The sequence below is a fragment of the Rhineura floridana genome, chromosome 1 (assembly GCF_030035675.1).
Source record: "Rhineura floridana isolate rRhiFlo1 chromosome 1, rRhiFlo1.hap2, whole genome shotgun sequence".
Classification (NCBI taxonomy): Eukaryota; Metazoa; Chordata; class Lepidosauria; order Squamata; family Rhineuridae; genus Rhineura; species Rhineura floridana.
The window spans coordinates 217,426,922-217,499,010 of NC_084480.1; the positions used below are offsets into that span (position 1 = coordinate 217,426,922).

The following is a 72,089-nucleotide window of genomic DNA, read 5'->3' on the forward strand; positions in this document are numbered from 1 at the left end:
CAAAGGTGTTTTTTTCCCCAACCACCTACTTTTTAATTTTAACTGTATTGTTCATAAAGTGGCTGTTTATGTAGCAATTCTATATGGTTGTTTCCAGCTCCATTAACTACAAATTCTCAAATCAGGCTTTTCCCCAAAATGTATGCCAAAGCTTAGGACTGTTTTGTGCCACATACCCTGGGTATTGTGCAGCCACCCACAAGTGTGTATTGACATCAAATCCGGCTTCATAGTTAATGCTCAAAAAGCCAACAGTCTGATGTTGGTTCGAGATGATTTAAAAGGTAATCTCTTATTGAATGGGCCAATCTGAAAACAGCACATGTGAAATTTGTTGCCTTAAGTGAGCAGCAAAGCCTCTCTTCCCAATAATGATGGCTGGTCAATTCAGTTTGGTCCTGGAGGAAAAGAACCTCACAGATATCTTTCCTCTTTCCTGGCATTACAAATAAAAGAAAATCATCATCATCATACAAATTGTTGCCCTTATTATTCATTTAACTTGTTGCAATTCCACCACATACTCAATTGCTGTGGCACAAAATTAGCACAAAATTTTGGCATACCTTTGGAGGAAATATGAAAATGTGCTATTTTTTGGATGTTCACTAGAAGTCACCACACAGTATGTCTGTTACATGCCTGCGGGTAGCATGAAAAACCTGAAGTGTGACGCACAAAACTTGGGCACAGGTTTGGAGTAGAGATATAAAGACCAGGAAAAATTTGGGGGGAGAGATAGGTTTTTTTCCTCTTTCCTTTTTTTCCCCAGCAGGAAAAAAATGGAGAAAACCAGGGGAGGTTCCACTCTTACAATTCCCCCCCCCCGAGCCTTCACATCTTTAGTTTGGAGGAGATCTGACAATGTTGATTTTGGGGGCATTAACTATGAACCCTGATTTGATGTGTCAACACACACTTAGGAACAGAGGAAGCTGCCTTATATGGAGTCAGACCATCTACCTCAGTATTACACTGGCAGTGGCTCTTCAGGATTTTAGGCAGGAGTCTCTCCCAGCCCTATTTGGAGATGCCATGGAATTTGTCTGCAAAACAGATGCTCTACCACTGAAATATTGACCAGATTTGGAGATCTGTAGTTAATGGACTTGCTGTTACTGACTACAGGCCTTGAGTTTCTATTACATCAGGCTTCAAGTAGTTAACATTTTCTGCAGCACAGGTCTCTTGCATAACCTGTAAGTCTACTCACCTTTTAGATTATGGCTATTTGAATTTGGAGACAGGAAAACTATACATTATTTCCTGCTCCCTGGCAGGAAATGATGGTCGGTCAAGAAGCACTGGATATGTGGGTTTCTTTGACTCCAGAACCGAATTTGGAAGCAGGAAAAATCAAGACACCACCATGCCCCATAGGAAAGGATGCTCCTGTCCATGGGCAAGGGATCATTTAATGTTTAGAATAATTGTTTCTAGCCAAGGGCAAGTAGTTCCAACTACAAGACCTCCCCTGTATAGTGAACATCTCCTTGCTGCCACACACATCCCCCTTGATTGCTTGCTTGGGAAGGGAAGGAACTGGCCATGTAGGGCTGGCTAGCAGCAGTGTCTACAGACAAACCCCTTCATGAGCTGGACCTAAACTCAAAGGGATCTGGCCTAACTCAAGATTGCATGAAGCCATTTTGAACATTTGACAACCCACTCTAATTTGAACTTTGCTCTTCATCACTAACAAACAATGAATCAAGTTGCCTGTACCTTTATTGTAGCATAGTTCATCATTAACTATATCCAGGGTAACATTTCTAGGTATTCTTGTCAGCAAAAGACGTTGTTTGTAACTGCCTCAGTCCTGCTGCTGTTACCTCTCTCTAATTATATTTTATAATCCTCCTTCGCACACAATAAGTCAATTCAGTCCCTTCTCAATACATTAGAATCCTCTTCAAACCCATTAGCTGTATCAGAGTCTTCACAGTGTCACTCTCTCTTCAAAATATTTTATTATGAAGTTAACTGTATTACACAATTGTGAACTATGAATATTTTAGCACACTATATGTAGCAAGCTACAGAAATCAATCCTACTCTTTCACTATATCAGCAAGATCTTGAAGGCTCTTGTGTGCTATGTTAAATACATTTCATTTCCTAACCAAAGAACACGGATATGTTATAAAATGTGCCATATAGTTGGATTGGAAATGCTACTTTCCTCTATTACATGTTAGCTTCTCTCAGGTTTGAGACTAGGACTTAACAGGACAAAACTGACATAGTACAGGCCAGATCATCAACTGTTTCAGACTCAGGATCTTCCATGAACCCCCACCCACAAGAACTCCCCTATTGTTTCAATTACATCATCCGTACACACAGATTTGTATGCATCTGTATCCATAGGACTGAGGATTTAGTGGGAAAGATTATCAGCCATCCACATACTGATTAAAAACAAAAAAACAAAATCATTTGCTTTGAGGGAACCCAGCTAGGGTTGTAATCCTACAGACACCTTCACGGGGGCTTATTTCCTAGCCAACATGCATACAACTTAGCTGCAATCACCTGGGAGATGATTCCTCCAGTGGACAAAAAGGCAGCTGCCCACTTGAAGGAAAGGAGGAAGAGGAGGTGATGACAACAACAACAACATGGCTGGAATTTGTCTCTGTCTTTTTCTTCTTCCCTTCAGTAGTATAGTGGAAAATTCTGAAGTGCAGGCACTCTTCATGACAGCCCTACAAAGCCATGTCCCTTCTAAGTCCTAAGTTCAACTAAGTCTTGCTCAGAGCAGACCCATTAAAATTAATAAACCTGTTAGTCATGTCTATTAACTTTGACAGGACTACTCTGAGTAGGACTAGCATCAAAAACCACCCTATGTAACAAAAATTTATTTTTGACTGTTCCAGACATTATGAATTCTATACTAAACCAGATTTTTTTCCTTACTCCTGATCCTGATGAAGAGTTCTGATGGACTCAAAAGTTGCTTACTATTCTATAACATTTTGGTTGGTCATAATAAAGGTACTTTAGAAATTTTCAAAATAAAAGTGGCACACACACGCACACACATAACCTGGTGAACTCTTCATCAGGCTGGGTTTTTTATTTTATTTTAATTTTGCAAAGCAAAAACTAAAGGTGAAGAAGAGAAATATATTACTGAATATATTGATAAAAGCCCTGAGCTGGAGTTTGTAACAACCATTAGATGGAATAGAAAAGGTGTTTTGCAAACTCAGTTAAACTAGGCTGTACTTGGTCTAAACAGATGTAGGCTGCTGCTAAGCATGCTGGGACATATATTAGATTCTTCAGATTGGCTAATATAAAGGCTTTTCTTTACCCTCTGCCTTACAAAGGATCTGTAAGCTCTGATGAATGCTAGAGGTGGACTTAAATAACTGTTGGCCATTTTGCTTCTGTTGTTCCTGATCTGTACAAGCATGTGCACTGATTGTACAAGGACGGCAAAGCTTCTTCTATCTGCAGCTGCAAAAAAAGATGCATGCTACAATGGGGTTCTCTTGACAACGGAGTTCTTATTCCCTCTACATAAGAGCTGTATAAACACTAAGAAAATCCTGTCACATGTGAAAACGAGGACAACAGAGGTCTCACACTATGATTTTTCTTACCATGCAAATGATAGGAGACCATCTTAGAGTCTGCACCTGGATACACGAGTTGGGGAATCTTACTTCTCCCTGCAAGGCTCCCACAGTAAAAACAATCAGCAAGAATTGGGGGAAGGCCAAGGGACTAGGATAAGGGGGGGACTTCTCAGCTTTTAATAATAATAATAATAATAATAATAATAATAATAATAATAATAAATTTAATTTTTGTGTTGCCTATCTGGCCGAAGCCACTCTAGGTGACGTACACATTAAAATGCAGTAAAATACAATGTAATACAAAATAAAATACAATGCAGTCAACACTAATGTAGCAGTATAAAATCATGTAGGGCAATCAATAACAATTATAAAACAATCACAGAAAAATTAGCCCACCCCGGAGATCCCAAAGGCCTTTTAAGAGTTTCATAAAATTCTATACAGTATATGTCCATGGTGCGGCCACATTTGGAATACTGCAGCATAAAGTCCTTGTTGCCTCATCTCAAAAAGGATACTGTAGAGCTGGAAAAGGTGCAGAAAAGGGCAGCCAAAATGATCAAGGGCTGGAAACACCTTCCCTATAGAGCAGCCCTATGGCCAGCCTTCCTTGTTAGGTGGGGCAGCCACATTTCTAGGTGGGGCATTTGGGGGGGAGGTGCATAGTGCCAGCCAATCACTCACTCACTCACTGTCTCTCTCACACACACCCAGGTGGAGAGTGAGGGCCAGGCGAGAGGAAGGGAAAGGCAATGACCTTCCCCCTTATTCCTCCTCCATGCAGAGAGTGTGCTAACTTACTTATTGGGCTACATAATGGCCAAGTGAACAGAAAATTTAGCAGCAATTAAATGGCTGGTATATTTTTTGTTTAATAAAAAGAACATGTTACGGATACAGTGAACAAGGTGATGCCAAAATATGTTCTCCTCTTTCAGGATCCCTCTGTCTGGTCTTGCTCCTGACCTTTAGATTTTCCTTCCTGTTGGGCAATCAAAGGACAAATGTTTAACTGGTTGCTATATAAAGGACGGACTAAGCAATTGGAAACTAATTCTGGAAGGCAATTGGTGTTTTTTTACTTGTTGCTAGGTTCATTTTTCTGCCAAGAAACCCTGAAACGGTCTTATGCAGAGTTGCACACATTGAGAAAATAAGAAATTAGCCCTGAGTTACAGCATATGTGACCAGCCAGCTATGTAACTGTAGAGTGCACAGCAATATTTCTGTTCCTCCATGGCTGTTTTTGAGAGCCAGTGTGGTATAGTGGTTAAGGTGTTGAACTACAACCTGGGAGACCAGGGTTCAAATCCCCACACAGCCATGAAGCTCACTGGTTGACCTTGGGCCACTCACTGCCTCTCAGCCTCAGAGGAAGGCAATGGTAAACCACCTCTGAATACCACTTACTATGAAAAACCTATTCATAGGGTCGCCATAAGTCGGAATCAATTTGAAGGCAGTCCTTTTCATTTTCATGGCTGTTTTCATCAAGTACTCAAGAAAAAGAAGGAAAAATTAGCAACTATGATTTTGAGTATAGTGAGGGCTTTAAAAGAGTAAAGAGTAACTTAGGATAGATATTTTTTCAGATCACCTTAAGCTATCTCTTTATTTCACCTTTTCAGTATGCCTAAAAGCACCAAATCCTGCTGTACACATCATAATAAATCTTGCTTCTTACTGCAGGCAGGCAAACATGCTTCTTTATTGCAGGCTGGGTAGAGGACACAACTGAAACAGAAACTGAAAAGCAGAGCAACGGAAAGCCCAAAGAGTGGAGTCTGATTCTAGCCCATAATACAAAGTTCCAATATTTAACTCTTCAAGGGTCATGTTGTTATACAGGCTGTTTTTTCAGTCTCACTGAAGTAATTATAGGGTGATTGTGATCATGAACAATCCATCCTCAGTCATGGAAAGTCTTGAGCGAGCAGACTTTTCAGGGCTCTTCCATAAGAGGCTTTTATTGTGCACTCACCCTGCCTGATTCACTGAATTTTTCAGAAGGTCCTATTCTTAAATTGCTCCTGCTCCCCCCAGAAAAAGCTGCCATTCTTTAAATGGAGGCTCTTATTGTCTGTCATGTCACAAATTAAAAAGACAATTTTCCAAACAAATCCTGGAGGCAGCCCAGCTCTAGAGGGTCAGTGCACCCCTTTTGCCCCTCTAGAGTGCTGCCATCTGTGCACACCAGAGTTGTTATCTCAAGTTAACAAGTCTAATAAATAGCCTATGAATCTGGAATGCATAAGCAAGTTTGGCAGGAGTTGTGGAGCCAGCAATATGGTTCCACTTACACCAGTATCTTTGGCTTTGATAATTTCAGGTGTTGTGGCAATAGTTTTGCATCAGACCTATGTCCATGAACAAGTTTGGAAAGTCATATCCTCTGAGAATTCTTGAAAATTAAATGCTTGATCTTGGAGGAAATATTAATGCACCTTTTGCAAATTTATTAAAGCTGATTGTCATATCACATAGCAACCAGTTTCAGAAAGCTGAACAATCTTAACCTTTGTGATACAGAAGCATCAATCACTTCTGAGGTTGGTCTCTGATAAGCATACAAAACTTCTTACATTTAACTCGCATCCAGATTTCCTCTTTGGAACTTGTTGTGTTACTATCAAAGGCTTGAGTTGTCCTTATCTCATGCATTTCAGCTTGCCCCTCCCTACACACATTTTCTATTGACTGTGCTCAGATAAATTGGGGGGAAAGACAAAAAAAGCCAGCAGAATCCCCTTAAACCACCCTCCTTCTTATCAAGTGAATTGTAAAGAACACATTTGCCATACTCACATGTCTAAAAGCATAATCTATACTATTTCTTTTTGAAAACTGAAACAAGCAAACAAAACTCCAACAAAAAGCAATATATTGTGTTTTACATTAGCATTCATGATGCACATTTGCAACATTTCTTCTTCTCCCTCTTTTTAGAAAGCTCCGTTTTGTTTATTTGCATTTTGTCTTTAACCCCAACTGCTGTTATACTGTCTTGTTAATACATTAGCTAACAATCCTATGCAGGACTACTCAAAAGTAAGTCCCACTGAATGCAATGGGGATCACTGGTAAGTTAACACAGGGTTTCAGTCTATATCAAAGATAAATTACAAAACGAATTAGAGGCCCATTTCATCCACCATTTGAGTTTTAGTTGATTTACTAGGATACTGGGATTTAGTTTTTAAGTATGTTTCTAGGTCTCACAGCAAATTAGAGAAAATGTGGAAATGTTGGAAATTCAAGCACTGCGCTCTGAATGCTAACACACTGGAAGGCAAATCAAAATTACTCCATTTCATTCAAACCCTCACCCCACCCTGGTCAACTAGTGTTGTGATGGTAGAGGGAACAGTATGTAGTTTGATTCACTTGCCATTGCCTGAGTTATCATGCTATTTGTTTGCTATGTACAAAACACAGTTCACACTGTACTAGTGCATAATCAATCAGGATTAATCTGTAAGGGCCTGGCCTGGTATACGGATTGCTCTCCTCAGGGTGTCAGGGTAGTGTTTGTCAAAATAAAACTCCACCCCTTCTAGCCCTATAGTTGTATGCATTATAGAATGTCCTAATTTCAAAGCCCATTTTATTACAGTTTGGCTTGTAATTATGACAATTTTGTGTTAGTAAAAGCAAAACTCTCAACCAGCTTAGCTGGTATGAGAGATTGATGTGGCAAAATTAGGCATGTCAAAAATCACTATACAGTTTTTTTATGAAAATGAAACCCTAATTCAAGAACTTGCCTCATCCTACCCAGAAGTTAACTACATCCCTCAAGATTGAGTTGGCTATCTCACCTTCTGTTTTAGATAGCAGAGCGTTTGAATTCTTACTGTGCAGGAATGCGAATTAGCAACGTATCCAAGATAGTGGTCAAGGGCAGAGAGTGGACCCCTCAGTAAAGGGGATTCCCAATCTCAGGTTTTGAGAAGCATGCTCCATTCATTTTACTCTTTATGGTAGGGTTAGCCAATATGGTGCTTTTCTGATGTTGTTGGACCACAGTTCTTATCATCCCTGAGCAATGACCATGCTCACTGGGGCTGATCAGAACTGTATTCCAGCAGCATCTGGAGAGCATCATTTTGGCTATCCTTGCTGGTATAGGATATCTCTAAGTCAGGGATAGCCAATATGGTGCCCTCCAGACGTTTTGGACTATAATTCTCATAGATCCTAGCCATTGGCCATAACGGCTTGGGGCTGGTTCTAGTTTTATCTATGGCATTTGGATGGTGGCATGTTGACGACCCTTGCTCTAGGTCTTCATAAGTAATGTACAATCTGCTGGTTGCTTCTGAGCTATTTTAAGAGATGTTATTTTACTCAAATAATTATGTTCTAACATATATCTGTTGGGAGTAAAACACCAACACATGTTACAAATTACCTGGACCAGTGGAGGTGATAAACAGAAAGGCAATTTATTCGTCCCTCTGCTGATTTCTCCTCTAAAGTGTTTGTTGTTTTTGCAGTCTTTGCTCCTCCCTTTCCTCCCTTCTCTTCCTGTCTTTGTTCTCAAATAGTTAGTAATGGCTCCCTGAGTGCAGGCCGCATAGCTGCTTCAGCATGTATGACTCTGCCTCTTTGTACTAATAAACCTTACATTTATTTATTCTTTCAACTACCAGTCTTAACAAACAGTTATTTCTGCACTCCACTGCAATATGTATCTACAAAAAAAACTCTTAACAATACCATTTGCTGCACCAATGGCTATGGCCCGGCAACCACCATATCAATTTAAATATGTATTCATGGCTATGCAAATTAGCTACAACCCTCACGTTCATGCCATACTTCAGATTTGGCCATCTGTGTGGAACTGGTTTGTCTCTTCTGTTCTGTATCACTACATGTCCTAAATATAGATCCGTCAGGATAGGTGCAAATGTGAAACACTGGTGAGGAATTCTAGGCGTCTCTTCAGTAGATGCTGTGGAATTCCACACTCAGTTGAACAGACTTCATAAAATTCATTAGACTACACCTGCATATAGCAATGGGGTGGAAATGTGGGAGGGGGAATGCCATGCCTTTAAAGACTGAGGATGCAAATTTTACACCTAATTTGTGTTTAAAATATGCCCAATAGAAATAGCCTGCCTGTCCAAAAGAGAAATAAACACATTAAATATGTCTTTTGTTTTCTTTTGTACTTGTCAGGGTAGGAAAAAACCCTTAAAATTAAACTCCTTTTTTCAGACTCAATAAGAAAAAGGAAAAAACACATTTCTAATGATTATACTGATAGTGAAACATTTTCCAAGCATAACAGCAGCTAAAATAGATCAGATCATTAGTCTGCCATATTCTTTCTTCTTTTACTAACAGCAGCTGGCTTCAATGGAAGCCATAAAAATACTGAGGAGCAGATCTGTCCCCTGCTGTTCATACCCAAAATTTGGCAGCCAGAAATTTGGGGATATTCTGAATATAAAGATACATCAGAAGGGGGCCCAGCATGAGTGGCCTTCTTGAACCAATCTCTGTGTGAGTGTATGCATGTTTTTTTTTTAAAAAAACCCAACATATAGATGCTTCAGTGTCAATAGCACAAATTCATTTGTTCCATGTTTTAAGTAATCTGGCCTAATCTGCATTTATTTCTTAAATTTATATCCTGCCCTTCCTCCCAGAAATAGCCTAAGGCAGCACTTCCCAGACTCATACATGGATCAGAACATAATTATCTTTTTGGATTTTGTACTTCTCTAAATGTTGCAGTTCTCAGCTAAAATAAAGTGCCAAAATGCGTTAAAAAATCCTCTGATATGCACTGCATATCAAGGTAGTATTGAGATAAAATATTCATTTAAATAGTATTTTGTGTGTGTGAGAGAGAGGTAAATCCGTATTTTATATGGATTTTTTAAAAAAGGAAATTAATGCAGAAATAGAATCTAATGGACTTATCAATAAACACATCAAAAATTGACACAGACCAGAAACAGACCTATTTGTCCATTCCCGCCACTACATGCTTGTGTACAAGACCTTATGACATGAAAGAGCATAGAGAGGAACAAGGTGTACTAAAAAAAACACAACCCACTGATAGTAAGATGTATAGCCTATTAAGTCTCACTTTGAGATTCAGCACTGGACACCAAACCTAAGATGTTGGTGCTCAGATTCTGATACATCTCCAGGTGAAGAGTGTTACAAAAGTGTGAAGCAGCCACCTCGCACCCCCCCAAAAAATCTTTGTACCTGTTTTACAAATGTGATGTCTGAATTGCGTATTCAGGAGGGAACTTGGATTTATTTTAGACATTATGACAGACACGGGGGGTAGTCCCTTAATTTTGTTGGGTTTATTTGCCAGTGTAGATACCTGATCCTAGTTACCCTTACCCAGTAGGAGATGACCAAATCAAACTTCCAAACAGTTATCAAGGACAACCCCACACAGAGCACCATCTGTCAGCTATGGGAGGATATGCAATGTCTGTTGCTGAAATAATTTACTTTGTATTTGTAAAGAGATCATAACAAAAAGGAAACTGTATGTCATAAAGGTTACAGAGATGTCATAAAGGTTATAGAGTTCACATGTAGCAATTAAAAGTAAAAAAAAATAATATCAATAAAATATTCGGAACTATTCATCTGTCACCACACAGCTCAAGTTTAGAGTCAAAGTCTCAGTTTTTTTGACATGATTTAGCTGCAGCAAATGCAAAGCCAGTCACTGAACTATTGTTTTTTGAGTTTATCAGCAGGTAATCAATTTTCTGCAAATATGACCAATGTTATCCCTTCCGTAACTTACAACCAGCTTCCATTGCAGCATGTAATGACAAATGTCTTCCACAATTCTCTCCCTGTGTAAAAAAAAAAAATCTCAAAATAAAGATTTATGTATGTTGCATTCTTACCTGACACAAATGGGGGGGGAATACAATTTTTGCCTCTCATTGAGAAAATAGGAACCAATTTGTCAAATTGGGTTAGAACCAGGGCTGAAATCACCCATGAAACAAAATCCAACATATCCTCCCAAGTCTATTAATGAAACAGAAATGCAGGTAGCAAATCAACAAAGAGAATGTATGAACAGAGGAAAAAGTAAAAAGTATGACTTTGCTCTCATCTCAACACACATACACAGTCAACTCACTAAGAATCTTTGGAATCTGTCATTCGTTTTTTCTCCAGAACACAATAATGTGATCTACCTTTTCATTCTGCCTTCTGATTTAAAGGCCTTCAGCTTGTGCTATGGACCTTAGCCTTGAAGCCAAGTGCAAATTAGGTTTAAATCAGTGAAGCTGATTAAAGCTTCATTGTGACTGAGCCCTTAATAGGAAGAAAAAATGAGAGGAAAGACCCACTTGAACACAGCAAGAGTTGCCTCTTGTAACTTGGCACACATGTAGTGCTTTTTGGTCTGCTTTGCTCAGACAAAACCATGAAAGGTTTAAGGCTATTTACCTGCTGACAGAATGGAACCAACTTTCCAGCTTGGGGAAAATAAAGCAAAGCAAGAATCAAAGGCATTACCGTATTCACTGCAAACAGTAAACGGCTTCTTTAAGGGGAAAAGAAGAAGGGTTAAAGATGGACATCAGAACAATTCAAAAGGTCAGAGTGGCTCACCTGAATATAATGCCTTTACTGCATTAAAAACACAGCAAGACTAGCTCTAAGAGTGTGTATTTGGGAGAAAGGGAAATATATGAGTTATATTAAAGGTGACTGTTCAAAAAAAGTTTACAAGTTTCTTGCTTCTAGCATTGCCTTTAGCAACCCACAAGAATCAGTAAAATCATGGCAAAAGTTCCCAGATACAGCATTCATTTTCATGGAATTAATAATTTGTATTCTTTCTGCATTGCTGTTGTATGCTGCTTGTTTGATATACAGAATGTAAGTATTCCCTTTGTTGCCTATGGAAAATATTTTTAATGAAAACTTTAAAAATCAACTCTTCAACCAAACCAAAATTAATTTTGATTGGAGAATTAGTACATCTTAAATCCCTTCCATTAAGAGATTTAAAAGTTAGTATCTTTGGTTAAATTAGCCTAAAGTGTTTTATTCATCAAGGGCCTAATTTTATGAGCTTATGTGCCGATAAAGATATAATTCATTTTATACTTATAAACCACTTAGAAGCCATTTTGGCTTGTAAATGGTATATAAATATTATAACAACAACAATGTGTGTGGATAATTGCCCATTTCTGGTTTGGTTTTTAGCTGAAGTGCAACACTTTGCAAAAAGGATTTTCAATCTATTGCTGGCCTTCCTGTTCAGTTGCATTATGACAAACAGTGCTTGTTGTTTGTTTATTTCAAATGTTCTTTTTGTATTGGTTATGAAATGGGCATACTGTAACTCCATTGTGAGAACAGTCAAATCCAATTATTTGAAGAGATTTGTGCTATATAGAGAAGTAAATTAGGGCAATATTATGCATCAAAGATTAATCTTTCTAAAATAATACAGAGAAAGCCTGGAATCTAAATCAGAGATGGGTAACACAGAGAATTATGACACCATATTTGGTACCAGCTCTCTAAAAATTGTAGTGTGTTTTGCCTCAAAAATGTTGTTTGCAGCTTGTTGATGTTGGCCTATGGACTGTCCACTCTCTATAAAGAAAGCTGTGTCTCCACTTCTTACAGTGCAAACACCTATCATGGCAATGCTTTCAGATGGATGCTGACTGCTTGTATTCAGAAGCTTGTCCACATTCTAATGTGAAAGATTTCCATAACATGCTATAGCTCCCATGACAAAGTCAAAATAAATGAAGAGAGCCTCCTGTAACCAGGGATGTAAAACATAAGATCTAGGGCCCTTTAGAAGTTTCCAGTGGGGCCCACAGTTTTCCTATCCTGTTCAACAAAAATCATGACGCTACTATGTTCAGAGTTAGCATGTACCTGGGACAGGTACTAATATATACTTGTTTGGATAATTTGCTTTTGGAAAAACAGCAAAGCTGGCTCCATGGTAAAAAGCAAGCCAGATGTGTATGTAACTCATACCTTGTTATTATTGTATACATGCTATAAATATTTTAAGAACAGATACCTTGCCAGGGGTGCAGAAAACGTTCCTGATTTTTAAAATGTTAGGGTCTGATGGAGGCAGGTTCATGGCAAATTTGGATGGAGTTAATATTTTTTATTTTAAAAATACAAGTGTGGCTCTCCAATATCTGCTAGGTGTGGAGTCTGGCCCTTCAACCTATTTGAATTTGACAATCCGTGTGCAGACTACTCACACAACTTTCTTTGTGCAGGGGAAGAGAAAAAAATACTTTTTAGAAAGTGGGTTGACTTTATTCTGCCATTCTGTTTGAAGCAGTGCAGGATGAGAGATCATTCACATATGTTCATTGCACATTCAGATATGACAATGCCCTCAAGCAGCTGTGTGCTGCTTGAAACACAACTGTTCAAGGGCGTTCTGGAGCCAAGGCTGTGGTGGACATATACACATGATTGCAGGGGCGTCACTAGGGCGGTGCGGCGGGTGAGGGCCGCACCGGGTGACACCACGAGACGGGGGTGACACCCAGAGCCACCCCCCGCCCTAGGCATCGCCGCCGGGAAGCAGCAGGCGGAGAGCTGCCCTGCCCGCGCTAACAACACGTGGAAGGCGTTGGCGCGGCGCGCGGGGGAAGAACAGGAAGCCCACGCAGCCGTGGAAGGCACGGGGGAAGAGCAGGAAGGAAGCTAACAGGCGGAGAGCTGCCCTGCTCCCGCCCTGCGCTAAACAATCCATGGCTGCCTCTCTGCAAAAAGCTGCCGCCTTCCACCTGGGGCCACAGAGACTGTTCAGGGTTCCCACTTTAAGGCAAAGGATCGATTTAGTCTCCTAGTTGTTACTGTGATCCTAACAGGTTAGCTGTTTTAGTTTATATTGATGTGTGTGTGGGGGGGGGTCTTATCTAATTGTTTTGTGCAGCTTTAAAATGTGGAATTTTAATTTGTATTTTTTGTGTTGATTTTGTGATATAAACCACTTAGACTGCTTTGAAGTTTAAATTGTCTAAAGAAATGAATGGCTGCTGAGAAAAAGAGTGGTGGGTTTGAGAATGGGGGGTGGGGTACAAAATCTACCAGGAATTTATTATCTGCAAGCCTCGTTGAAATGAATGGGAGGCTGGGTAAAAGCACCAAGCCCAGTGGATTGTGGCCCTGGTGGATTCATTGGTGGGAGGGGAAGGTGCTATTTGGATTTTCCACGCATGGCACCAATGTTTGGGATCAGCCCTAAACTATGATTTTGCAGAGGTGGTTTCTGTTTTGCTCTCTGGCAACTGAGAGACATTAGCACACCTCGTTCCATCTCCGTCAACCCATGCAGACAGGCGCAGACTCTTTCCACCATTCTGTGCACCTGCTGAAGCAGACTGTTGCCTCCCCAAAAACCTTGTGCAAACAAATCAGGATGCATACTCAGTAAAACAGGTTGTCTGGAAGCGACTTCAGAAGCTGTGCAATGATGGACTGGAACAAAAGGAAGAGCAGACTGGGCAGATGCCTGTGTACTCCCAGACTGACTTGCACCCGTGTTTGGCGACTGGCCACAGCAGAAACTGTGTGACCATAAAAGTTGCTCTGCGCAACTTTGGGGGCCCATCCCAAGAATTCTCTGCAGGCGGCTTCAAGCGGTTTGTCAGGGATGTGGCTTTATTGTCTCAGTCAGGTCAAGCAACTCTCCCTCCTGCCCAGGGGAAGGAGCCCCCTGCCCTCCCCCACCCCTGCAGGCTGAAGGGGGAAGATCCCACAGAGGCAGGAGCCGCATGACAGGGGCAGGACCAGAGGTTATGTTTTTCAAATGCTTTTGTCTTTAAGATACCATCGGTACATTTTGTTCTGGCGATGGAGGGTTGTGGCATAGTTTGCATTGGCCTCGTAAGTCCAAAAAGGTACACCTTGTACTTCACTAGCAAAGCAAAGATGTGTGTTTTGGAATCTTTCTATCCTGAGGTGGAATTTCAAAATGAGAGAAAGAAAAAACAAACCCAGCAGGTCTGTTGAGTCCAGGTGTGGGGAGCCTTTGGCCCTCCAGATGTTGCTGCACTACAACTCCCATCGTTATCCCTGGCCATTGGGCACGCTTGCTGGGGCTGATGGGAGCTGTAGTTCAGCATGGTCTGGTACGGGAGGAGGTCCATGGGGGTGACACCATGAGTTACCGCACCGGGTGACACCAACCCTAGTGACGCCACTGCATGATTGGTTACTGTGAAGTCATTCAAGTAGAACTGACAATGAAAAATACAATCCAGTTTGGAAAAACCGCCTTTTCCCAGAGTAATCTCAATCAGCCTTCAATTAAACGACACAATGAAGTAAAATATTACAAAATAGTTACTTCCGAATGTATGTGCTGCTATTTTGCATGGATGCAAACATCCTTGAATTCTTCAAGGAAGGATACACAAGACTGTCTTTTTAGAAGTGCAGGAGAATTACAACAGCAATGCAGTAGTCATCAAGCATACTCTGAGAAGCAGCTGAGACTTTTTAATGTATACAAAAGATGAGAACAGAGTACTTTCTATATATGCTAGAGAAGCCTACAGGCATGGCTGTGATGAAGAATGAGATGACAAAAACAAAGATAATAATCACTCACCATGCAAACGAGGCCCTACTAGCAAGAGAGCAGCTATAGAACTGCTGCTAATGTTAAATGATAGCTCTAGCCCTTTCTTCGGCAATTTGCCGCTATTTGTAGGTGGTCCATATGTTTGGGTTTTTATCATTTCATTTTCCTTTTTACTACCATAAATCACTAAAAGAGAAAAGAGGCAGGTGGATTACTCCAATCCGAATGTTTAACCAAACCAAAGCTTTCACAGCAATTTTAGTGACAGGAAAGGACGTTTCAGATGCTGACAAGTTGCCTCTTCCTGCAAAATGGCGCTGCCAGCAACTAAGGCTGCAATCCTAAATACCCATACTAATGGGTACACCCCATTACACACAGCGGGACTTATTTCTGCATGCACATGTTTGGGCTGCCTTAAGATTGCACTGCTGGCCCCAACCCTGACATCCTCTTTGGTAGTGGCACTAGTCATGCACACACACAGTATTTGCATACATGTGAGCAGCTGCACTTTCATGCAGCTGGAAGCTCTGCATGATTGGGGCATCTGATCATATCCTGACTCTGAACAGCCACTTGTGTGTAGCCTTACTTTATGCAGAATTCCATATGATATGCGAGACATCCAGGGATTGTGTCCACCAGTGCCATGCGGGATGTCAGGGGTGATGCTGGCACCTGCCCCTTCTCCAGCCCTGAGATTTACATGTGGAGAATGCCCATATAGGGATTTTGCTTGATTATGACTAATATGAACAGTGCATAAAAATCTGGTGACAGAAGGAATTTTGAGTTGTCCTTGCCCTCCCAACTTGTTCATAAATGATCTAGAGTTAGGGGTCAACAGAGGGATGGCTAAGTTTGCTGATGTTACTCAGTTGTTCAGAGTTGTTAAAACAAAAAATGATTGCAAAGAGCTCTAAAAATACCTTTTCAAACTGAGTGAATGGGCGATAAAATGACAAATGCAATTCAATGTAGACAAGTGTAAAGTTATGCATATTTGGAGCAAAAACCTTAATTTCACATATATGCTCATGGGGTCTGAAGAACTGACAGTGACTGATCAAGAACGAGACCTTGGGTTGTGGTGACAGCTCGATAAAGATGTCGACCCAGTGTGTGGCAGCTGTGAAAAAGACAAATTCTACACTAGGGATCATTAGGAAAGGTATTGAAAATAAAACTACCAATATCATATGCTGTTATATAAATCTATTGTGCAGCTGCATTTGGAATACTGGGTACAGTTCTAGTCGCCTCACCTCAAAACGAAATTGTAGAGCTGGAAAAGTTTCAGAAAAGGGCAACCAAAATGATCAAGGCTATGGAGTGACTCTCCTGTGAGGAAAGATTACTGCATTTGGGGCTTTTAGGTTTAGAGAAAAGGCGAGTAAGAGGTGACATGAAAGAAGTGTAATAAAATTATGCATGGCATGGAGAAAGTGGATAGAGAAAAGTTTTTCTCCTTCTCTCATAACACTAGAACTCACAGACATCCAATAAAGCTGAATGTTAGAAGATTCAGGACAGATAGAAAAAAGCACTTCCTCACACAGTGCATAGTTAAACTATGGAATTTGCTCCCAGAAGAGGCAGTGATGGCCACCAGCTTGGATGGATTTACAAAAGGATTAGATAAATTCATGGAGGAAAGGGCTATCAGTGACTACTAGCCATGATGGCTATGCTCTGCCTCCATAGGGAGAGGCAGGAGGGGAGAGTGCTCTTTGGACACAGGCCTTGCTTGAGGGTTTCCCATGCACAACTGCTTGGCCACTGTGAGAAGAGCATGCTAGACCATATAGGCCATTGGCCTGATCCAGCAGGCTCTTTTTATGTTCTTATCCATCTAGTTCCCACATCTCCATCCATTTGAATGGACTCTACATATATTTAGTTAAGCCCTTAATGTGCAAATATATGTAATGAAAATCCAATGGCCTGTGTTTTGTTTTTTAGAAAAGCTGATTTAGGGATGGGGCACAGAAGAAGTGGGGGAGGGGTGGTGTAACTGTCATTTCTCTACTTCAAATTCCCTCCCCCTCTCCCCTCCACCACCTCCACTTTTCCTCCTGTTGGGTTCTCAATGCGTTTATCAGGACAAGCACATGTTTGGCATCTTATGAGAGAAAAGTGGCTGGAGGCAGGTAGAGCAGAGATAGGCAGGGAAAAGGTTGAGCACCTCCCTTTCTCTCCTCAGCTGCCCTCTTTTAAAATGTCTCTGCAGAGAAACATTACTTTGAATGTAATGCTTAATTTGGCTCTAGGGGACAAAATAGTCCAGGAAAGGTTGCTAAAGAAACTCAACACCTTTTCAGAGCTCCTTTTTTCCTATAATAATCTCTTGACTATTGTTAAAGTTAATCATTTTATTTTATTTACAGTGCAGTCCATGTCTACTCCCAAACAAGCCACATCAAAAGGAGTTAGGGGTGCTTTCACACTGCACTTTATTCCATTATTCTGACAATTTATTTCCTGTTAAATTGCGCATAAAATTTGAGCTTTCACACGACATAACGGGTAGCTCCGGAATTCTGGTGGAATGTAGTGGAAGTTTAGTGCTAATTTCCGCAATAAATGATACCAGAAAAATTCCGATAGCAGGCTGGGAACCCGTAAGATTGCGGGAGTTTTGCGCTAGCTGCCGCTGCTCACGTGACAGCCATCCCAGCATGCAGGGCGTTCCCGCCCTTACCAACAGCTGTCCCAGCATGCAGCCTTCGCGCACTGCTGCGCTGCCACTGCCGCACCTCCCAGCCGATCCCAGCTGAGCAGCCTGTGCTGCTACTGCTTGTGCTCAACCAGAGCCTCGGCTGCTGCGCTACCACGCCTCTCAGCTGATCACGATCGCGTCTCTTTCAACCCCCCCCCACGCAGAAGGAACAAGCAGAGCTTTTGAATAGAAAAGGCGGGAAAAGAAGCAGTCTTCTAACGGCCGCGGTAGGTGAGAGTGCTGTGTGAAAGACCATTGCACGAAATGCCGCTAGTATTCTGTTAATTTCACATGATGAACATTAAATTGAAATGCAAATCCTATTCCACTCTAAATTCACTCTGTTGCAGCCTTGACTGCTGCAACATGTATGGGATTAGTAGATTCTTTAGAAGTCTGAAGGATGGATGGATGGTGTGAAAGCCTTGAAATTGAATGCTTAGGGTGAGAGTCTTCCTGAGACTTTAACATGAAGTTTGTGCATAATCAAGAAAGTGCTGGTGCTTGCTCTCAGCACTGAACATAATGAATGCCAAACATCAGTAGGAAACAACTGTTTGAAATGGTGGAAAAAAACATTTTGCCATGTAAGCACTCCGCAACCATGTGATTTTCAGGGTAATGGGATTAATGCAATCTTACTTGCAAGAGCTTGTTTGGGTTTAACTTAGCAGCAAACATATGAAAACCATTTCAGATTGATGGCATGCTACTGTTTCTCAGCTTCTCATATTATTATATCAGGGCTTTTCATAGCAAAGCCACTCACAGAACTCATAACAGCTTCTCTTATTTCCTTTCCATTCTTCATTTTGCGTGGGAGAAGCCAAGGGCTACCTTTTTTCTCCTTTTAAGTTGACATTTCATGATGTCTCAACAATTGATTCTTCCAAGCAAGAATGGAATACTTGAATATCGGATGTGTTGTTATAGGCCTTCAAGTCGATTACAACTTACGGTGACCCTATGAATCTTTTGGATGTATTCATAGGGTTATCATGGTAAGAGGTATTCAGAGCTGGTTTACCATTGCCTTCCTCTAAGCCTACGGCACCTGGTAATCCCAGGCGGTCTCCCATCCAAGTACTAACCAGGCCTGACCCTGCTTAGTTTCTGAGATCAGAGGAGATTGGGCGGAATGTCAGATACACCTCCCAAATTCAGGGATGAGTTTTATAAGCTTTTAACTGTACATAGACAATACAGGTTGCATCCAATGTTGCATCCTACTTAGAGTAGGTCCATTGAAATTAATGGGCATGACTAATTTAGGTTTACTAATTTCATTGGGTTTACTCAGAGCAGAGTTGCATACAGCCCAGTAGCAGAGGTTCTGTAACATTTTTAAATAGGACAAGCCAAGTAAGCCTTTGTGTCCTGATGACCTCAACTCTGAGGTCTTATGACTAGAAGCATGGGTTACGTGGGACACTCCAGCATGACTGGGTTTGAGGGCAATAGAGGTGCATCATGGATAAATTCTAAATTATTATATTTTGATTTTAGACTGTACAGTTTTGTGTACAGTTTTGTGTTATTTTATTGTATTTTTAATGTTCACCGCCCAGAGAGCTGTTGCTAGTCGGGCAGTATATAAGCTTAATTAAATAAATAATAAATAAATAAATAAGGGACAGCCCAGTATTCTGACCCTTTACTGTGGGATGGAAATCCTGCGACCCTAGACATTGTTGAACTCCAACTGCCATCAGCCCCATCCACCATGGTAAGTGGCCAGGAATGATGGGAAGATAAATTTAACAACATCTGGAGGGCCACAGGTTCCTTATTCCTGCTGTAATGAGAGGATTGGGAGGGCTGAGACTGTATGGTCATTTCAAAGATCATAGGAGCAGCCAAATCTGACAGGTCTAGTAATTCCCAGATCTGATGTGCAGAGGGCACTTTTAACTATTTATTATTTATTTATTTTATTTGCATCCCACCCTTCCTCCTAGCAGGAGCCCAGGGTGGCAAACAAAGCACTAAAACACTTTAAAACATCATAAAAACAGATCTTAAAATACATTAAAACAAAACAGCATGAAAAACATTTTAAAAAAACTTTTAAAAAGGGTTAAAAACATTATTAAAAACATGTTAAACAATTCTGACACAGATGCAGACTGGGATAGGTCTCAACTTAAAAGGCTTGTTGAAAGAGGAAAGTCTTCAAAAGGCGCCGAAAGATAGCAGAGATGGTACCTGTCTAATATTCAAAGGGAGGGAACTCCACAGGGTAGGTGCCACCACACTATCTCACTTCAGGCACCCAAATAGCCCAAGCCTGGCCCTGGCATGCCCATTTCCTGGAAAACTAGGAAAACTGGCCTAGGGAAAAGTGGTTTTTAAAACACTCAGCTGGGATGTACTAAATCCAGTGTTAAGAACTGTGTAACAGATTTGTGTGGTTTTCTCTGCTGCGAGAATGGGTGTGATGCTTTCTGGCAAAGAAATTGAAAACTCATACCTTGCTGACAGCTTGAGAACCTTTGAGAATCTCACCTGCAGAATATTACATGATGAAGGGTGAAGATTTATAATTCAAGGCTAAGGCCACACCAATCAAGACATTTGCTAGGAACATTTCTGTCCACAATTCACCTCTACTCTGGCACAGATAGAAGATTTATTGTGGCACATTTTACCATTATAGTATTCACTAAAACATTTTTTTTAATTAATTAAGACTCAAACATAAAAACGAGGGTGGCAGCAAGTGAAGCAGAAAATGGCATGGGGTGGGGGAGGATGTTAAGGTGTGTTTGGATTTGCTCTTCACACTTCAGTAATAATTCCAGATATTCAGAAATGTAAAGACCTTCCTGAAGACTTGGATACTAACTTCAAGCCATTCAGGACCCTCATTAAAAATAAAGATGCAATCTTTAAAAAAAAGAAAAGAAAGAAATTAATACTTTTCTTCAGCAGCAGACATTTTTTAAAAATAAAAAATCTCATTTCTAATATAGAAGTTCCTTCAAAATTAGCTTTCTCGCAGATATAAATTAGTTTTCTTTGTGATCTAAAATTGACTTGCCCTTCACTACTTAGTCAGTAAATAGCTAGTGAAAAGGCCCGGCCTCAGAGCTTTTGGACTGTGGACTCCTTTCATCCTGTAAACAAATGCTTCAGATTTAAAGCTTTCCCATAATTGTTATGCTAACCTTGGAGTGAAACCTCTCCATTTGCATTTGAAGGAGCTAAATATTAGGCAGGAAAGAAAGTGCTCTTTTTAAAAGCATGAGAAAATGTTCCTTCTTTTGGGTCCTCAACCATCTGGGCAGGCTCTGTTTTTCTCTCTCTGGCAAAGGCAGAAGAAGAGGGAAAGGGACATGGATGGTGGTAATCTTGCTCAAATAAATAAAAAAAGAATTAAGAAATTCCTTCTAACCATGAATGGAAGAATGAATGAGACTTCCTATAGGAGACGGGAAAAACAGCGTTCCTGGAGGATGTGAGAGAAAGTAGGCGGGAAAGGAGGGGTGGGGGAAGGAGCCTCAACTAAAATCCTAGGTTAGTTCAGCAGTGTAAGATACACACAAGAAGTGATGCGTTTTGTCTAGGTGGAGCCTTGCTTTCATAGCCAGATTTCACAGCCACAAACCATACACTGGAGAGATATTAATGATATATATTACAGCCTTGATTGTTTTGAAAGTTTTAAGAACATTTAGGGGAGTATGCCAAAGAGAGAAAGAGGCAAATATGTGATATATGACTTTGGCCTAATTGCTTGGCTTGCTTGGGAAGCACTCCAGCCAAAATTAAACACTTTTAGGATGCAATTCTATACACACTCATCTGGGAGTAAATGCCGTTATAGTCAATGGGACTTACTTCTAAGTAGACTAACCTAGGATTACACTCTCATCTGAGTTTAATGTGAGAGATTTAGACTGAAATCATATACCCGCTTACTATAGGCCCCACTGAATTCAAGCAGAACTTACTTCCTGAGTAGACCTGTAGGACTGCACTGTAAAGCATGAACACAAATATACTTAAAAGTATTTTAACTTTGGCTTTGTCATGCCCACAGAGTTTACTTAACTTAAAACTGAAAGCTGACTTAATCTGAGCCTGGTCTCAGTTCCAGATGAAGTAACAATATTAAAATTCAGTGCAGGTGAGAAATAATACTAAAGTACTTCTAAGCATGTGTAGAATGCATTTCTGTCAGCATCCAGGACAATTAGGCAGGCTCTACAGGTTTGGTGTTCTTAGAAAGAAAAGAAGAAACACCAAAATAATCAAGAAAGGGGGAGAAAAGGGGGATTCACCAATGATAAATTATATCATTCACATAAGTGGAATTTTATCATATATAAAAAGATGCAAGATGAACTCCCAAAACCCTACTGAATGAGAGTCTAATACAATCATAATTGTTTGAGCCAAAGGCCCTGAGAAATACACACGGCAACAAATCAGTACAGTAAAAAGGCTTAAAATTTCAAACCCTGCATCATAGCAGGAATAAAGAGATACAAAAGGAAGAAACTTTAATTCAGATTAAACCTTTGTGTATCTACAGCAATTTCCAGAAATTGTATCTGGTTCTGCGTTTCTGATATTTCTTACCAGCAAGACAAAATGAGGCACTATGTATGTTATATGGGCATTAGTATTACTCAAGAACAAAGGGTAAAAATACACTCACTGTCTGCCAGTTCCAGTGCATCTCCACTTCTCTCTTTGGAAACGGGGGCACACTTCATTAGTCAAACCCCACCTCTTTTTACTGTAAAACCTAGTGAGAGCAGCTTGAGTGCTTTTAAAAAAAAACCAGCTTCAAAGAGATTTTGCAGCTGATCCACAGATCAACCCATTCCCCCTCCAGGTGTGGCTAATGGAAATGCTTTGATCTGGTGACTAGTGTGTTCACAGCCAAAGTTCTGTAAGGGCACCCAGAACCCAGAGGTGAAGAGAGCATGCACCATTAGTACTGCATTGTGGAAAAACAATACACACACCAGTGTGTCTTGAAAGAGGAGAGTGAATCCACCCTTTTAACGAAACTGATTGTAAATGCAACAGATGATCAAACAGCAGTAAGGGTTAACTAATCTATTATTCAATTCATTATAGGTACCCCTAAACACCATTATTGCTCACCTATATTAAATGGGTGGAATTACACATTATGAGTAAAACTCCAAGTCCATCACTTCTGTTACGTCTATTAAGCTGCAGGCTGCCATCATCACATTGTGCATTTCCTCACTCTGACATTCCTAGTTTCAGCTCACAGGGATGACAAAATGCAAATCCTAAAGAGACATAGGTCAGTGTCATTCAATCTTACAGAAGGGGAGCACTCTACATGGAGCTCTTGTTTTTGATAGTGCCCCATATCTATTGCAATGTATTACAATTCCCTTTTAATGTAAAGCGTGCCTCAAAACATGTGGTTGTGCCCAAAGTGTGCTGCATATACACAGTGTTTTCTAGAGGAATGTCACTAAGCATATGTGCACATATGCACAAAAAGCACATGATCAGCTCCTCTTGAATATCACCATCAGATGCTTCAATGTATTACTGGCCTATCATACCCAGGCAGTGTTACTGTGCTTAGTAAAGAAACAGTGATTGCTATCTCAACTGAGGTAGGTTTTGTTAGGATATGAAAACGATTCTCAGCTCAAGGGCTTTAGTTTCACTCAGTTGATCCTTCCCCCCAAACCGAGGTGTTCTTCAAAACTAGGCTTCGGCACAGAGCAGGAGGAGGGGGTGTCCACAGCTAATCAATTGCTGTATATATTCAGTATTCAGCCATTAGGTAAGAGCAGTTTTCTTTGAATGGTGCTTACACTCTAAACTGGGTTAAGGAAGATGGGTTAAGAGGTTTGTTTCCTGTGCTTTGTTTTCCTGTTTGCCTTCACTCTGATCTGATGCCTTTCTAGAGGTTCTCTGTTACAGAATTCCTGCTAGCCCAGTAGTGAGGGACTAGCAGTCAGCTGCCTATTTGGGTTAATAAAACACTTTGTTTCATTGCTGAAGGCCTGTGTGTCAGCCTCCCAAAGCACAGGAGTAGTTTTGCTCATGAACCAAATATGATCTAATGTGATTTTGAAGGGCCAGCTGCAGTAAGCAGGACAACCATCCTTTTTTCTTATGAAGGTCACCTATCTCTTAATTCTATGCGGTTTCCAACTTCCCTCTAGAACAGGAATGGGGAATTGGCGGCTCTCCAGCTGTCGGATGGGCTCCAACTCCCATCAGCCCCGGCCAGCATGGCTAATGGTCAAGGATGATGGAAGATGTAGTCAAATAACACCTGGAGGGCCACAGGTTCCTTACCCTTGCTGCGGAAGGCATAGTTGTGTCCTCTGTAGAGAGAGGAAGAAGATCACAATATAGCAATGGTATAATTGACATATTGCCCATAAATCCAGGTATTACTTAGAATCAAGGAACATGACTTAGGATACCCTTAGTTAGGTTGGGCTGGGCTGGGGGTGGGTTGAAGGTGTTGGGGTAGTGCCCCATTTATGGTAATGGACCAGCCTCCACTAGCTTCATTATATTGTTAAGGTCACTGGCTCTCCTAGTTTTGTCCGGATATGGTATCTATTTAAAATATGATGATAAACTGGTATGTGGTAGGGCTTGTTGAAGATTAAAAAGGGGGGCAGAATCCCTCTGGTTTGAGCTAGGCTTCTCTAATCTGCTGCTTGGGTAGCTGTGAGAACCTGCTCAGACCCACACAAAAATTTGTCTGAAAAGAGTTCTCACAGCTCCCCAAGCAGCAGATTAGAGAAGCCTAGCTCAAACCAGAGGGATTCTGTCCCCCCCTTTTAATCTTCAACAAGCCCTACCACGTACCAGTTTATCATCATAATTTAAATAGATACCATAAGCAAGTATAGTATGGAATCAATTAGAATATTTAATAGAATAGCTCAAACCATCAGCAAGTGGCATACAATGTCTGTAAAAACACATGCACATACCTTCAATACACAAGGGAATAAATGTAAATGTGCCCCTTTCAAAAGAGAAATGTTACCTTGGCAAAATGCCCACCACCTACTGTATCTAAGATGACAGCATAAACACCCAGCAGCAGCAGATCATTTATCAAAGACTCATTTCTGCATCTAGCAAAGCCGAAGATATATCTGAGTTATCTTACATGTTCATTTAGGCTTGTGATACTTGATACAACAGAACTGGGTCTAATTTAAACCATGAATTATTCATCAGCAAGAGCCAATGAGGCCAGAGGCCTGGTTCTCTCTGAGGTAGCAAACTTGTACTGCTTCAGACTGAAGGTTGGGTCCACTTCATTTATTTATTTTTTGGTATGGAGGAGCATTCAATCATGTGAGTCTCAGAGTCTCACCCCACAGTTTGAAGTGGCACAACATAAGCATAGGTTTACCACCTCAGAGAGGTCAGTGTGAGAGTCGGTGCCAGGTTTAAGGCAGCCCTGGGTAAGGTACTCTCTCTGGTTGGCCTCCATCAAATAAGCTTCCCGGGGATGGATGGAGCACTCAGCCAGGCAGTGAGAATAAAAGCATGGAGCAAAGCGGTTGTAGTAGCAGCCCCCATCTTCAGTTCCTCAGAGCTATGTTACATTGAGGCCCAGAGACATTCTGGGGTAATGGAGATGGCTGCTGCTCCTGCTGCTGCCGCCACGTTGCCCAGTCTTCTCTTCTCAACATCAGCCGAAATGCCCAAATATTTTTTTGGGAGGAAATGTAAGGGGGGGATGGCAGCAACCAGCATTAGCCACAGTGGACCTTCCAGGTGCCAGTGTTGGACCTGCCAGCATGTCAGTATTGAATTTTGAAATTTTATGCTCCTCACACATTTTAGCCCAGCCTGAAAATATCTCACAACAGGAGGGCCATAGATTTGCTTCATGCCTCTTTTGGAGACAGCGGTGCATGCAGTAATATTTCAAGGTACATTAATTTTCAGGTAAATGATGTAGGAAAGTGCCCTTTAGTTATGCTAAAGGGAGACTCAAAAGTGCCTCCCCCTTTATATGGGGCCCACTGAAACAGATATTGAAGACCCCCTTGGAGTACACCTGAACCAATGATAGGAAACTCTGATGTATGGGCAGAGGTCACCCACTTACAATGAACATTCTCCATTTCAGTGGAGGAGCCTGACCTACATATTCATTCGTTAGCGCATGCAAGGTCCTTCCCTTGAAACAGATGGGAAGCCTGCTCACAAAAAATATCTGTGGGCACATCTGAGTTCAGCTGGATCTGTTGGAAGTGTTGTGATGCAACTCAGTTTGCTGGTGGGTTTGCATGGAAGAGTAGATAGAGAGGGGAACCCCCACTTCTGCCAGCATTCAACTCCAGTGCTAACAGGATCTTTACATTAGAGTTGTTGTTATGTGCCTTCAAGTCGATTACGACTTATGGCGACCCTATGAATCAGCGACTTCCAGTAGCACCTGTCATGAACTACCCTGTTCAGATCTTGTAAGTTCAGGTCTGTGGCTTCCTTTATGGAATCAATCCATCTCTTGTTTGGCCTTCCCCTTTTTCTACTCCCTTCTGTTTTTCCCAGCATTATTGTCTTTTCTAATGAATCATGTCTTCTCATTATGTGTCCAAAGTATGATAACCTCAGTTTCAGCATTTTAGCTTCCAGTGACAATTCTGATTTAATTTGTTCTGACACCCAATTATTTGTCTTTTTCACTGTCCATGGTATCCGCAAAGCTCTCCTGCAACACCACATTTCAGATGAGTTGATTCTTCTCTTATCCACTTCTTTCACTGTCCAGCTTTCACACCCATACATAGAGATCGGGAATACCATGGTCTGAATGATCCTGACTTTAGTATTCAGTGATACATCTTTGCATTTGAGGACCTTTTCTAGTTCTCTCACAGCTGCCCTCCCCAGTCCTAGCCTTCTTCTGATTTCTTGACTATTGTCTCCATTTTAGTTAATGACTATGCCGAGGTATTGATAATCCTTGACAAGTTCAATGTCCTCTTTGTCAATTTTAAAGCCACAAAAATCTTCTGTTGTCATTACTTTGGTCTTTTGACGTTCAGTTGTAGTCCTACTTTTGTGCTTTCCTCTTTAATTTTCATCAGCATTCGTTTCAAATCATTACTGGTTTCTGCTAGTAGTATGGTATTGTCTGCATATCTTAAATTATTGATATTTCTCCCTGCAATTTTCACACCTCCTTCATCTTGGTCCAATCTCGCTTTCCGTATGATATGCTCTGCGTATAGGTTAAACAAATAGGGTGATAAAATACACCCCTGTCTCACACCCTTTCCGATTGGGAACCAGTCGGTTTCTCCATATTCTCTCCTTACAGTAGCCTTTTGTCCAGAGTATAGGTTGCGCTTCAGGACAATCAGATGCTGTGGCACCCCCATTTCTTTTAAAGCATTCCATAGTTTTCTGTGATCTACATAGTCAAAGGATTTGCTGTAATCTATAAAGCACAGGGTGATTTTCTGCTGAAATTCCTTAGCCCGTTCCATTATCCAACGTATGTTTGCAATATGATCTCTGGTGCCTCTTCCCTTTCTAAATCCAGCTTGGAGATCTGGCATTTCTTGCTCTATATATGGCAAGAGCCTTTGTTATAGAATCTTGAGCATTACTTTACTTGCATGGACTATTAAGGCAATAGTTCGATAATTACTGCATTCCCTGGGATCCCCTTTCTTTGGAATTGGGATGTATATGGAACGCTTCCAGTCTGTGGGCCATTGTTTAGTTTTCCATATTTCTTGACAAATTTTAGTCCAAATTTTGACAGATTCAGTCTCAGTAGCTTGTAGCAACTCTATTGGTATTCCATCTGTTCCTGGTGATTTGTTTCTTCCAAGTATTTTAAGAGCAGCTTTCACCTCGCATTCTAAAATTTCTGGTTCTTCATCATACGGTTCCTCCGTGAATGAATTTGTCATCCGGGCATCTCTTTTATAGAGTTCTTCAGTGTATTGCTTCCGTCTTCCTTTTATTTCATCTCAGTCCGTCAGTGTGTTCCCCTGTTGATTATTCAACATCCCTACTCTTGGTTTAAATTTCCCTTTCATTTCTCTAATCTTTTGGAATAGGGCTCTTGTTCTTTCCTTTTTGTTGTCCTCTTCTATTTCTATACAGTAACTATTGTAATTAGAGTGCTGGAATGAAATATGTATTTCTTAGGGCAGTGTACTGTTCTGCTACAATGCATATTGCAAAAGGCCCCTTCAACACTTCTCTCCACAGCCATCACCTAAATCACATGGAGAGGGGCATGCCACCTGCCTACACACACATATATTACGTCCTCACTGGCTCCACTCCCTCACTGTCCACGATTTGTGGAGGAAGATGTGAAGCAGATAGCCTGCTGTATAAGTGTAGGCTCCCCATGCAATTTAGAACCACAGCCACATCAAGGGGGGTGGGAACTAAAAGCTTACAGCAACCTCTCCACTTCAGACTTTTCCTTCATAATGGATGATGGGAGGTGGGGCTGGGAGGCGGAGGTGAAGCCACCAAGCACAGTCCTTCTTTACATCTCACACAACTGCAATCATGCTAGGGGAGAACAACTGAACAACGGGCACATAAAAACACAATTTAGGCTGCAATCCAGTACCTGTCTACTCAGAAGTAAGGTCCATTGGTTTTAATGGGATTTACTCCCAGGCAAGTGTGTGTTGGATTACAGCCTTAGTCTATTTTGCAACATCATCATATACTCCACACAGACCAAGATTTTTGTGATGTCATGGCATCCTCTAAAATATCGTTACGTTCATGATATTTATGACACTATAAGCAAATTATACTTTGCTTTATAAGCATGAAGACAGTAATATAATCAGATATGTTTACAACCAGATGGAAATAGGCTAACGTAATAGGAAGTTGCTTATTAAGTCCTGTGAACATTTGCTGCCAGGACATGCAAATTCCAAACAAGTGAAGGAAACACGATTTGCTGAATCAATCAAGAAATACTTCTTTTTTACATTTTGAAAGAGTATAGTTATAGTGTTTGGCCAAGTTTATCTTTTGGAGAACCCTTTCACCTACTTTTGAAATGTATTAGAATTAACAATACATCTGTTATTAAAAGCAGGTTATAAAAGACGCACATTGTGGAGACAAAATACCAGGAAGCTATTGGCTTCAAACGTTCGTACTATTTTCATATTGTCTCACCTTTTCAACCTTATCAACCAACAACTATTGAAACAGCAGTGTTAGGTTTATACACAGTTCTGTCAGGAAACACAAAATAAAACTAGGAAGCAGAAAAGATATCCAGCAATGCAAGTGACAAAAGGTCTTGTGGCACCTGATAGAGCAATCCAATTCCTCTCCTTGGCTCACACTGTATCCTTCTCAGCTCTGCTGGCTGAACCAGCCTTCTGCTGGTCCTCAACATTGTGCCTATGAGCACCATAGCACCCTCAGACATTCCCCTTGGAGCCCATCAAGCCCCCTTGCCTCTCACATTTTTTAAAAAATGATTTTTTTCCAGCTTTTGTTGTGGTGGGGGCCTAATCTGTTGTGTTGGGGTGCTGCCTGCTTTTTTCTACTTGATTTATTTTTGGGTATATGTAGTGTTTTGCTGGTTTGAGGGAGCAGTTCTGAGCATCACCAGATTTTCTTCTGTGAAATGGGTATTTTGTGATTATCACAATGGAGACAGAACTTGGCAGCACATCCTCACGCCCCCTTACATGTTTGTTTGCATGCCAGGAGAGCAAAAGGTGCTGAGAGTTGTTAGGAGACCCCTCACAGAGCTACAAATCCCAGCACCCTTAACAAACTACATTTCATTATTCTTTAGGGAAAAGCCCTAAAGTGTTATAAGAGTGTTTTAAATGTATGGTATGGATGTGCCAAAGCCTAAAACAGGGGTGGGCCAAAGGCAGATAGGGATCTACTAACAGTTCTCTGAATTATTTGCAGTAGATCAGCAAGTGTTTCTGGCTCCCAGTTGTTCAAGAATAGCAAAAAAACTACTTTTTCCATTTAAATTAGACTGCTGAAATAAAGAAACCTAACCAAGAGTGGAGTGGCAAAAGGACTACGACCTTAGTTCCAGTACTGAAAACAAACTCCCTGTTTTTTAATTCTAAGTGACTTTTGCACCTCGGTCTGGTTGGTCGATCTTGGGGTTCTAGTAAAAAACAAAGCAGATCTGACAAACATAATGTCTGCCCAAGAGAAAAAAGGGAAAAAGAAGGTAGAGAAAAACAAGCAATTATTAAAAGTTATATAGTAGTTCCAGTGGAGGCTGGTCCATTAGGCCAAATGGGGCACTGCCCCATCAACCTCACTCTGCCTTCAGCCATCCCCCACCTGCTGCCTTCTTACTTGCAACCAATCAGGGGGCTGCTCTGCCTGTCATTGGCTCTGAATCCAATTACTGTTGGTCTGCTTGCTTTCTGCCCTACCCAGCCCCAACCATCACAGAGTAGTTCTTATAATGACCACCTCAAATTGAAACAATATAGGGAGATGGAGCCAAATTATTATTATACTTTTATTTATTCTTCACCATATTCCAAAAATGGTTTCATGGCAATTTATAGCAAAAATAGTAAAAATGGAAAATGTGAGTTTACCATTAAAACACAGTAAACAAAAGTAAAGTGATCCTGCAATAGTTTCCCCCCTCCACAAAAAAATGTTCTATACCCCCCATAACACTACCATAATAAAATGACATCAGCAGTAGATAACAGCAAGAAAAAAGAATTAGCAATCAAATAATTAACAATCAAATGTCTGGGAGAAAAGGTAAGTCTTTGCCTGTCGTCAAAGAGAGGATAACATCAGTGTTGGCATTCCTCCCTTGGGAGACGATTCCATAAACGAGGATCCACTAGCAAAAAAGCCCTCTCTCTTGTGGCCAACTTCTGCATCTCTGCCAGATGGGGCAGTCAGAGGACAACAAACAGAACTGGTCATTCAGCAGAGTGGGCTTTTCTGGTCCATGCCTCTCTCAGCAGCAGCCAGATGGAATGGCAACTGCCAGGTGACAGTTGAGGGAAGGAGGAACCCAACTGAGCTGCTCTCTCAACAAAGCCAGTGAAGTGGCCCTTTTTCCTATCTTACCTGGTGTTGTAGCCTGATGGAATCATACATTATTATTATCATCATTACCCACTTTTCACCCGAAGATCCTGGGGTGGGTTACAACAATTTTAATATACAGCATTAAAAACAAGAACAGCCTAAAATCACAAATAGGTTGGGTCCTAAAAACAGACGTCTCAGGTGTCAAAGACCAGGGTAAAGAGGTGTGTCTTCAGCACAAAACTGTTCAGTGAAGTTGCCAGATGCATCTCTGGGGGAAGGGAGTTCCACAACTTAGGGGCCACCACAGAGAATGCCCTCTCCCAAGCCATTCCCCCCCCCAAGCTTCTGAGGGTGGCAGAACTACCCAAAGGTCCCCATCAAGCACTGCAGATCTCAACACCCAAAAAGCTATGTCAGGAAGGAGGTGGTCTTTCAGATATTTGGGACCTAAGTGTTTAAAGCTGTAAACACTAACAAAAATATCTTAAATTGGCCTGGAAACAAATTGACAACCAAGGCAGCTGTTTTAAAACAGGGGTTATAAAAGATCTAAAAGGAACTGCAGCCAGTAATCTGGATGCTGGAAAATTACACTCCTAGTACTGAAGACACCTGAGCTTCCCGTAATAATGTTGGTTCCAGAAATACCCCCAAACTGTGGACCTGCTCCTTCAACGGGAGTGCAACTCCATCCGGAACAGGCCATCTCCCCACCTCCCAGACACGAGAACTCTGGACACATAACACCTCTGTCGATTCAGGATTCAGCCTCAATCTATTGGCCCAAATCTAGCCCATCACTGCCTCCAAGCACTGGTCTAGCACCTCAACTACCTCTCTGGATTCAGACTGAACAGAGAGATAGAGCTGGGCGTCATCTGCATATTTATGATACCATAACTGGGATTTTAAAAATGTGTCTTCATAAACAGAGGCTCAGCTTTTCTTTTCCACTTTTGATTCAATGCTAAAATCCTCCCCTTAGCTCACTGGTCCTTACATTTCCAGCAACCACAGAGCTTTGCACTGATTATAGTATAGATGTCATTTTTGTATTGCTGTATTTAGACAGACAAGATTAAGACTGCAAGCTACTTTGCACATAACACTGACTTAAATAATGAGAAAATATGAGATTGATAAAAGTATATTTTTATTCACTCTGCTTAAAATAATAATGCAAAACTGGCAGCAGACTAAAGCCAAAATGGAGTATGATATAAAAAGGTTTTAAACAGTTTTTCTTTGTAATGAAGGCTAAAATCCTAACCACACTTACTAGGAAGAAAGTGTTATTAAACTCAATGGATATTAATTTTAGGTGAACACGTTTAATGCCACACTGCAAATGTTACATTGATCTAATTAAAAAAATAAACACCAGCATGCTTTTTATTACCACAGTAGTAAACACAGCTACTTTACCCTGTGCTATTTAAAATGTTGACATAATACACTACTACAATGCCACCCCTTCACGCACATTCCAGTACACACACAGAATCTATAAACTACTGAAAAAGTGAAAATCATCCAGTCCTATTAAATGCATCCCACACAGAATGAAGGGAAGAAGTGTTGGGAGTAGACATGCTTCAAAGACAGCAAAGGAAATCATGAAGCACAATGAATGTCGAATATGTTTTTTCTTCCTTACTCTATTCCTGTTGGTCCTTCCCCCTCCCCCTCCCCTTCCTATTTTATGGTCGAAGTGCTAGTGCAAAAGGGTGTGTTCTTTCAGGTTTATAGCCTTGACTAATGGAATTGCTCTAAATAACATTTTGATCTTGTAAGGTCACACAGAGTGCTATACCTTTCCTTTAATGATTCAGGTCTGGACTAAGCATTTCCCAGAATTGAGATGGTAATGAAGTCATTAGTTTCTTCCTACTTGAAGCTCTGGTTAGAAAAGGGATTTCTATGGGTACAGCCTGAGTGGGCCTTTTTTATGCAGCTCATACCCAGCTGAGCTATAACACCTGTTACATTTTCCCAAGGAGCCTGAGCTGCAGACTTCATCCAATCTATTTGCTCTTCTTATTCTTCAGTAGCACATGGGACAAAAGCTGAGCAACTGTATTTTCTAAGGCAGTGTTAATTGAACATTTCTGACCAGTGCAAATGTTAGAACCCCTAATAAAACCTTCTTCGTTGTCTTTCATGATACAGGAATGATGCAAAACTCAAACTAATTAAGGAAAATGGTGTTTTAGATGCATTGAATTCAGACAGAAAAGCAGAGAGGTGAGAAAGGGAGTGTAAAACATCACACATCCCCAATAATTATGTTACTATCCAATACTGTGTTCTTCTAACCAAGGATGGGGATTTTTAAGTTAAGATTTAAAAACAGAAGAAGCCCAGGTACAAGACAGGAATGGGGGAGGGAATAATTATTGCAATTATTGGGTAATGGAATGGATGATCAACCCAGAGAGGGTTGCGGAGCATATGTTATGTATGATGTGCCAGTTAGTATACCAATGAAAATGAGAATAATAATTCTAAAATGTCAGTGATCTAGGAAGCTAAAAAACAGTGTGATCCCAAACCTAGAGTAGCGGGAAAGGTGAATATAAGCCTGATGTCTGCCATAAAACCTGTGTGCTTGTTTGAATAAGTCATCACATTGCAGACCCAACGTCCTAATTTTTAATTGGGAATAATAGGGACCTACCTCCAAACTCTTCATTATACAGCCACGGGAGTGGCTGTATACTATAGCCAGCATGGATTTTTCTCATTCCGCAATGTTAAATTGAAAATACCCCCCATACCATTCTGCTGCTTCCCATAAACTCATTTCAAAACAAAACCTTACAAAACTAGTCCTGAACTCAGAAACGCTTACTTAACAACCCTCTAAGTTTTCATGGCGATACACAAAACAGAGAAAATTGAGAGTTCAAAGAGTAAAACAAGAGACAAAAAATCCAGATCCCTGTTGGACTTTTTTCTGTCAGTGGTCTCATAATCTGTTGAAATTAATTAAAAATCAGTACCTGTAATTCTATTACTGACCTTGCCCCATGCTCTGACATTCATCTTCTGCAGTTTAAATGTTTAAAAAATGCATGGCTTATTTTTAATTCATTTTTTAAAAATTAACATTGAAGTCTATTATAGTGTCAGGCATGCTCAGTAAGAACCATCAGTGTTTAAAAGCCAGACTCACAGCTGTTTAGCTTGGCTAATTAGGTGGCCACACCCATGCCAGACCATTATTTCACTTTAGACCAGCCTTTCCCAACCAGTGTGCCTCCAGATGTTGTTGGACCACAATCCCCATCTTTCCTGACCATTGGCAATGCTGGCTGAGGCGGATGCTTTAGACAGTCATGGCTTGCCCCAAAGAATCCTGGAAAGTGTAGTTTGTGAAGGGTGCTGAGAATTGTTAGGAGACTCCTATTCCCCCGACAGAGCTCCAGTGGCCAGAGTGCTTTAACAGTCAGCCCCTCTTCTGGGGTTTGTTGCTCTGTGAGGGAACAGGGCATCTCCTAGCAACTCTCAGCACCCTTCACTAACTACATTTCCCAGGATTCTTGGGGGAAGCCATGACTGTCTAAAGCAGCCTTTCCCAACCAGTGTGCCTCCAGATGATGTTGGACCACAACTCTCATCAGCCTGAGCCAGCATTGCCAATGGTCAGGAAAGATGGGAATTGTGGTCCAACAACATCTGGAGGCATACTGGTTGGGAAAGGCTGGTCTAAAGTGAAATAAAGATCTGGTGTGGATGTGGCCAGGGACTAGGGTTGCCAGGTTCAATCCCTGAGTCTGATCCTGTATCTTTAGGAGAAGAGAAAGTCAGCCAAGTGCAGGTGTTCTTGCAACTCAGTAATAGAAAAAACCACAAGGTGGCATTCTCCCTTCCCCATGAATAACTTTTAAAGATGCATGCTTGGGTATGAAACTACATGCGCCTGCTGTAGAATAAAAAGGTGGGAGAAACCCTGAAAAACAATGATACTGCTCACATTTTCCTTTTGGAAAGGGGCTTCCCCTCTGTCCAGTGCTTGCCCACCCAATCTCCTCTCCTCCCCCTCCCTCTCCCTCCTCCTTCTACCATACCCCTCCCCTTCCTCCTCTCCCCCTTCCCGCTTCCCTGCCCCTCCCCCAGGTCAGTTTCACCTATCCTAAACATGATTGTACAGGAGTAAAACCCACTGAACTCAAAAGCATGCAAATGATCAAACCTGCCCTTCCCCCTCCTCACTCCTATACTCTCCCTTTTGCCCCTTCCTGCCTTATCCCCCATCCCCTTCCAATCCCCTCCCCTTCCTTTTCCTCCCTTCCTCCTTCCCTCACTTGTCCCCTCCCCCCACCTCCTTCATGGTCAGTTTTAACCTTTCTAAGCATGATTGCATGGGAGTAAATCCCATTTAACTCAATAAGCATGCAAATGATCAGACCTCCCTTTCCACTCCCCCTCTCCTCTCCTTCCCCCTCTTCTCCCTCCTCTCCCCTCTCCTCTTCCTCCTCCCCTTTCCACTTCAGCCCTCCCTCTCTCCTCCTTCTCCTTCCCTATGGTCAGTTTCACCTATCCTAAGCATGATTATAGGGGAGTAAATCCCACTGAAGTCAATAAGCATGCAAATGATCAATCCATTCTCAGCTTGCACAGGATCCCATTTCTTACCTCCTGGATTAAAAAGCAAAGAAATTCACTAATAAGCCAAAAAAATCCCTTGCGATTTAAGAATGTACCTATAACCAACAGCTATTTCTATCCAACTTTTAAAAGCTGGAAAATTGGGCAGCTATAGTGAATGCACCAGGGTAACATATGCCTCTGAGCATATGGTGAGTGGTGGCAACACCTGCAATCAGCCCAAATAACAGAAGCAAGACATGTGCTTTGCTGATCTTGTTTTAGCAACAATATTAAGACAGTTGATATAATTCAAATGGACACTTTAAACATGTTTGATTTATTTTGCAATTTTAGTGAAGTTTCCTATAGTAAATCATTTTCTTTTGCTTCTGTTTATGTGAATATATTAAGTACAGGAACATTTTGCAACACTAAAAAAAACTCCAAAAACAATTGTGGAATAATGGTAACTGACTGTTCCGCAAAATAGTCTCCAATGGACATGAGGAGTGTCTCAGTTTGCACAAAATAAAACAGTGGGAGGTGAAATATATTCTAGCAAAATTCTAGGTGTGCTCTTAAGTTTTTAATTGACCATGTCCACCTTTCCTTAAGTGGAGTGGTTAAAGCATAGCAGGTTGAAAACATGCATCTCGGGCAGACTAAGTTTGTTTTTTCCAACAGCTAGATTAATTGCTGAAGTAGCAACATATTGTAATCAGTCTGATTTTACATCAAACTGCAGTTTCAGATTCAACTGTTAATGCGCCCAAAATAGAAATAGAGCATAACATCTAGTTTGAAACACAAAAGGCTGTCTTCATCATCATATGACATTGACCAATAAAAAGGCTTTGAATTAATAAATATAAATTTGACACAGATTTCTTGGATGAATAATGAGAGAAATATAATTTTCTAGGTTAAATTCTCTGTAGAAACAATAGTAACACAGGAAAGAAGCAAAGTAAGAAGAACACCAACAAACATACAAAAATGTAATTCTCCATCTTTGGAGATGGCAGGTGTTGGGAGATGGCAGGTGTTGCCACCACTCACCATATGCTCAGAGGCACATGTTACCAAATTCTTCCAAGCTACACAGGAAGTGGATTGGACTGTGAAAGACCAACCCAAATTGTGTTTGCATTTTTACAAATTTGTAGAGCAGTACAGTATCTCACAGAAGATGTCAGGTCTCCTGCTCCCCTGGTGCATTCACTATAGCTGCCCCAATTCCCTGATTTTCAAAGTTTGATACAAATATCTGTTGGCTATAGGTACATTCTTAAACCGCAATGGTTTTTTTGCCTATTAGTGAATAGTCCTTTAAAGTAATCTATAAATGGTGCAGTAATTGTTAAGTGATAATGCAATGAGTCCCAAAACACTCTCAGTTCAGACATATTTGGAAAGCAGTTTCCTGCTATAAGCTGCAAAAGCCTCTGGTTCATATGCTGTCCCTCTTGTCTGTCCTTTAAACACCTACAAAGAGTTTTCACTTTTGATTTTAAACTAAACATGGTTACCCCTGATGTCTGAACTTTGGAATCCAGTTGCATGTTGGCCATGAATCCAAATTTCAAAATCTATCAGTGTAAGTAGATTATTAAATTAGAAAAAGGCTGAACAACTTCACTAAGCCAAAAGCGGTTTATGGCGGCACATGTAAAACAAGAATGTTGCTCGTTTTTGCTGGCTGCCTAGGAGAACTGCAAAGAATTGGAGAAGGGCTGTAGCTCAGCAGTAGAGCCTCTGCTTTGCATACAGAAGGTCCCAGGTTCATTCCCCAGCATCTTCAGATAGGTCTAGGAGTGTCCCCTGTCTACGCCCTGGAAAGCGACTACCAGTTAATGTAGATAATACAGGGCTGGATCAATCGGGTAGAAGGCAATTTCCTGTGTGAATTCATAGCAACCAAACTGGGCCGGGAAGAGGGAGTTGCAAACTGATCCAGATTTTGGTTTTTGCTTACTGCACTGTTTGCGTACTGAAAATCACTACCCCTAAAGTTGCTATTTGCCCCTGAAGCAGTTGCTGAAAATTGCTCTGCAGCTGCAAATAACAAAATAGGGGGAAGAGCTTTAAAAAAACCAAAAACCCTTCCACACTCTGTAGTCTCAATCCATATCCTGGAGGGCTTGGGAGAAGAGGGCATGAAGAAGAAGGAATTCCCAGTTGTAGGATTCAAAGACATGGCTAACAAGACCTCTCCTTTTTTATTTTGGAGACAGAGAATTTGTTAAGCCAGTCACCATTGTGAAAAACTATGCATGAAGAAATATATGTAAGATTTAAAAAAAAGAAAAAAGAATCAGGGCTGCAAGTTTTAATTGGTTTAATAAATTATAGGAAATCTGTCAGGTTAGGTATGATTCAGTACATTGATTTCAATGGGCGTAAATTGGCAAGCCTAATTCTGCATACAATCAGGCTGCTATTTGATTAAACAGAAGAGCCATATTTAATTAATGGGACTGTGGGTTAAGAACATACCTTTTCAAAAGCTATTTTGTTTCCATTTTGTTATTGTGTGCAGAAAGTGTCTGTGAGAGAGAAAATATTACCAATGGACTTTCTTTCTAAGCATAAGGTGTAGCTTTCTTCTTCTTTTGTCATGGTAAGGTCTCTTCGGTATCTCAAAAAGTCACCTATATAGAGATTTTGGTGATATGAAAATATAATTGATCAATTAACAGCTTTTAAAGGTTGATGATGTACCAGCTTTGTTGCTGTTGCTTTGTGTCTTGAAGTCGATTACGACTTATGGCAACCCTATGAATCAGTGACCTCCAATAGCTTCTGTCGTGAACCACCCTGTTCAGAACTTGTAAGTTCAGGTCTGTGGCTTCCTTGATGGAATGAATCCATCGCTTGTTTGGTCTTCTTCTTTTTCTGCTCCCTTGTTTTTCCCAGCATTACTTTCTTTTCTAGTGAATCATGTCTTCTCATTATGTGTACAAAGTGTGATAACCTCAGTTTCATCATTTTAGCTTCCAGTGACAGTTCTGGTTTAATTTGTTCTGACACCCAATTATTTGCCTTTTTCGCAGTCCATGGTATTTACAAAGCTGTCCTCCAACACCATTTCAGATGAGTTCATTTTTCTCTTATCCACTTTTTTCACTGTCCAGCTTTCACATCCATACATACAGATTGGGAATACAGTACCATGATCTGAATGATCCTAACTTTAGTGTTCAGTGATACATCTTTGCATTTGAGGACCTTTTCTAGTTCTCTCAGAGCTGCCTTCCCCAGTCCTAGCCTTCTTCTGGTTTCTTGACTATTGTCTCCATTTTGGTTAATGACTGTGCAAAGGTATTGATAATCCTTGACAAGTTCAATTTCCTCATCATGAACTTTAAAGTTACATAAATCTTCTGTTGTCATTACTTTAGTCTTTTTGACATTCAGCTGTAGTCCGGCTTTTGTGCTTTCCTCTTTAATTTTCATCAGCATTCGTTTCAAATCATTATTGGTTTCTGCTAGTAGTATGGTATCGTCTGCATAGCTTAAATTATTTATAATTCTCCCTCCAATTTTCACACCTCCATCATCTTGGTCCAATCCTGCTTTCCATATGATATGTTCTGCGTATAGATTAAACAAATAGGGTGATAAAATACACCCCTGTCTCACACCCTTTCCGACTGGGAACCAGTCGGTTTCTCCATATTCTGTCCTTACAGTAGCCTTTTGTCCAGAGTATAGGGTGCGCATCAGGAAAATCAGATGCTGTGGCACCCCCATTTCTTTTAAAGCATTCCATAGTTTTTCATGATCTGCGCAGTGAAAGGATTTGCTGTAATCAATAAAGCACAGGGTGATTTTCTGCTGAAATTCCTTGCTCCGTTCCATTATCCAACGTATGTTTGTGATATGATCTCTGGTGCCTCTTCCCTTTCTAAATCCAGCTTGGATGTTTGGCATTGCTCGCTCCATATATGGTAAGCATCTTTGTTGTAGAATCTTGAGCATTACTTTACTTGTATGGGATATTAAGGCTATAGTTCAGTAATTACTGCATTCCCTGGGATCCCCTTTCTTTGGAATTAGGATATATATTGCACGCTTCCAGTCTGTGGGCCATTGGTTAGTTTTCCATATTTCCTGACAAATTTTAGTCAACATTTGGATAGATTCAGTCTCAGTAGCTTGGAGCAACTCTATTGGTATGCCATCTGTTCCTGGTGATTTGTTTCTTCCAAGTATTTTAAGAGCAGCTTTCACCTCACATTGTAAATTTCTGGTTCTTCATCATATGGTTCCTCTGGGAATGAATCTGTCATCCTGGCATCTCTTTTATATAGTTCTTCAGTGTATTGCTTCCATCTTCCTTTTATTTCATCTCGGTCAGTCAGTGTGTTTCCCTGTTGATTATTCAACATCCCTACACTTGGTTTAAATTTCCCTTTCAGTTCTCTAATCTTTTGGAATAGGGCTCTTGTTCTTCCCTTTTTGTTGTCGTCTTCTATTTTTATACAATACCTATTTTAATAGTTCTCTTTGTCCCTAAGTACTAGTCTCTGTATTGTTTCATTTAGGGTTCTGATCATGTTTCTATCTCCTTTTGCTTTTGCTTTCCTTCTCTCTTTAACCATTTTAAGAGTTTCGTCAGTCATCCATTGAGGTCTTTCTTTTTAACTAGAGATATTGTCTTTTTCGCATTCTTTCTAACTTCTGACTCCACTCCATAGTTCTTCTGGTTCTCTGTCAACCATTCTTCTGGGATGTTATTTAAATTGTATTTTGGCACTATGTTTGCTTTGTTGTTCTTCTTCTTTAGCTTTCCTCTGATTTTCGATACAACCAGTTCATGATCTGTACCGCAGTCTGCTCCTGGCCTTGTTTTCGCAGAAAGTATAGAACTTCTCCATCTTCTGCTACCAATTATACAATCAATTTGATTCCTATATTGACAATTTCGTGATGTCCACGTGTACATTTGTCTTTTCGGTTGCTCAAAAAATGTGTTTGCAAGAAACAAATTATTGGCTCCACAGAATTCAATAAGTCTTTCTCCTGCTTCATTTCTGTCTCCTAAGCCCCATTTCCCCATTCCTAGTTCTTCTCTGTTTCCTACTTTTGCTTTCCAGTCCCCAATGATTATCAGCACATCTTGTTTTGGTGTGTGATCAATTTCTTCCTATACCTCTGTGTAAAATCTCTCCAATTCCTCTTCTTCTGCGTTTGCCATTGGAGCATAGACTTGCATGCTGGTTATGTTAATAGGTTTCCTGTTTAATCTCAATGATATCACTCGCTCAGACCTTGTATTGTAGCTCCTAATTACTTAGTCACCTATATTGAGATGTTGGTGATATAAAAATGTAATCAATCAATTAATAGGTTTTAAAGGTTGATGATGTACCAGCTAGAAATACTTTAATAAATGATCAACAGTCCTCAGAAGAATATATAAATATACATAGACATAGAGCTTGGAAGTAATTCTTTAGGAAAAACAAATTACTTATAATTTATTACTTTTTTGAGGAATGAGTGGGTAATTTCTGTACATTTTGATTGTAATGGAACAAGGAATAATTTTATTACTTTTGAGGTGTAATTGTAATGTTTCCAGCAGTACTTGTGGACGTTATGGTGGTGGAGCAGCAGGAGAAATCTGCTGCTCTTCTGATTCGTGGATGAAAGTCATGTGCCTCAAATTGGGCTTCTGCACAGCATTGCTCCTGCCTCGTGCTCTGTGGGTGTTTAGGAGGTAATGAGGGAGGAGGTGGAGAGCGAGACAGGGTGGAGTGGTGAAAACAATTGTTTTAAAAATGGATGGTGGTGAAGAAGAGTGGAGCGGAGGGAGAAAGGAGCTGGACGGCAAGAATGTAAATGAAGGTGAAGAAGGAGACAGCAGCAGAAGAGAGATGAAGAACTGTGGAGATGAGACAGGACTTGTGTGTGTGTGTACTGTGTTTGCACTTGGCATGTGAAGCGGCCTCCACAGCCCTCCCTGGCTACTTTGCTTCATTTGTAGTGTTTAAACTTTTTTGCACCCTAGGGTAAAATGTTTGCTTGGGCGGGTGTGCCTTAGTTGGTGATAAGTCAGGGTCTGGGAGGTGGTCGAGTGAGAGAGACTATGCTTGCTGGCTGTGGGTGGGTGGGTGGGTTGCACTTGGTTTGGAGCGCAAAGCTCTGAGTGGTGGCCTCTGCCCCCCTCCCCTCCCTTACCAGCGGAGAAACATCACTACTAGCCAACCAGACTGCTTCCCACAGCCTAATAATGTTTGCTTGGGCAGGCAAGCCCCGCACATGCCTTAGTTGCTGGCAGGGGAAGTTTGTTCCATATAGTTCTTTCCTTCCAAAGTTCCAAAGCAAACCTGTTTCAATCCATCCAAGTCCCCCCCCATTATAGGCAATTTTATAATAGTGCATAGAAGCTTGTGCAGAATTAATTAATTAATTACTATTATTATTAATATTTTAAAAATATTTATTAAGGACAATTACAAAGTAGTACTAAAATAATAATTAAAAATAAAAAAGGGAAAGAGGAAAAAAAGCTTTACATAGATACATCTCATTCAGCTTATATATATGTATAAGAACAGATATTACTAATGATATATAATAATCTCATGCCTTACTCCAGCCAACCTTGAAAATACCAACCCAATCTTTTTGGTGAGGATGTATATAGGGAGTCAGGGTGTAATGGCATTCAAGGTGCACATTAGGAAGGTAACTTTTTGCCACATTTTGAAAGATGACGTGCAAAATTTGAAGTCTGCAGGCACTGCTTGAAGATTTATGTGTGTGTTTATCTTTAATGTTGTTTTAGGCTAAAATGTGCAGCAGCCAAGGCCAGAACCTTGCAGGCACTCCATTTTTAAAAAAAGTTACTTAAGTGTAATTGTAGTGATTACTTTTGAGTAATGGGAAAGTAATCAGTTCCTTTCAGAGCAATTGTAATTTTAATGGTCATTTATTACTTTTGGGGGCCATTGTAATTAATTCATTACTTTTTAAAAGAAATCTTCCACGCTCTGCATAGACATCAAAGAGAAGACGCTACATGTGTCACTGGAAGGAGTCTCTCTGTCACAATCAAAGCAGAAGCAGGTAATGCAGAGTAGTAATATAGTTCATATAGGAGGACAGTATTAAGGTAAGTTTTGCACCCTTCCTAAATTCTGTCTTTTAACCATTACTGTTCATTTAACATCACTGCTGTGCATGGATTTGTTAAATGTTAATGTGACATCAACCTTTTAATATTATCAGAGACCAGAGAGGTCAGATCCTTCCAGTGTTTGCCAGAGATGATTATGCAAATATACTGACTCTGATTATTATGAGAGTACTGTTTGGCTTGGTGAATACAAATGCAAAGCTGGTGAAACTTATGACTGATGAGGCACAGTGAGTGTAATATAAGCATATGCTGACATATGCCTTAATTTGTAAACTTTATATTTTTTTCTTAAAATGTAAGGTGGTATAGAAATAATTTAATTAATAAATAATATAGAAAATCAGCATAAATAATTTTAGGAATGTGAAATTGTATTATTGGAAGGGTCAGTAAATGCGAATTGGCACAACCTCCAAATGGCAGGGCTTGCAATATCTAAAACAGTTCCTTGCAATATGATTATTCCAGCCTATTCTAAGGTCTGATAATGCACATTGAAGCAGCCACATAGATTGCTTAAAGCACAACTGCATGGCAAGCTGTTTGCTAAAGGGGCCATTCACATTCAGGCAATTTTAACAAGAAGTCAAGCCCTCTTTTTCCCACCACCATGCTTCAGTCATTCCAACTGAAACCACCGAGACAGACCTCCACACACAAATGTGCAGAGTTGCTATCAGGTGTCAAAAAGCTGACAGCTCTTGCCTTCAGCATGTACTGTCAGCATGCACATGACCAGGTAGTTTGTGGGAATGCTCATGGCAGCATAGATAAAAGTCAAGATACAGTGATGTAGTCTTGACACAGTCTGCAAGAGTAAGTGGAATTGGCCCTTACACTGCAGTCTTATGCTATCCATACATGCCTAGAGTTGGAAAAAGCTTCAAAGGTCATCTAGTCCAACCCCTGGTAATGAGGGAAACTGCTGCTACAGTGTTTCTGACAAATGGTGATCCAGCATCCACTTTACACCTCTAGCAAATTTGTGCATGGGTAGTTTATTCTTGCCACAGATTTCCATTTCTTCCACCTGCTGCATCTTTTTTATTATTTTTTCCAGCAAAGGTGTACACATGAGTAACTGTGTGCATTAAAACATTGCACTATGGGAGTGGGGGGCTGAGCATGAGATCTCATGCACAAATGTCTCCTTGTTTCTTTGTAGCTTCCCTTTACTCAATGGATTTGAAAGATCTGGAAAAATGAAAAATTCCAAGAAATCCTGATACAATCAAGGGTATGAACAAAACTGCAAACCAAAACCTTGTGATAATTTAATGTGCATTCATGTAGGTGCCTCTTATTCCTCTCACAAGGAACAAAAGAATTAGAAAGGTACAGCAAGAACAAATGGCACGTGCACAGTAATTGTTGCCAGTGCTGGAAACCCAAGCCAGAAGAATGGTGGAAAGTAAACTATTGGTGCTTCTCTGCAACTAGAACAAGGTAAACTGGAACTACTATAGCCAAGGAAAAAACCTGGAGGGCAAGAATTTTGGATGCTTCCCTAATCCTGCTCCAGTGAACTTAAAGTTTGCTACGCTCCAGCTACATACTAGAGTGAGCTCAGAAAGCTTAAGATCAAATTTAATAAAAAATGGAGTCAGAATAGGTTTGTCCATCTCTGAAAAGTGAAGACATGTGATGTACCTCACATTTGTTGTTGTTTTAAAAGAGGGGGGATCCCTGGGAACATCAAAACATGTATTTTATTTTGCTTCAGTGCCCCTGGGAAGGGCCTCCAATATAGCCACACTGCTTTGAAGGGCCCCAATGCAAAGGCATTGCTTTTACAACTGCATCCCTTCTCTCTCTCTCTCTTTCTCTCTTTTAAAGGAAATCCAAATTCCTCATTTGTTTAGCTTGAAATCCGGTACACATTCCCACAAACTACTTCCTTTTCTCTCTCCTCCTTTCCCCCCCCCCATAATCAAACTCCCTCCTTGCCCCCTCCCTCCCTTTCTCTTCTTTTAATGAAGAGAAGTTCAGAGAGTTCCCCCCCCCCGCCGCATGAATAGATGGCAGGCACCTGGGAGTTATGAATTTTAAAGTGATCATTTTCTTTGAGCCACTCGGGACAATGGGGATCTCCTTTTGACTCAGTTTCACAGCTTTGAGAGGCTCTCAGATCAGCCACATTCCAATCAGATTGGAGTCAGATCAGAGCTGTGCTGGACTGCATCAAGGTCTCTCACAGAAAGACAAGGAGCAGATGGCCAACACTGAGCTCTCCTCCCCTTTTCAGACCGCAATGGAAGGCAATGTGGGAACCCATTCCCCCAGCATTGCCTATTGAGTGCTGAATAGGACCACCACATGCCACCAGCCTGTAGGTATGAACCTCTGTTAACAGATGGTGAGATCATTATGAGCAATTAATTCCTTTAATGTATCAGTGGGAACATGCTGGAAAGGATGAGGCAAGCACGGAGTGAATAGTGAGCGTCTCGCTCCTAGGGGAGAGCAGCAGCCACATCACTGAAGGGATGGGAATTTTCTTTCAAGGGCTCCTGTGTGCACCACTGAGTACTGCTGTTAGCTCTTTGGACCACAGTACTGAGGCATGGTTTTTATTATCCAAATAGGCCTTCCCTTGTTGATCTGCATAATTAATAACAGATTTTTCTCCCCAGAGATCATTTTTAGATACATGCAAAAATTCAAAAGCAATGGGGGCAGGGATCTAAAGTTATCAACATGTAATCGACTTGAAGGCATCTAACAACAACAAAGCGCAAACATAAAAAAATGCAGATTCAAACATAGTAAAACAGTGTTGTATTTCTATTTATGAGGGTTGTATATCTTTTTAAAAATAACTCTTTTGAACGGAAAAATAAGAAAAAGGGAGGAGCTCCTGATAATCAAGCCTAGAAATAACAACACAATTCTTAAGCATTTATCTCTGTGTACAAAGTGTTTCACGTGTATTTTTCTCAGTAACGTTTGCAACAATCCTGTATGGTAGGTGAGCGTTACTATCCTAGGAACATAGGACATAGAAGGTGCCTTGTATGGAGTCAAACCAACAGTCCAACTAGCTCAGTATTATCTACATTGTCAGGCAGCAAATCTCCAGGATTTCAGACATAGAGTCTCTCCAAGTGCTACCTGGAGATGCCGGGGATTGAAACTGGGACCTTCTGCATAGAATGTAGATTTTAATTATTTATTTATAATTTGATTTATATGCCACCCTTCCTCCCAGCAGGAGCCCATGGCGGCAGGGCAGATGCTCTGACACCAAGCTGTGGCCCCTCCCCATAGCTCATACAGTAAAATCTACAACGTAGGTGGGGCAAGGCAATGAGGCTGAATCCTAAACACTTGAGTACAACTCAGACAAAACATCCATGCACCACCAGTATAATATCAGGAGGCACAATTCAGTGGGAAATTCTCCTCTGCAAAAAATAATGGATCAGGCACATTGTTTATAACACTGTATCTGTGTAGCAGGCATGATTATACTGCATCTTAAGCATTTAGATTTGGGTATAGCAATTCTCATCATTCTTACTTTGAAGTAAAAACATAAGAGCTCTGCTGGATTAGGCTACCATGGGCCTATCTAGCCCAGCATCCAGACATGACTTGAAACTGACAGTGGCCAGATGTGCCCAGGAAGAAGCACACAAGCAAGACATAAACTTCCCCCATTATTTATCCCTCCATCTGGTGTTCAGAGGTATACTGCCTCCAGACATGGAGGTTCTAAGGCCAATAATGGTTGATTCTCCATGAATTTGCCTAATCCTTTTTAAAAAGCAGTGAATTCCATAGGTTAATTATGCATTCCAAGTACACTACTTAATCCTGAGCATCCCTGCACCTGCTTAAAAGTACAAAGGCACTTTACAAAGAAAATAAGTACTGTCACATTTTTAAATATACATATATAGAATTCCAGGATTTGTTTACAGGTTACCATGAAAAGTATACAGAAGCACAGAATGTCATCAATATTCTTTACTTTGGGACTAGCTATTGGAGATCACTCATTCATAGGGTCGCCATAAGTTGTAATCGATTTGAAGGCACATAACAACAACAATTATTCAGCAATGCTGCCTCAAACAGTAGTCTGGCCTGTTTCTTTTTTAAACATACCCTGAGATAGATGTATTTACCCAGGAAAAGGCTGAGGGGATACAATACAGACAACCAGTTTGTTACTGAGCTTTAAAGCATTAGGAAATAGTGAGCAGGAAATACAAGCAACAGTTCACTTATTCATATTTAAATGACTCTCTCTCGCTGGCCTGTAATTAAGACACTCAAGTTGTGTTCTCTTCCTGAAATTTACATAATCATACAATTGGTTATGTAAGTAACACCAAACGATAGTTAACCTTGAAGTGTATTATCTTAATTGAGTAAATCTGGCTTTAGTTCAATAAATTAAAACAGAAGTTTTCTTTAAAAAAAAACAAAAGAAAATTAAAAATCACTTCTATTGCTGATACTTACTAGACATTTGTTAGTTATTTGCCTTAGATTCTTCATTGCATTATAACACATTTTGTGGAGGAAGAATGCTGTAGAAAGACACTGATACACGTTTGTTGGTTCCCCCTCATTCTTTGCACTTTGCATCGTGCCACACTCTGGAAAGCTGTGATAAGAATATCAGAATATTGAATCAAAACATTTAACTTGCTTGTTTGAGATATCCCTTTCCCTTTATCCTCCACCCCCTCCCCTACATTTTTCACTTTGCTTTCGGATTTCTGACTCTCCCTTCCCAACACAATACAACATACAAGTGAATACTCCCCAAAAGCAAAGATTTTAGGTGGGAGAATACAGTGTTTTATATAGACTAAAGATAGGAAAACAACATGCCACAACTTCTCTGTTAAAATACCTTTTCATAGCATGATAAATCCCCTTGCGGAATTGAACCATTTACAAAGGAAAGTCTGTTTTCTACTTCCCAAATACTACTAAACCACTCCTGTTTAAGCCTTTTAATGAAAGGCAGAGGGGGGATGAAGAATCACAGAAATACTTAGGTTTGGTTTGCAAGGGGAAAAACTAGAGAATGCACTGCAGGTGTCTTCAAAGTACATCACTGGGTGACATATTTTTTTAAAAACCAAGCAAGACTGTGATTACTCTGCTACTGAAAAAAGAAAAGTGGAGGAAGGGACAGCTGCAATTTGTGCTTTTCTCACAATGTACACCATTGTACTTCAGGCAATATACATTGTATGGACTCAGCTCTAGCCTATATCACTGGAAGAGAAGAATTCACACTGTGAATTACCATTTTTCCCAGCATCTAGCCTTAGTCCAGGACAGCACAATAATAAATGAGAAGCCCCTTTGTCTCTTAAAACATTGTTCTTCATTACAACATAAAAAGCAATGTCTCTCTACAGAGGAAGAGGAACAAGCAACAAGCCTTGCTAGAAAAGAAAGGAGGATAAAGGGGAAATTCTGGATCACTACCTAACCCATCTCACAAGATAGATATGCCAGCTGTCAATCTATTCCTCACCAGCCCATCCAATCCCATCTACGCCTTGCAAAGCATTTCAGGCACAGTACAGTCAGTCAGGTTCACAAGTTCAATACAAACCTAGATTTGGAAGAGACTGCATGGAAGTTGATCCAAATTGCCATGCATAGAAGGCTTACAAAAATCACCTGTGTTCGCTCTCTAGGTGAAGTGTAGCAAATCAGCAGGATTATAATACCAAGAGGATTGATTTAGGTAAGCACAGGCAATTCAAACCAGCAATTTAGAATGTAAAATGTAAGAATCATATTTTTGTGTGATAAAAAATAGCTAATCAATCACAATTCAGTATTTCTGTTTGACTAGGCTCATTCCTCTATCATGACCACTGGGATTGTTCAAATCAAAGCTTGAGCATATAGTCTCTCTCCAGAAGTATTCACTCCTGACTCCTCCAAACTGGCAACCCAGTCCCCCTAAATGCATATAGCTGAAAGATTCAAATGTTAAAATAATAATAAACAAAAAGGAACCATTGCCAAATATTAGAATCCAGCCAAACTTCTACGAATGCAGACTCATGGAAAATGATCAGTCTTGGTTGCTTTGCAAGGCCCAATGGAGAAGCAGCAAATTATTTTCCTCTTGTCTTTCTCCCCCAACAATGTAAGAAACTCAAACCGGTTCCTTTTTGGTTAGACTGTTTCCCCTTATAATACTTGAGAGTTCATTACATATTTTATAGAGATGAATTAGTGTGCAAACTTTATCTCTGCACCTCCCTCTCTAGCAGTTTCCCATGCATATGTGTGTGTGTGTGTTTAATTAGAACACTGCTTTATTTACCAAGAGTTGAAATGTGCAAGCACATTTCTCAATGAGGCTAATTAAGGTAAAAGTGATAGTCTTGTTGTCATTGTCGAAGTCAATGACCCAGTGCATTAGTAATTAAAGCACATTTGAAGTTAAGCTGATTGTAACGTCCTCCAAAAACATGCAGTGTTCACCTTTTCAAGCCCCTTTTGCTCCTTAATGTTAATACCAATATTAGGGATCTTTGATGAGGTCACTAAGCATGGATTAGTTCCCCCTCCATACACTTTAATCACTTTCTTCTTCACCCAAGCTGGTAGTTTTTTTAAAAAAGTTTGTTTAATTAGTATTTCTGTGTGTAAGCTCAAAGACAGATACTTGCATAAAATTTCCACACAAAAATAAAATAGTGTGATCTTGTGAACAGCTCCATAGAATCAGCGGTTGCTGTAAAAAAAATTAAAGGGGCAGTTCTGAGTATGCACCTTATGAGCTTTGCAACCTTGAAAACACTGTGAATTTCACAATGTTCTGAGCCTCGGTCTCCTCTTTGGCCTTTCTGGAAATGTTGTTCTCCTCCTCCCCCAAACCACCACCCGCTTTTACAGGATCTAAAAGCTTCCTGCAACTCCCAGGCAACTATATTTATTAGGGCAAATTAGATGTTATACACAGATGTGAGTAGCATTACCGTAACAGCCCTTTAAAAAAAGAAAGACAGAAAGAAATTGCATCTCAAGCTTTCAAGAAAGCCATTTATTTATTTATTTCTTCACTGAATGGTCCCATGGTGGGCTACGTAAAAATCACAATTTAAAGCAATGTATATTTCATTAAAACCACCAAATTAAAATAACAAGGCTAAACAAATATCACATGAGCAGCAAAACAGAAGTGCAACAACACAGCAGGAAAGAATACATCCCCTCAAGCCTGGGTAAAGAGAGACATCATGACTTGATGCCAAAAACTTTATGATGGCACAAGGCACCCCTCAGGGGAAGACATTCCACAATTGGGGGGCCCTCACATCAGTGACCGAACCACTAAGACGGCCTACCCTGTTGATCTTAACATCCAGGCAGAAAAAGGGGAAATATGGAAATAAGACCATTGGCCCATCTAGTTCAGTAACTGACTAGCAGAAGCTCTCCAGGGTTTCAGATGGGCATTTTTCCCAGCCCTACCTGGAGATGCCAGAGATTGAACCTGGGGCCTTGTGCTTAGAAAACGTGAACTCCACTGCGCTGTGGCCCTTCCTCAAATATTTATTACACCCTCCCTTTTTGTTTTTCTGATCTTCCGGAACTCAGTGTAATATTACATGCATCTGTGTGTAACATCTGGTTCAGCTCTTAAGACTTCTCTCAAGTTAGGAATTCATAACTATTACACACACACTATAATACTGAAGATATTTTCAGAAAACATGCTTTATTTTCCATTGCCTACACCTATAACCGCATACATAAACACACGACGTTGTCCATTGTCATCTAAATGGTTAAAGCTACTGCATCAATTTCCATGTCAGTCAAAAGCCCATATGTAGACAGCAGCTTCAAAATAGTGCACATTATCAGGGATACCCAGTTCCCTCAGCCTCACTTATATAAACACAAATTTAGTTATTTGTGCTTCTTTAATTTCCCACAGCCACCAGTTAACTCAGAATGCTTTCAAAATCTCCTAATAGCTGGTGTGATATGGACACCAATACTAGAGACAGCATGAACTTTAAACCAAGATGGTTGGTTTGCTAAATGGATAGTATGTACATAAAGGATTCTTATATTGAGATCTTAAAGCTGCTTGTTGACAGGTTCTGAAGACTCAAGAGATACACCAACACCAGCTTCAGTCTGTGGCTTTTACCTTAGACTAAATCCCCTAAACCTCCACCCCAGGCAAATACACACAACCCAGTCCAGCTACCAGGGACAACTGTTTCTGACCCACCCCCTCCTCAGCTCCTCTGGTTGTAGTTGTGGCAGCTTAAACAGTTTAGCCAACTTAAAATCACAGTTCTGTAACCTTCCTCAAATAAGACCTTTGCACAGGGCAGCTTCCCAGACTAACTCAACCACTGACTCCCTTCTGCTGAACTTTGCCAGATAAGTATTAACAACACATCGAGTATTAATATACAGGCCTCAGCTTTCCTCCTTAGCGTTTCTCTGGTCTTTTCCCCTCATGCTACCCTCATCATCTCCCTTTCCCTCCCAACTACTCCAACTGTCAAATATCAGTTCCCTCACTCACTGACAGAGCTCCCAACTAACTATGACCTCCAGCCAGTAAGCAAAGCCTCCTGGCCCATCTAGTCCAGCATCCTGCTCTCACAGTGGCCAACTAGATGCCTATGGGAAGCTCACAAGCAGAACCTGAGCACAACAGCACTCTACCCACTTGTGATTCCTACCAACTGGCATTCAGAGGCATAGATCATAGATATTGTGGCTAGTAGCTATCTTTTCCTCCATGAACTGGTCTAATACTCTTTTGAAGCCATCCAAGTTGGTGGCCATCACTGCCTGCTGTGGAAGTGAATTCCATAGTTTAACTATGCGCTGTGTGAAGAAGGACTTTCTTCTGTCTGTCCTGAATCTTTCAACATTCAACTTCACTGGATGTCTGTGATTCCGGTGTTATGAGAGAGGGAGAAAAACCTTTCTCTATTCACATTCTCTGTACATAATGTTATACACTTCTATCATGTCACCTTTTACTCGCCTTTTCTCTAAACTAAAAGGCCCAAATGCTGCAACTTTTCCTCATAGAGGAGTTGCGCCACCCCGTTTGCACTTTCCTGAACCTTTTCCAACTCTACAATATCTTTTTTGCGATAAGGAGATCAGAACTGGGTATACAATAGATTTGTGTACCAGCATTATAATATTAGTTTTGTTTCCAGTATGTTTCCTAATCATCCCTAGTATGGAGTTTGCCTTTTTTACAGCTGCAGCACACTAGATCAACATCTTCATTGAGCTAAATATAACAACCCCATGGTTTCATTCCTGGTCAGTCACCACCAGTTCAGACCCCATATATATGAAATTAAGATTTTTTTTTGTCCCGACATGCATCACTTTACATTTGTTTACAATGAATGGCATTTGCCATTTTACCACCCGCTCAGTCAGTCTGCAGAAGTCCTTTTGGAACTCTTCGCAATCCCTTTTTGTTTTAACATGCCTGAACAATGTACTATCATCAGCAAACATGGACAATCAGAGTCTGCTGTCACCCAGGCCAATCAGAATGAATTTACCTGATCCTGGCCCCACCAAATAGATGCACAAACCAATTCTCTCTCACTCTTCTGTCACCAAGAACTACTGCTAAACTGGACTGCAACTCTGTAACAGAACAAGGTATTGAATTTTGACAGTCACTGTCACAGAATATTTTCCCATCAAAACAGAAAATAGACATATATACAGCATTTCTCTTCAGGCATATATATATATATAAACTAGTTTAATTATAATTATCTCTTCCAACAAAACCTTCAGAATTACGGTTCTCTAAGGACTGGATGGGAATCATTAATAGAATTCTCAACATCCTCATTTGACCAAATGTTTATGTGCAGGATTCCTTTGGAGAAAGTATGTGTGTTCAGCTGATAGCACACACTTCAGACATTAGGTGATAAAAGTTGAGAAAGCAATAAGGGAAGTGCAAGTGCCTCTACTTGCTCATTCTGCATAACATCCCAACAGAGGAGCACCACAGCTCTACAGAGAGATGTGACAACTTCCTTTACAACTGTACTTTGTACATCATCCCATGCTTAAGATGCATCATTCCCCACTTTAGACATTACATGAGGAACATGAAAAGGGACATTTATACTTCATCTCTCCTCACTCTCCCACCACTTTGTATAATGTATGAAGCCAGCGATAGAGCAGAGCTTGGAAAAGTTACTTTTTTGAACTACAGCTCCCATCAGCCCCAGCCGGCATGGCCACTGGATTGGGCTGATGGGAGTTGTAGTTCAAAAAAGTAACTTTTCGAAGCTCTGCGACAGAGTAGGAAGGGGTATTGCTTGTGGAACTTGGAATTCAGATTCTGTGTTTCAGATCTCCTAAATGCTAAGATGACCACAAGCTAAAGCTGGGAAAACTCTTCATGAAATCAGAGCAGATAAGCCAATGGCAGGCCACGAGGCCAGTACATCTCTGCAGTGTCTGAGATCACAGTGACATCAGAGCCGATCAGTATTAGTACAGAAGAAGTAGTGAAACCAAGCGAGCAGAGGCAGAAGTTTCAAGTATGCAGAGCAGGTTCACATGGACCATCATCCTATGAAACCCTTACTTAGTTTTAATACAAAAGCAATATTAAGTAGGGTGTCTATTCAATTTAAAAAATGTCTTCCACTTTCTATTCTGCATTAAGAATACACACATGTGAAACATTCCTTAACAAAAAGCACCCATGGCATGGAAAAATACCTTTAGGCTTCCTGTTTTCATTTTGCATAATTATTGCTTCATGTTCATCAGGGTCTAATGGTTTGTGCTACACTTGGGGTTGTACGTGGCTAGGGACCCAGGGCAGGAATTCTTGCTTTTACTTGTAGCAAGTGGCTCAGCTTTGCTGATTTGCTTCGAGCAGTCTGTTCTACACACCCGTCCTCCTACTCTCTGCACTGTATAACTTTTAGAGTGCTCATGTCATGTATGTATAAGCTCCTGTTTGAGAGTGACTTCTGTTCAATGCATTATGTTCTATGGAATGTGCATGCACCCATCTGAAACAACAAATTCAAATGTGCAATCCTGACAGGGAGAAAGTGCAAACCTACTCTTGGTTGTTTTAGTTGTAGGGATATTGCTTTCTCTTAAAAGAGGATAATTTAGTTTCCCTTTTTGACTCCCAGCATGTCATTTTCCAAGTAGTTCTTGTTTATATATCTGATTCCGAAGAATAAAACTACTTGCTTGGAAAAACCTAGCTGTCTCCCAGAGTTTGTTCCAGCTTGACTGGCAGTGCCTCACCACAACTTTGGTCCAGGGCAAAATGAGTTCATGAAGTTCCCTCTGATACAGTGTGCTTTTGTATCATTTGGGCAGGAGCTATACCACTCTTAGTGAAGGACAATAAACCAGGCGCAAGATACTCCAGAGATCTCTCTCTGGATCTAAGAATCCCTTCAGATTCTTAGTGCTGTGCGTCACAGTATGAGATTTTAGCCATGGACAGCTGAGACTGTGATCAATCATCCTTTTGGGGAAAGTGTGAGATGTCTCTGGTTTGAAATATAAAACAGCTTTTGGCTTTCTGGGAACTTTGAATTGCTGACCCTTTCTTGGGGAAAATGGGAAGTTTTTCTCCAGGCTGACTGTGAGAAAAAGTACATTCACATATTGCTATTTACATATTTTGCTTTCTCCTTATCCTAAAATAAAAAAAATCTGCCAAGGAAGGAGATGTTTGTGTTTTGTGTATGGAAAAAGCATTTATTATGTTCTCTCCAGGCATCAGAAATCCACGATACATAACTAACAGTGGACTCTTCTTAAGGAAGAAGCTATTCTGTCAGACACCGCAAACCTGGCAAACACTTCCTTGGGAGCTAGATATGTTTGAATATATCAAAACGTTCCACTTCTCTTGCCCCTTTCCTTAACCAAAAATAACCTGAAACATCTGCCATCAATGAGCAGTGTTTACATTTCACAGGCCATAGCCATACTGAAGCAAAAAATAAAAAAATCTGACACACAGTGAACTTTGGGACATTAAGGTCTGTTTCACCGGTTTACAGTGAAAGTACTTTTCTGTGGGAATTAAATGGAAAACGCACATATCATACATATGGGTTTTTCACTTCTACATATGATAGGAAGATGTAAATGGCTATGGCTGCCCAGAACATATACCTGAAGAGGAAGGAAACACATATATTAGATTCTCATATTAGAATCCACACACAGGTTGCCACCTGCCTATCCTCAGCCAGTGGTGGAACCCAGAGGAGATCCTGTGAAGATTACCTCAGTGTACATTGAGGCTGGAGTATCAAGGTTTTTCCACCCTGAAGTGGTCACCTTCCTCACACCTTTTAATGCCAGACAGCCTGCTGAGGACTGAGCATTTTCACCAACTCCCCACTCGTCTCACAGATGATGACCCCCATGTAGTAATGGTAGTGAATGGCATTTTATGAGTTGCCACACTCACACATTATATTAGGATTCTCTCTGTGTGATTGTTGCCTATGTTGAATGGCATACACACTACTTCCCCTAGCTCAAAGGGTGGAAGAGATACATGAATTATTTTGCTTAAGGAAAAGGCACATAATCTCTCCTGCCACAGGAAAAGAAACTGCTCAAAATGCATTGAAAATCACCGTCCTTTCATACTGAACTTAGTGGTTCACATTGAACAGTATCTTATTAAAGTCTAATACTACACTGATGTGGAAGACAGATTAAAAATGAGTGTATTTTATTTATAAAGTATTTTACGTGAAGGGGGGGACATGAAATCTCCAAAATCTCTGCCATTACATTCATGTTAATATATGCTTATATGGGACCAGCATGTTCTTCTTATGAAGCAATGGCTAAAACTGTTGAAGAATACAGCCGTGCTTCACTCAGTATTATATATATAATAGCCATCTTTTTTTTAAGAGCAGTGCTCAAGTTTTATGTTCATAAACTTGTAACCTTTCCTTATAGGGCAGCCCTGTGATCATTTTGGTTGCCCTTTTCTAAACCTTTTACAGCTCTACAATTTCCTTTGTGAAATTCCTGTTGTGTGCCCAAAACAGTATGCACTATTCCAAGCATGCACCATAGATGCATATAACACCATTATATTAGCAGTTTTATTTTCAGTCCCTTTCTTAATGATCCCTAACATGGAATTCACTTTTTTCACAGCTGCCACACACTAGATTAACATTTTCAGCAAGCTATCCCAAACAACCCCAAGTTCTCTTTCTTGGTCAGTCACCACTGGTTCACACATAAGCCTATATATGAAGTTAGCAATTTTTGTCCCAGTGCGCCTCACTTTACACTTGCTTACATTGAATCACATTTTAATCGCATTTTAATGCCCACTCACCCAGTTTGGAGAGAACCTTTTTGAGCTTCTTCACAATCTCTTTTTGTTCTTACCACCCTGAACAATTTGGTGTCATCAGCAAACTTAGGCACCTCACTGCTCACCCTTAACTATAAGTAATTTATGAACAAGTTATGAAGCACCAGTCCTTGGTGCCCCCAACTTGTTATATCTCTCCATTGTGAGAACTGCCCATTAATTCTGACTGTTTCTTGTTCCTTAACCAGTTACTATAAGAGCACTGTCCTCTTATACCAGGACTGCTAAGCTTTCTCAGAAGACTTTGCTAGAACTTTGTCAAAAGTACTTTTTGAAAACCTAAGTACATACTGTCTGCTTGAACATTCCTGTCCATAGGCTTATTGACACTCTCAATAATGTTAGAAATATATGTTGATAGATTTATGGAAAAGTAGATATTTATATTATGTTGGAACACAAATTATATTGCTTTTTATTCTTTTCTTTCTTGTGTTATAACTTAAGATTTTTAAATTTTCTTTCCTTTTTTCTTTAATAAAAATGAATAATAATGGAAAAAGTTTAGTGAGACAGGACTTATCCGTGCAGAAGCCATGCTGGTTCTTCTTCAGCAATCATTGTTCTTCTAAATGCTTCATAATTCTGTCTTTAAACATGCTTTCCATCAATTTTCCCAGAACAGATTTCTCAATTATTTTAGTGATGTGATTCTCAATTTTTTTTAATCCCTTATTGTCTTCTTGCAAAGAACAGCATTCCATGGCAGTAATGACAGTGAAGGGGTAAGGGAAGATGCTTCTCAAAAAGAGCACAACAATAAAATCATTTAATATAATTACCCCTTCATACTTGTGAATGACGTGCCCTTCATATACTACAGCAGCAATATATGGGGTGGTTATCAATGCATTTATTCCAGGCTCTTGCTGTAGGATTCACACAGGTCTTTCCCTTCCAGTGCAATTGTCTGGTGGAGATCAGAAAGCAACAACAGGGTGAGAAGGATCTATGCGCGTGCACTGCTGAGTTATTAAACAATACAGCAGCAGGCCAGCATGGGATGAACCCGCATCAAAGTAGTTCCCACACTGCTGCTCTAAAGTATAAGAGCGTGGTCATGGTGTGGGTAAAGAATGGGTTTTAGAGTGGTCCTAATCTACACCTGCAATTAGAGCTTCATTCATACAGTTCCTATGCCACTGAGGCTCTTCCACGAAGAAGCAAGCATCAACATTTTCCAGATTACACAAACTGAGCCATCGCATCTTGCCACACATGACAAGAAGTGTGTGAAAGAGGCAAAGGCAGAGGAGTGAGTGGCGTGTCATTGTTAGGCAAGCCGTAGAGACCCTGCAATCCTGTCCAAAAGCTCGTGGCCCCTTGGAAGAGAATGGACATATGGATTGGGAAACCCATAGAAGGAAACACATGGTACTACAACAAACTGCCTTTTCCAAAACCACATCTGTAGGCCAAATGGTAAGTATGAAACTCCACTTCCTCTAACACTTAGATAGATATGAGTGGAAGGGGTGGTGACATCATCATAAATAGAATACCCAAGTGTGCCATAAATGGATCCTGTAGCATCCTCTGCTAAATAGTATTTCCATACAAATTTAGCTGCACTAATGGTTGAACTTCAGTAGTCTGCTTCATCAGCTACTAGGTTGCCACATTTGTGAGAAGGACCCTGGAAGAAAGCAAATGGAGTGAAGCAAGTAGAGTAGGAATAGGTAATGGCCAGAGTCTTTGAAAACCATGACTAGAATTTAAAGGATTGGGGAGGGGGAGTTGGTTTGGTTTTGTTGGCCACAAAACAAATGAAAAACCCCCACTTTTTCAGTCTGATGTGCATGAAGTCTGTTTATCACAAATTCTATCCACCACCATCACTCACACACTAAAATTTGGCGATGGCCGAGTGAACAGCAAGCAAGAAATTTGCTACCTAATACTCTGCAACAGAATAGGGGAGGAAAAGACAAAAGAGTTCATTAAGTACTCCCAGCTTTTAGTGGAAGGGATACCCACTTGTCTAATGTTTGTTCCAAATGCCCCATCTATCTTATGGTTAGCTCATCCTGTTGGACATGTTGATGGCCTGAGCTCCTCAAGCTCCGCTCAAGTCAGTGCCTAAAAAAGATCCTCAAAGTTCCTGGAGAGCTTTATTGGGCTGCAAGCAGAAGGGAAACCTCAGAGGCCTCACTCTGTGTATATGCATCTCTCACAGCTCACTACTTGAAACTATACAATAACTACACATACACATATCCCTACAAATTTCCAGTTTTAACATTTGAACCCAATGAACCTTGTCCCAAGTATCCAGTGGCAGTTTCAGTCTAACAGTTCACCTCTTGGCCCATTCAAAACTCTGTTCAAACTCCAGAAGAGGTTGGCTATTCCTTGAAAATTCAAAGAACAGCTTGTAATTTTGTTTGCATATTATTTTATTTATTTATTTATTTATTTATTGCACTTGTATACCGCCCCATAGCCAAAGCTCTCTGGGCGGTTTACAGCAATCAAAAACATTAAAACAAATATACAATTTAAAACACATATTTTAAAAACAATTTAAAACACAATTTTAAAATTTAAAACAATATAAAAACAATTTAAAACACATGCTAAAATGCCTGGGAGAAGAGGAAAGTCTTGAACTGGCGCCGAAAAGATAACAGTGTTGGCACCAGGCGCACCTCATCAGGAGCATCATTCCATAATTTGGGGGCCACCACTGAGAAGGCCCTCTCCCTTGTTGCCACCCTCCCAGCTTCCCTTGGAGTAGGCACCCGGAGGAGGGTCTTTGATCTTGACCGTAACATATGCATTACCATATGCACAGACCTGGAAAGCAGCAGAGAGGAGGAAGCGCTGCATGTACTCGTCTACCTTTGCTGAGTGTTCCTTCTGCTATGATTAAGCTTGCTTACTACTTTACCGACCATGCTCCAGTGCCTTGAACAGGAGACTGACTTGTCAAAAATTTGCACTGACGTGAAGATAAGGTGATGCAGAGTAAGCTTAACATCCTTCATGTCTGCATGCCAGACTGCTGACATGCTCATGGTGACCCATCTACCACCAGGGAACTCCTTCTGATGTTTCCTTTTGTTAGGGCCATAAGACGTGCCACAGACAAGATTGTGCTGAAGCTTAAATGCTTCAGTTTGTGATGAAAAATTTCCAGGGGACTAAGGACACAGTCCAACTTGCATTTACACTGGGCTGAGGGGAGCTGGATATGATGGACCTGTGGCTGAGCCAGCTGGCTCACCCAGAGGTCTGCCACAGAAGCCCAGCCCAGCATAAGGGGAGCCAGTGGAAGCCAGCAGAAAGCATGCAAAAGGGGCGCTCTGGGGGCTTGTTGGAGGAGGGGCCAAGGAGGGGACACACCCAATATCCAGGTCCCATTCAGCTTCCTCCCTGGCCCTCCATCATGGCAGCCAGTACACCAGGAAAAAGGGTGGAGGCCAGCATCCTCCCCTCCACAAGGTCTCCAAGCATCAGCTGGATTTGGTGGCCCCTTCTGCCAACTCTGCCTCCACCAGTTTCACTTCTGCTGGCCTCCAGCAAGTTGGATGGCTCTGCCCGTTGGGAAACACATGGAACTCATGTCCTCTGGCTGGCCTAAGAACCCTAGCACTAATAAAAGACATGAAGTACTGGTAAGGAGCAATGCTTCACATGCTGAACAGCACCCATCCCAGAGACCAGATAGGCAATAGTCTTCTGGTTGAACTGTACAGGTCGCTGGTCTACCAGAACTTGCCTGGGATCAGCAGTATCCTTATACAAACCTTGAAGATTGGAGTCGGTCGGGAAGAGAGCAACAACAGTATTCTATACAGCAGGGGTAGGGAATAGGATCCAGGCCACCCACCTGTCAATCACCGAAAGTCACCACAATGTTAGATGATATGCCATCAGAAGATCCTTTGCGTTGGTGGCTTGAATTCAAGCCAGTGATGGAAAAACATTTTTCCTTTGCAGGTAACTAGTCAACATGCATTTGCAAAATATCGTTTGCATCTCTGGCTTGAGTTCAGTGTGCTCCCAGTTCTTCCTTTGGAGCAAAAAGTACCGCCTTTCCCCATAAGCTACTGAGCAAAACACAGAAAAAGTTTCAGTATTTGACAGTTGAAATTTGACAACACAGTTGGGGCCTGCAATGAAATGTTGCAGTGCAGAGTGTTTCTCTCCAGAGTTCCAGCCAGTAATGCTCTCTGCCAGGATATTGCATTCTGTTGTCTCTCATATTTCTGTCCTGCCCCCATCCCAAGCCAACAGATATTAAGGACTCTGTTGCTACTGAGCATGCACAGCCCTCATTTTTTTGGGGGGGGAGGGTGCCCCTTATGGTTATTTTCTTAATTTTTTTTTATTTCTGCAAGTTGTGGGTCTCTCCCCCGGATGCTGATACCACCCTCTTAGTTTCTCAGTAGCCCAGTTTTAGCTACAATCCCATTGGCACTAACCACCTAAGCCGATTATAGAAAGAATAGAGCTGACAGTAGGGTGGTAGTTGATACACAGTAGTATTTGCTAGTGGTTTACTTTGCATGATAAAAGAGACAAGTTATAAATGATGCTATGTACGTGCATTTTATACTCGCCAGCGCATGCAAAATGCAGCATCTATAACTGCCTTCAGAAGTTCCTGCATCTTCTCTCTAGAACAATAATGTTGTATAGATTTGTTCTTCACAAGTCAAAGGTGGCACGGAGTAAAAATAGATGACATATTTAGTGAAGAACTGAATTAATTTCTTCAGCTCAGCTTCATCAACTCTGATGAATTTGAAGCAATATTAATGTACTCTCTCAATTGATGGGATCTCATTTATTCTACGTTTTGGATGGAGCAGAAAAGAGACAGGAAAACATCTTCTACCTTGGGAAGATCTTCTTGTGAAATGTGTCCAATTCCACTGAGTCATGCAGGCTTGTGTTCTCTATTCACCCGTATCAAATACGAGACTAGAAATCACACGCATCTGGAAGCCCCAAAAACTGACAGCAAACCTCAAAGGTTATTTTGAGGATACAATAGAACTGTTGTACATTACTCATTGAACAAACTGAATGTGAATCATATGCTAGCACTGACTGCCAAGGACAACACGCCATTGTGAAAAAGATGGTCTGAAACTTTGAAAAGGCCTTTGACTGGAAGAAAATAAAAGTAGCTTCAGAAGACTGGAAAGGAAGCGCTTGCAGAACTATGTGTACTGTAAGAATCCTGAAACATATTTTGCACGGATGTTAGGCAGACATTTAAGCTTGCCTGGGTGGACTGGATTTTAGCTTGGATGTTTTTAGTCCAACCAAGTGACATTGGCCTTAATTCTTTTATCAATGGTAGGAGTTGATTTCAAAGTAATTCCACTACTGCCAATTCAGCTACTGTACATGGGTGCCAAGCCAGTGCAAGAGAAGAATCATAGCTATTGTCTTCTGTACTTCAACTAATGAGTCATCTCCTGTTTGAATGATATAATGAAACAGGGAAAGGAAGAAAGAGATACATAAAAACCGTAATGAAATAGCTGAGGACGTCTATGCATGAACTGCAGGAGCTACTCAAAGACGTGTCTTATCATTAACTATCATGCTACTGTTGCTGGGCCAAGTTGCATTTCCTCTCAATGTGCCATTATATGGCATGGGATGGGATGCAGGGAGATATACACTCACCTAATGCTTCTATTTTTCATTAAAAGCAGGTGTTGTGGGAGGGAAGAACTGAACTGGATCAGGACAGAGAAGTACTGGGGGGGTAGGGGCTAAAGATTATTTATTATTTTTTTATTCCTCCCTTCCTCCCAGTAGGAGCCCAGGGAGGCAAACAAAAACACTAAAACACTCTAAAACATAATAAAAACAGAGTTTAAAATATATTTTAAAAAAATCTTCAAAAACATGTTAAACAAAACATCTTTCAAAACATCTTTTCCAAAAAAGATTTAAAAACATCTTACAAAGCAATTCAAACACAAACACAGACTGGGATAAGATCTCTACTTAAAAGGCTTGTTGAAAGAGGAAGATCTTCAGTAGGTGCCAGAAAGATAACAGAGATGGTGCCAGTCTAATGTTAAGGGGAGGGAATTCCAAAGTGTCAGTGCTACTGCACTAACGGTCCACTTCCTATGTTGTGTGGAACAGACCTCCTAACAACATGGTATCCACAGGAGGCCTTTACCAGCAGAGTGCAGTGATCGACCGGGTATATAAGAGGCAAGGTGTTAATCTGTTTTTCCACACTGTTTCCCCAACTAAAAACCCTCCCCACAAGTTTTAATTTGCCCCTCTGGGAAAAAATAAATGGTGCAAGAGGAAAGGGCTAGAAAAGCCACTTTCCAAATGCTGCTGACCTGATCCTTTGCAGACCTTGCTGCCCCATAGCTGTTTTGAACTACACAGAGATGCATTGGAAAATTCATATGGAAACATATGGGTGCCCGTGTCTCTGCAGTTTTGACCCAAAGGATTCATTCAGATCAGGTGTGGGGCACTTTGGCCCTCCAGATGTTGCTGAACTACAACGCCTATCATCCCTAGCCTTTGGCTACGCTTGCTGGGGCTGATGGAAGTTGTAGTTCAGCGACTTATGGAGGGCAAAAGATTCTCCACACCTAATTCAAATGATAACAAGAGGTGGATAAAGCACCCACGGTACATCCAATTGCCATTTCCCACAGATGTCTCCAACATTGTCTTATAGTTTTCTCCTGCCTGTCTGCCCTTGTCCACAACCCAAGGGGCAATAACAGAAGCTATTTCTGAACAATGATTTAAGACAAGTAGAAGCACTAGATTTGCCGTGGCCAAATGAAGGGTAACTATACTGGAATACAGGGGAACCAGTAAACATTTTAGATTATGCAGCAATACTACAAGAGGTTAGAATTTTTCACAGGATTTTCTTATTTGCAGAAAGAAAAAGAATGTGATACATTTCTGAAATGTAGTATAAACTACAACATAGAGTGTTCTCTGCTTCACTGATTTGACAATTAGAAAAGCAGTTTCTTTACATACACATACGTGTTTTTTTTTAAAAAAATAGTTATTTCATGGCCGAAAAATGGATGTGTCACAACACACTGTTCCAAAGATGGTATTTCACAATTAAACTTAAATTATTTATTCATGGAGAAAATTAGTTTTGTCATATTCAAAGATCTTTCCTCCTTTATTTTATGCTCTTAGATGCAACAAATTCTACATATCAGAAAGTTGACAGTATTTGGAAAATTCCAAAATCAAAGTAAAACTGTGTGTTAGTGGGATCTTGAACATTCTATATGTCAAATGACAGAAAGTGCATAAAATATGAAAGACGTCAGGCAGACACATTTTAAGGGAGTACAAATATAAATAAATCACAGTACTGCTGGTGGTCCAGCCCAGATTCAATTCCTGCATATGGAATTCTGCCCACCCCACCCCCAAGGTGCTTGCTAAGTGAGCACACCATGACTTTTATGTTTTTTGCTGTGTATTCATTTACATTATTGTTCTAGTTGTATATGAAGCTTTATAGTCATATATATAGTTTTGTTTTCTTTATTGCAAGTCCATCCTTCACTGGTTCGCACAGTAGGATGCAAATTTAAGACAGAACGAAATTCCACATGTACATGAGGAAATCCCTTATACATCATATATCAAGGTCCATCCATTTCAGAAGGTCGGCTACCTTTAATGGATACTTATTCTATTGATTCCCATTGGGTATCTTACATGGCAACCTTGGTGATAAAATGTTGTGCTGCACACAAAGAATATTATGGAAAATGCAGAACAAGGGATTAGAGAGCAGATGACCTCCAAGTCAACAGAAGATACCAATAAGTGCCTTTGAAAAACATTGGACCCTTCAGAGGATAAATGTACTGTAGCCATCTTCGCTATTGCAAGTTCTCACATATATATCACGCCATCCTAGAACGGTAAGGTAGAAAGGTTCTAAAGATCATCTAAATCAAAACAGGCTGTTTACAAGAAAACATTTATAAATATGCACCACAAGCACAGAGCAAGAAGTGCTTACATAGCAAGTAGGGTTGCCAGGTGTCTGGTTTTCGCCCAGAGTCTCCGGTTTTTGGAGGTCCTGTCTGGGTCTCTGGGTGAGTCACCTTAAATCTTTCCTCCTTCGATCCTTTTTTTTTTAAAGCAGATAGGCAGGACTTACTTAGGTGTCACTGCTTTTATTTGGCAGGAAACTGGTTTTGACAATAAACTATTATATGGGGTGTATGTATTTTTATATCTCCAGTGTGTGTAGACTATAGAATATTTCCAACAACCCTGTGAGGTAGGGTTGGAAACCAAGGCAGCTCACAACAAGAAGTAAAGCCATTTAAAATCCGATAACCATAAAACAAGTATAAAGCAGTTGCAAAACAGCTTAAAGTGGCATGATCTGAATTTTGGATAGTGTGAGTGAATTTCCTTATCACTGAATTGCAATCCTGTGCATGCTTCCCTGTCTGGGTAAGCCCCATTGAATACATTGGGACTTCCGTCTGAGTAAACATGCATAGGATTGCACTATAAATATAATTACAGGTTGTGTAAATAATAAACATCTTTGACATTAATTCTTATATAAATATTTCTTCATACTGTGTCTTGATATCTGTCTGATTTTACACTATGGTTGTAAATTATTATTTACAAAATATTATTTCCTTTACATTTTAAGTGGGCCCTTCTTCCTTAGGGTGGTCATGGTCCCCCTTTATTGTTTTCACCCTGAGGGGCAGATGAGGCTGAGACATGGTGCGTAGCTCATAGTTACCCAGTCAGCTTTGTAGCTTATTTCCATTTTAAAATGTAACTAAAATGATTTATATGCAGGCAAACTTTATGAAGTAATGCAGATCCACATAATACACTTAAAGCACAACCAGCTCTCATTTAAAGCACATGATTTCCCTCAAAGAATCCTGGGAAGTGTAGTTTCCCCCTCATAGTTATAGTTCCTGCCACCCTTAACAAACTACAGTTCCCATGAATCTGTGGTGGGATTCATGTACATCAAATGTATCTTGAATGTGCTTTAAATGCATGGTGTGGATCTGTCCAAGGTATGATGTGCATTCATTAATGAATTGAAAAGAACAACTTTAAAAGATACTTTTTTAAACAGGGCTGTAGCTCAGTGGTAAGGCACATGCTTTGCATGCAAAGGTCCAAAATTCAATCTCTGGAAGACACTATTGCTTGGAATCCTAGAGAGCCAATGCTAATCCATGTCATCAGTACTGAGATAGATGATATCAAATGGCCTGACTTGGTATAAGGCAGATTCCTTTGTACTTAAAAGAGGAAAGAAACCCAAGGACTACAGTGACTCCAGAATTTATTTATGTATTTTATTTACATTTGTATACCACTTTATTGTAAAAAAAAACTTTATTGTAAAACAATAAAATTATTGGCAAAAACAGTTAAAGACACGTATTTAAAAACATTCAAAATAATAAAACCAACAATGAGTTACAAACAGATGAAAACATAATAGCTTCTACATGCCTGGATAGGCTTGCCTAAGCAAAAATGTTTTTAAATGAGTACAATGAAGGGGCCTGCCTCATGTCAATAGGCAGGGAGTTCCAAAGCATAGGTACTGTCACACTAAAGGATCAATTTCTTACAAGAGCAGAATAAGTACTATGTACCACCTGTAACATGGAAAGCACACCTTGAACTTGGCCTGGTAGCAAATCTGCAACCAGTGCAGATTTCAGAGCGGAGGTATTATGTGCTGATAGGGTCTCACTTATACCAGCAATTGTGCCACAGCATTCTGCATTAACTGCAGCTCTCGGGTCAGGTTGTGCTGCATGGGGATTTCAGTGACCTTGGCTGACTAGCTGCCAGGTTTTTTTTAGTTTTGGTTAGGAACCCTGACTGGTTGCAGGAGTTTTCTGTCTTACTCATAGGAATCTTGTTGTGGTTGGTATGGTATTGCATTTAGGAAATCATCACTGTCTTTTTTCTTTTTCTGTTTGCATTTCATTTACCTCAGACCTTACATCCATAGAAACAACAACAGTGGTTCCATGTGGTCAGCTCAACCCCCTTAAACCCACTTGTTATTTGCATGATGGTTTGTTTCTTGCCCAATAGTGGTAAAAGGTAAAAGGGAATTCACGTACTGGGAAGTGTGGCTTCAATTGCTGTTGTTCCCAATCTACTGTCTGCAAAAGTAGACCAAACCAAGTGTTTTTTTCTGTCTGTCACTGATTACTCATTGGGTTGCCTGTCAAAGGGAGTTTATAGCAGCACACAGGGTAGGCAGGAAAGAGTAGAGAATCTTCTTAACTCTTACTCATTTCTCAAACCTCTCTCTGCAGTGGAGGGTCAAGTCTGTAAAAAAGTTTGGAGCAGCCACATTAAAAGGCAGGCATGGCATTCCAGGCAGAGGGTTGCCAACCCTGCTTTGATATGGATATCGTTGCAGAGGATCCTAGTCAAGCCTTACTAACAGCACAATTCTAACAATATTTACTCAGAAGTAAGTCCTGTTGAGTTCTATGGGGTTTAGTCCCTTAGTGTGTTTAGAATTGCAGCCTTCAGTGGCATCCATCTTTACTCCTGAGTGTTCCCATCTAACATCTCTACAACACTAGGCTTTCTTCCTACAATGGTCTTATGGTCACTGGTCTGGCCTGAGAGCAATTCTTGCCAGAAGCAAGTAGGCTAGATTAAATGTTCCTTACCCAATTATAGATCCAGGCTGCTTTCACACATGGGGCTAATAGCGCTAGTTTAATGGATTAAAAAGGTAGCGCTTCTGTCCCGATTTCTAAAATCCTTTTCACACTGCAGTACCTCTAGTGATAAGGAACAGTACTTTTTCAGCTGATATAGCGGCATTTCGCGCAACTGTCTTTCAGACAGCTTGTTTTCATCCCTCACCCATGCACGCTGTTCTCCACTGTGTAGGAGGTCTAAGATCTTGTCCCGTCGCCATGCAAGCCCTCTCCCTTTAGGATCTGACTTTTTAAATTGTTTTAGTTGTATCAAGATGGGGGTTTGTGGGAAATGCTGTTGCTATCTGCGCCGATGCTGGAATACCGGTACAACGTTCGTCAGGCAAAAAAAAAAAACCCTGTGCAACTAAAGGGTGGGAACGCACTGCATGCTGGGATGGCTGTAATGTGAGCGGCAGCAGCTAGCAAAAAACTCCCGCAATCTTCTGGGTTCCCAGCCTTGCTAATGGATTATTTCTGGTATCATTTATTGTGGAAATTAGTGCTATACTTGCACTACATTCCACCAGAATTCCGGCGCTACCCGGTATGTCATAAGAAAGCTCAAATATAATGCACAAATTACCAGGTAAGAGATTGTCAGAATAATGGAATAAAGTGCACTGTGAAAGCACCCTAAATGGGTCCTTACCCATCTTAGCAGGTGAGAAGGAATGAGCCTGTCACTTCAGCTGGACCTGGAAACACCCTCATTTATTTCTATCTTAATTTCCAATCAGATAATTTTTTTGTTTGAGTGGTATGCTCCAAGCAACTGTAGTTGATGCTTAATGTATCATGCTTAATGACATCACTAGAGCCCACCGCTATGACATCACTAAGGCATGCACCATGACATCACTAGGGCATACCCCCATGACAAATTCATGGAGGACAGGGCTATCAATGGCTACTAGCCATGATGGCTGTGCTCTGCCACCCTAGTCAGAGGCAGTATGTTTCTGAAAACCAGTTGCCAGAAGCCTCAGGAGGGGAGAGTGTTCTTGCACTCAGGTCCTGCTTGCGGGCTTCCCCCAGGCACCTGGTTGGCCACTGTGAGAACAGGATGCTGGACTAGATGGGCCACTGACCAGATCCAGCAGGCTCTTCTTATGTTCTTATGACATCACTAGGGCATGCCCCTGAAATCTCAGGGTTTGGAATGCTTCTGACCTGGCAACCCTAATAGCAAGGAGGCCAAAGCTGATTTCATGCAACCCTACAAGTTTGAACTTATTATTTCTACATGATCTACCCTGAGCACCATTACAAGATGTAAGACACTGGGGAAAGATATCAAACCAAGGACTCCAGCACCCACCAGCATTCTTGGCTTTCAACCAGCCAGTCAAACTAGGGTTGCAGGTTGCCTGAACATGTTCAGCTAACCACCCAAATTAGTGAAAGGCACCAGGCCTTCTAAACCCTTTCTCTTTCCAGGCTAGTCCAGCAGTCTGACCGATTCATTGCATTGGATAACAATGCCTTACCCTACCTAGCCAATTCAGTATTTGACTTTCATCCAGTTCATGACTGCCTCTGGCCCTTGGTTCCTGGTCTGCATGGTCCAGGACTTGGCCTCCAGCTCAGTTGTGACCAAGCCTTCTGCCTCTAGAGTCCATAAGCTTAGCCTCAGGCCTGATATCAGCTTTCACTCATTTCCACAAGAAACTAAACTTACCTCCTATGTACTCAGTTGATCACTGTGCTCTGCAGGTGAGGGCCTCCTGCACATACCATCTTATCAGGAGGTCCGTTCTGCACAATATAGGAAGCAAACCTTTAGTGTGGTGACACCAATACTTTGGAGTTCCCTCCCCTTAAATATAATCTCCCAACAACCCTTTTAAGTAGGGGCCTTATCCCAGTTTGTGTCTGCTTTGGAATTGCTTTTTAAGTTGTTTCTAAAGATTTTCTTAAAAAGATGTTTTATTATTAAAATGTTTTAAGTTGTTTTGTTTTTGAAATATTTTAAGATGTTTTAGTGTTTTTAGTGGGACAGACATTTAATTATTATTATTATTATTATTATTATTATTATGGTAATTATTACTGTTGTTATTAATATTAATAATAATAAAAACATTGTCTTGAGCAAAGATTCCTGAGCTTGGCCTTATGCAGTTATTAAGTAATTTATTTGCAGAGGTTAACAAAAAGGAAGAGGTCTGTTAGAAAGTGAGCAGAATGCTGGTTTGTCCTTCATTGGGATTGGAGAACTCAGCAACAGTAATATATAATGAGGATTAATGGCAAACTGCAGTTAATGGACCTCTGCCTATACCTCAGGCCATTAACTCCTCCCTACTTGTTATTAATCCTAAGGCAATACCTTGCACCTCTACCTTTATTGCTCACTCATAAAGCTGCCATCATATCAACGCGTCCAAAGCATGCTAGCCTGTACTTCGCTGACTTATGAAAACAAATTGTGCTTTATAGTTTAATTGCTAACTCTTGTATAAGGTAACAGCCCTCCCTTTTGGAATAAAGCAAGCATTTTTCTCATTAACTTTACAGTGTGTTGCTACTAATTATTATTTCTACAGGAACAGGTTTGGCATGCAAATACTCTCCCTTATTCTCACTCACAACAACCTTTGAAGGCAGTTCAATGCAATTCCCAAATAAAGAATGGAAACTGAACATGGCACCATCTGTATCAGTCAAACCATATGGAGTATTATTTTTTTCCCATTGAGATGTGATTTGGCTAGGTTTTGCAGGCTGGACAAGATGCCTTCAATGGATTCAGTGAAGTGTTGTTCCACAGAGTTATCTACCACTGAGTATTTCAGTCTTCTCTCCTTGTCGTCTTCCACAAATCGGGTAGAAATAATATGCTTTGTTATTTCACTTTTTTTTAAAGTGTAAGAACAGGTTGCTTACCTGCAAGTGAGCTTCTTCAGATTTGTAGAGCCACACGTATGGATTCAACCCCTGCAATATTTGGAACCATCTGGAACTCAGCCCATATGCTTTTAGGTGCAAAATCTTAGCCCATACACTTTTAGCCATACTACACTTATCCCATACATTATTAGGTGCTTTGTTTAAAGACATGATTGATCCATCTTGGTTGGGACGTGCAATGATTTTCTTTTGTCTAATCATCTATCATGCAGGTTAAAAAAGGTTGAATTTGAATATTTTCAACTTTATTTTTAAAATTAATTTTATTTCTTAATGTTTAGAGGATATTTTGTTCAGTTATTTACTATGTTTATTATGATTTTTCTTGTATTTTTGTAGTTGATTTTTATCTATAATTTTGATACTGAAGAGGATGTTCTGTTCAGTCCTTAGTTGTATTTTATAACTACAGAAATTTTTTGGGTTGTGTTTTTTTTGCATTTACTGTTTAAGATGTTTTAACTTGTGTTGAAAACTATGTAGTTTACAGAAATTATTCAGATAAATAAATAAATCCCATCCTTTGAGGGAAAGGTGTGTGCTCAGTTCCTCCTAGTAGCAGTTGACAGCCACACACCCTCATCACTTTTTAAATGAGGGCCACTGTGCTATAGGCATGTGACCCACAAAAAAAAGACACCCCAAGGACAAGGGGAGAAAGACTAGAAAAAGTAAGAAACAGAGACAAGGTGGTTGACAAGAAAAAAGTAGACCTAGCTTCACCATCTGCTGGTGCTTCCAATGTCAGTGGGGCAGTGAATCTGCTCTAGGTTTTAGTCCAAATTTTCAAGGAGCTATCCAATGTGCTCCTTTTTAATTTCCTTTTCTCCTCACAGAGCTACAATTCTCAGAGTTCTCTGGAAAGAGGGGCTGACTGTTACACCACTCTGACAACTGTACTTCTGTGAGAAGGAATAGAGGTCTCTTAACAACTCTGAACACCCTTCGCAAACTACACTTCCCAGGATTCTTTGAAGGAAGCCATGACGGTTTAAAGTGAAATAAGTGTATGACGTGAATGTGGCCTGGGTCTCTGGTCCACCCTTATGCATGCAAAGAAAACTCCATATCCAGATAGGTATTACCTCAATTATACTGCCCCTTATACACTAATATTTTTCTAGTTCTGTGTTTTTTTCAATAAGGGGTAATTACAATTACAAATGGTTGCATTTATTTATAACACTACAAAGGGGGAAATCTGTAATCTCTGCTGTTCTTAACAATTGTTCCTCTATTTTTTACCAACACCAATTTGTCTTGTCTTGCTTGCTCATGGGGAGAAGGAAGAAATCTAATCAAATTCTTCTGAGCATTTTTCTCTGCTGTAATTTAGTGGTTAAGCTGGCATGGTGCCGAAACATGTTTAATAAAAAAAAAAAGAGGGAGAGAGGGAGAGAAGGAAACATTTGAAATGCTGTAACTATAAAATAACAAGGAAGCTTTTAGCCACATTCATGCAGAGGAGACTATGAAAATGTTTACTTGTAATGTGGTTAGCATATGAAAAGATTAATCCAACAGGATAATACATTTCAAAGTTGTGAAATTGTCTGTGTTGATATATAAATATTTTAGGTAAACAGAGCATGATACAAGGCTCACAACATTTAGATTTAATTAAAAAAAAATCCAATCCAGCCCAGTAATATTTCTTAGTCTTACTCTCTTGTTGCACTGGTAATGAAACGACATTAATTCTGCTATTTGTTTACTCTGACTTTTGCTCCCAATGACAGTGGCGCCAGTGGTTCTGTCTGGGAAAGCCACTGAAACACCATCACCATAAAATGGAAGGCTGTGTGTCCACTAGTGGCTTCAAGCAGAGCAGCCAAGATTGCTCCTAGCGATGCTTCTCTTGCCAATGGTAGCAGGTCATTGCTGCCTGGCAGTAGATTAGCCAGCTAGCCCAAAGACAAGATTTGGTGGACAGTTTCCCCCTTATTAAAAAGGCTGGGAAATACTGCCCGATAGCTCTTACTTGGATCTACAGAAGATCTGACTCCTGATACTGAACTTTGGAATTCAGATGCATGCTAAGTGAAATACCCTTGATGTATGTTGAGTTAAGAAAGGAAAATAACTTTTTATTTATTTTCTTACATGTATTTCCCATCTCAAGACTGCAGACATGTGATTTCCAGATCATCTGCCATCAAGGGCACCGGCTAGACCCAGACTTGCACAAATTCAGCAAGGTGGTAGCCTCATAAGCCTTCAGTCTGTATAACAGTACTATTACGCATATACTCCCTACTCCTCCTTTTAAACTCTAATCCCCAATCCATTTTGGCAATCTTTAAGGTTGGCCTTACATCAAATGGAAGCGAATCAGAGTTCAGCATTAGTCAG

The 72,089-nt window shown here is 40.5% G+C and overlaps 1 long non-coding RNA gene across 1 annotated transcript; it reads left to right on the forward strand.

Annotated features, from left to right (window-relative positions):
- Nucleotides 1-11,216: 11,216 nt before the first annotated feature.
- Nucleotides 11,217-45,533, forward strand: LOC133368674 (uncharacterized). Its single transcript, XR_009758727.1, has 3 exons — nucleotides 11,217-11,489; nucleotides 42,533-42,622; nucleotides 43,861-45,533. It is a non-coding gene; the product is annotated as an uncharacterized LOC133368674 (long non-coding RNA).
- Nucleotides 45,534-72,089: the final 26,556 nt, after the last annotated feature.